This window comes from Watersipora subatra, chromosome 9, assembly GCF_963576615.1.
Source record: "Watersipora subatra chromosome 9, tzWatSuba1.1, whole genome shotgun sequence".
Classification (NCBI taxonomy): domain Eukaryota; kingdom Metazoa; phylum Bryozoa; class Gymnolaemata; order Cheilostomatida; family Watersiporidae; genus Watersipora; species Watersipora subatra.
The window spans coordinates 40,362,835-40,434,923 of NC_088716.1; the positions used below are offsets into that span (position 1 = coordinate 40,362,835).

Genomic DNA, 72,089 nt, shown 5'->3' on the forward strand with positions numbered 1-72,089 from the left:
TATGAGCGATCCATTCCAGACCATTGTATGGACCTCTGCATAGACCTCTATATAGCAATATTTATCATAATTATATTTTATTTTTATTAAAATATTTATTTTTATGGTCATTAAAAATAACTCAAAGCTAAAATACCTGCTGCATTTAATCATCATAAATTATGACAGGTGGTTCTGAGAAACATTTGATATTGCCCATATCTTGCTGATATTCCGCCTCCCATTTTCCTGACCACATAGCTTTATGAATATAACAGTTTTGTGTCACTGCGTAGCAAAACAGGCTGCAGAATTCAATCCGAGAGCACATGTAAGCGCATGTCTCCATTGACACTCTTCGGTATGATGCGATCAATGTTGAAAGCTGTGCTGGCCTCCAGTCGGCACTGTTGTATCTTGAGGAAGTGTCACCTGGAAACAAGTAAAGTCTGACTTCATAGTCAATATGTTGTACATTGCAATTGCCTTTTCCTGTTTTAGCAAACAAGTTATTAAAGATAAATTTCTAAAAAGAGTTATAGTGTCTTGAAAATGGACAAATTATGTATTTAATATGTTGTGTTGCATAGCTACATTGCGATTGTTTCTAGCTACATAATTCTGAAAGATGTTTCAGTTTTTCAGTATTGCTTAGATGTTTATTTTAGATAATATTCTAGCTCACCACATTTTCACAAATCTCATCACAAAGTCTTTAAATGTATTGCCTTATCCTAAATTTACTCACTTTTGCATTTGTGTCAAATTCCATAGTTTCCTAATTAATTTTTTCAAAAATATTGGTATTTATCCTTCCACACATGTGGCAAATATAATTTTCTGTTCTGTGGCACCAACATACTACATCCACCATTGCATGCTTCAGTTTATAAAATTTCTCCTACTTCAACCTACAAATGACTATCCCAACTCCTACACAATACTATTAGATTATCAACTTGTAAAACACATTTGTTCCACTCGCTTAATAGTTCCTGATTTCTGCCTTCTTAGTATTTTTTCTGTTGGTACGTACCGAAAAACGTAAATTTGTTGAAGATTACTAATATCAATAAAAAGATGTACATGTATACAATAGATTAAAACAAAATGGAGTAAGTTTCTTTATTTTTAACGGTTTCTCAAGAAACACAGTCTTTATACAGGCTTTTACAGTAGCAAGCAAATTTAGCGAATTTTGAAAAAAGTTCAAATTTAACAAAAATTTTCAAATTTAGCTAAATTTGAAAACAGTGCTTTCAATCATAAGAAGAACAGCTACGGATTTTTGTCAATTATAAAAATTTTAAAAGCACTTACCTGTATCAACGGCAGATGTTAGTACGCTGATCATGACAACTATAGGTACACAGTTTGCTGCCATGACTTTGGGTAACATTTTGCATCACTCACTAGGTATGTTACAAGTCACTTGACACATTAGCCAGTCGTTCTCTCCATAGCTCTCCTTTCTCAAGTGCATTTTTATTTGTCGTTATTTCTTAACGTGTGACTGGTCAATCAAGCAATAATGTATCGGAGTGCGTCAGCGTCAGTCCATTTTACTCTAAATGTTAATTAGGCGGAAGGAGATTGAGCAAACACTGAAAAATTAACTCTTGTCATGTTTTGTTTATGCTATTGATTCTGCGTAGGGATTACTTGGGCGATGCATAACAAGTTACCATAAACGTGGCAGTGTTTGTGTGGGATGACTTATGTGTGATACAAGTCAACAATCTATTGTATTGTTACATTTTGATCTGGTAATCCTGAAAACGTTGCACTGAAAACCCTGCATAGGAAAACAGTTCACCCTCCTGAAAACAGTATGCAGCCCTTATATCACCACAAACAGCATGAACATAAAATATACTGACAGTGTCAAGCTTCTGGGCATACAAATTAAACTTTATTTGTGGTTTTAAACCATGTAAATTTTATTGTTATAGAAACTAGACCCTCAAGTCATGATCTTATTTAACTCAGGTGTAGAACAAAAAGGCCTATCACCCTTTTACCAAATTGATACATTGGCTTTTTTTACACTGCACTAAGCTGGTGTCCCTTTGTACCAAAACAGATAAAGGAAAATTAGACTGCTTTCAAAAAGTATGGTTTAGGGTAGTGCTACCTAATACTGACAGTTGTAGCCAGCTTAATGTGTTTTTAGATATTTACTGTTTAAAATATTCAAATCTTATCTCTGACCTGCCTGACCATCCATCCTACTTTGTAAACAAAACCACTACACCTTATACCAGACACTGACACTATTCATTTACACTATAAAACAACATTATGCAAAGGTTTTCTTTCAATACACATAATTTGCTTTCCTTTATTCTTTTTGTTTCGTGGTCTAATTTGTTTAACTGCATGCACCTGTGTAAACACAGTTAATATCCATCTAGGTAGTCAGTAATTATAGTGTTTCAAAAAATCTTGCTATGTAGGTGTCTTGAACTCGCGTCGTTTACAATAGTAAAGCAACACATACTATCAACTAAGTTGTTCGGTCACTTTGATAAACCATTCAGATAATGAGGTAGGCCTAAGTGTTTTAAGCACACACTGCCAGCGCCTCATACCTTACTAAAGGTTTATTGAATGTGAAAAAGGGGTCCAATTTAAACAATTAGCTATCTTAGCACTAGTTTCATTGTCTGTATAAATGCACCACAACCTATTTGATTAGAAACTCAAAAACCTATTTTGGTATTCATTAAGACAATTGCCATCAATGAACATGTTTATGGATTTTTGTCCTGAAACAATTCGCGTTAAAGATAGGAGCAATCTTGAGTATTGTGAGGCCTAGTGCTAGTATTTACTACATCCTTACAAACTGGTCATAATATCTTACGATAGGTTCAAGCAGTCAGAAGAGCAAGCCAACAGAGCTTATGGCTAGCAATATAAAAATTGCAGCGACAGACTTGTATCAAAAGTTACTCGCAGACACCTGTAAACAGCTGCTGTCACATGTTGTCACCTGTTGTCACTTGTTGTCACCTGTTGTCACTTGTTGTGCAGTAGTCTATTATTTACTTGTCGTATACTAAACCATTTTTAAAGACTAGAAATTGCCCTGTCATACAGCCCACGACCAAAGTGATAATGGACAAAAGAAAGGGTACTGCTGGATGTTGAAAGAGTAGTTACAACAGGTCAGAATTCTACAAAAGTAGAATTCTTAAGTAGATGTTGTAGGCTTCGCCTACAACATCTACTAAAGAATTCTCTGAATCAAATGAGTTTTTGTTATTATTTTGAGTAGCGTGTTGTTGAACATTAGCATTTGATGTTGTTGGTTGCTGTGAGGACCTTCTATTTCTCCGCCTCCTTAATAATTGGGAGACACATGGATGGCCACTGCGACGACATGGTGTTCTGAGAGGTTGTATGTCCGTGGTAGCTGTCAAGCTGTTTTGAAATGAAATTCAAAAGGTCAACTATGCAAAACAAAAAGTTGTATAAAAATCAGACCTACTCTACTACTATCTTAAACCTATGTTTTACAACAATAAAATAAATATCAATTCAAGCTGCATGCCTAACCTACTGTACGTAATTTAACTATCAACAGAAATTGTGAAATATGTTTATTAAATCTCTTAAATGCAATATTTAAAGTAAAATGGCAAGCCGCCCTGTAATATACGCAGTTTGAAAGTTGGTTGTGTTGAATGTAGAATAGTTTTGACAGCGATATGTAACAGAAAGCAAGCATTAGCATTAACTCGTCTGGAGGTTTTCTGCAAACAGGAATAAAATAAAGAAATATTCTTGTCACAAAGGGGCATTGCAGTTCGGCCTTAGCTTGTAGATAAGATGTAAAGAAATCTGGCTAATGTTTTAGATAATTTAATGAAACCTTCCGTAATTGGACAAAAAGCATAGGCTGATAAACTGTGTACCACATTTTTGTACCTGTAAATCGGTCTACGCCTCAAACAGTCTACGTTAATTAAAGAAACCTTCAGCAATTAGACAATGCCATCATTATATACTTCGATGTTGTAAATTCTAATGATTATTCTTATAATTAAATATTATAATAATTTTTTATAAAATCAAATAATTAATTCGAATAATAAAATCAGCAAAAAAGAAACGATCAATTATCAGTACTTCTAAGTTAAGTACAAAAACCTTTAGCAATTGGACAATGCCATAGACTGGTGAAACGTGCACGTTTTTCTCGTGAAATTTGGACGACTTAATGGTTATACTATCTGTCGCACGACCATATTGGCGTTTCTTTGGCCGGTCTAATTTTTATTTTTATTTTAGGTCAAATTAATTTGTCTATTTATGTATAATCCGGTCAAATGGATTAGTTTTAGGATATTTCGGAAACTTTTCAAAGACTTGGTAACATATTTAAATAGGTTTATATGGGTTTTGTATCACTATTACACTTAAACAACTCTAGACAAAAATGGTTAAATTTGTTGATAAGATTTCGGTACAAGGGTTTAGTCACGGCCATTAACGAATAACTTTTATCATAAATCTCCCAAACAATCGCTTCGCTCGTGTTAGGTCGTGGGATAATCATGGTTTGGCTTAATTGTATAATTTTTATTTAAATAAAGCAATGTCAATACATAACTTTGATTATTTTTATAATAATAGCCATATAAATTATTTGTGAAACTGTTGCTGTAATTTTACCGTATTGTTTTTATTTTAAAAGTACGGGTGCTGTAAGATTTCACAAACTATTAATCATCGACTAAATTCATAGTGAGATTTTCATAGATTTTTGCTAACAGAACTTCTGAGTTTAAGCATTTATCATAGAATGCATCCTGCATCTAAAAGGTCAGGCATTATCCTACTAACAGTTTATATTGGCTATTTATATAGTTTCTATCTTATCTTTGTTTTATTTTTTAATTTGTTTCTTCAAATTAACATAGCGCTATGATTTTGGCACCTATTTTAGCAGTTAGTAATTTTCATTATTGAGTTTTTAGTCCAGAAGTTATAGTGGATGACCTCAGGCTAGAATGATGAAGTTCAACCTTTGGAAAAAAAATATTTGCCACTACCAAGAGTGGACAACTCTGAATACTTTGTGGGTACTTTCACAAACTGTAACTTTACATTACCAGCTCTAAACCTCAAAGTTTAAATTAACCGGCTGAACTATCAAGAATATGTTAAGCTGTATAGCCTCTATCTTGTTTATATGCTGCTCAATTTTTGTTTACATTTGGCTTTTATCAAAGTATAATTTGTAGCGATCTGTCTGTATGTTTGATATTTTTGCACCTACATATAGGTCTGCTTCTTTAGAAAATCTAGAGAGACGCTTTCATGCTAGAATTTGAAAGCTAAGCATTACAATCTGGAATATAAACAATGCATGACAGACAGAAAAATATATCATTCAATGCAGGAGGCGTACTTCTCTGCAGATTTGTCTGGCCTTATTATACCACGTCTGGTGATGCTCATCCTATATTTAGCTGACGATATTTTTTAAACATGTTAAAGACTTGTATGCATTTGATGTATTAATGACAACTTACTAGATAGCTTGAAAACCTGCACAAAAATCAGTACACCATCGACCATCAACAGTCATCGACCTACAACGTACATATGCGACTTACGTCTGACCGACTTTACAGATTGTTTTAATTTTGATTGTTTTAGGTGAAGTTTGTCGATTTTTGTACTTTTTTAATCACAAATTAAATGCAATAAATCTAAAATTATTTTACATGGCTCAATTTTAAAGTACAGCAGCAACAACCATTTTTAGCCTACTCAGTAGTTTATTGACTATAAAAATGTCTCCTGCAGTAAACAAAAAGACGACTGAATTGAAAATAAATTGTTTTCTGATTGTGTATTGCATTTTGTATGATTTTATATTTCATAATTTTTACTTTATACTAAAAAGGGTATAAATAATATTATATGTGACAGTCTAACTTAGGCCAGGTAGGCTTATGACTTGTCAATCGGAACGTAACGTAATTGTAAGTCGATCACGAGGTGTAATTAATAGCTGTTTGGTATATTTGTGTCGTGATTTGTTTTCTGTTACTATGGTTGCACTGCAGCTAGCCAATCAAATCAAACCTATGTAAAATTTTTGAGAATAATACCAAACAGATTACTAAGTTTATTGCCAGAATACAACTTTATGGGCTGTTTTAGAAAACTCAAAAATGATATCTAGTTTTTGAAACTAAAAGCTGAATCATGCTGGAATGTCGCAATGGAAGACCATGAAGGGTAATCTAAGCGTCAAAAACAATTTACACTTAATTACTGATACTGCCTGGGCACATGTACAGAGACAAAGAGTACACTGTTTGAATGCAAATATCTCTTAAACTTTTTGAGTTTTATTTGTCATTCCATAAAGGAAGACTCCATTTTTTTCATAATGTTAATACTGCTCTGGCAGTATCACAGAAATACAGCATCTGATTGTAGGCCTATATTGTCACAAATAATTGTCCTTTGTAGAACAGGAGTTCTAGGCTGGTCACTGCATGTCTCAATGCCTAACCTTGTTGAAAATGCTCATTGCCACATTTTCAGGCGATCACAAAGAGAAGATAACTTAGGATAGAAGGGCAGCTTCGGTAATAAAAATGTTATATTGTGACTGTTGAGAAGTTCTCACTGAAAAGCTGAGTGCTACTTGGCAAAGCAGCTATTCTTCCATTTTTGTAAACAAGCTCATGCTTCATCTCACTGTGGTCAGCATTAACCTTCACACTCATTACATAAAAATCAATATAGACAACCCTCATTGGTTTGGAGTAATACAAACCATGCCATGCCTAAACATTTAAACAGTACCAATATTGAAAATAAAGTGCTTTACTAGACATTAAACAGCCTACTATATACATGTATTGCCTCACACACATACTCATAGGGTACAATATTGTACAATATGCATATATAAACATTTATATACGTATGCATATATATACAACATGCAACAGTATACATGACAGCCTACTATATATTGTCTCACACACATACTCATAGGGTACAATATTGTACAATATGCATATATAAACATTTATATACGTATGCATATATATACAACATGCAACAGTATACATGACAGCCTACTATATATTGTCTCACACACATACTCATAGGGTACAATATTGTACAATATGCATATATAAACATTTATTATATACGTATGCATATATATACAACATGCAACAGTATACATGACAACCTACTATATATTGTCTCACACACATACTCATAGGGTACAATATTGTACAATATGCATATATAAACATTTATATACGTATGCATATATATACAACATGCAACAGTATACATGACAGCCTACTATATATTGTCTCACGCACATACTCATAGGGTACGCATATATAAACATTTATATACGTATGCATATATATACAACATGCAACAGTATACAAGACAGCCTACTATATATTTCCTCACGCACATACTCATAGGGTAAAATATTGTACAATATGCATATATAAACATTTATATACGTATGCATATATATACAACATGCAATAGTATACATGACAGCCTACTATATATTGCCTCACGCACATACTCATAGGGTACGCATATATAAACATTTATATACGTTATGCATATATATACAACATGCAACAGTATACATGACAGCCTACTATATGTTGTCTCACACACATACTCATAGGGTACAATATTGTACAATATGCATATATAAACATTTATATACGTATGCATATATATACAACATGCAACAGTATACATGACAGCCTACTATATATTGCCTCACGCACATACTCATAGGGTACAATATTGTACAATATGCATATATAAACATTTATATACATATGCATATATATACAATATGCAATAGTATACATGACAGCCTACTATATATTGCCTCACACACATACTCATAGGGTACAATATTGTACAATATGCATATATAAACATTTATATACGTATGCATATATATACAACATGCAATAGTATACATTAAACAGCCTACTATTTTGTTTGATAGTGATACATATCTGTTTTTACTGGCAAGAAATTAAATGATAATATCCAAAAAGTCAATTCAGCTTTAGATAGAGTTCAAAATTGGTGTCCTGCAAGCAAACTAACTCTAAACATTGATAAAACAAATTTTATAATAATCAAAAATCATCAAAATAAATTCGAACTTAGCCAAAATATAATTATCAACGATAAGCCAATAAATAATGTTACAAATTTGAAATTCTTAATACAAGTTATTGACAACTCATTAAACTAGTTTTCTTATATTGACTATTTAAGAAGTCAACTGCATAAAAATTTGGGTATAATTTTCAAAGCCTCAGAGATTTTTCCAACTGACATTTATTTTCATACTGCTTTATAACAGTCTAATAAAAAGTAAACTAATTCATCATTCAGAAGCATGGGGAAATGCTGCAGAGTGTCATTTGAATAAAATATTCCTGATTCAAAAGCTTCTAATGTGAGTAATCTTCCATAGAAAATTCAAAGACCAAACAGTTGATCTGTTCAAAAAGGCTAATGTTCTTCCAGTTAAAGAGTTATACAAACTTTGTTTAGGTATTCTCGCTCATTCATCATTCTACTCTGACACTCATGTTCAACAACACTCTTATGCTACTCGTTATTCTTCTTATGCCTTACCTTACCCTAAGTCTACATCTACAGCTGGACATCGGCAGGCCACTTACCAGTTGTCCAGTATTTGGAATGACTTACCAATATCGATCAGGTACATTGAAAATTCAAATAGTTTTAGGATTGGTTTAAAGAGGCATCTACTTGACTCATTGGGATGGCTTTAGGTCTTAACAAGTGAACATTATTATATTAAGAAAATAGTCAACTCGGGCCCTGCATCTTGGTTAGCCCTGCTACTGTGCACGTGGGACTTCATCACTCCCTATTGTATTACCCTATGATTGCTTATTCATATATGTATATTTATTTAGTTTATGTATCTGTGTGCATCTGTTTTTATGATGAAATTAAACTCAACTCAACAGAGTAAAATATGCTTATACTTGTAATGTAGTTGAGTTTGCCCAGGGGTTATTTACCTAGGGTTCAAGTAATGTACTTGGGCCTGGCCCAGGTATTGTTTATACAACAAATGAATCACTATAGCTCAGTCAACCGAAGTGAACAGATGTTCCTATAGTATACAAAGCAAAATACAGACATAACAATACCTGAAATAGTGTGCAGTATAGTAATAACAGTAATAATAAGAAACGAAAAATACAGTACACCACTTTGGTTGTAAGCTCATAAAAAATGGTGTCTGTTGCAATAGCTACCTATCCGTCAAAATTGTCATCCTTCGAACAAACACGGCCACGTTAGACATACAGGCGTACAGACCCCAGCCATTGTTTGAACCAATGAAAGTTTGGACAAGTGAAGTCGGAAGAAGCTGGGATCTAATGTACTTTTTAGGAGATATCTCATTGTTTCACATAAAAGTTGATACTGTTATTATTGTGAGTACATTGTATTTATTGGTCTAAAAATGCAGCACATTTTATGAGTGAACAATGTACTAGCTGATATCACCTAAAACAACTGTAGTACTGATGACACTGCTACTAAAATTGATTACTTTCACAAGCGAACGAACATAAATGGAGGCAGACTAAAATGAATAAATTTAAAGTTATCTGTATCTTTGAACATATATTTTAGTAACAAATTTGCTTAGCAATATAATGGAAAGATTCATAGCCTTATCATTTCCACTTACTTTCTGCTATCACCATTTAGGCATGTCTAAAAAAATACATTTTACCATACAAAAACATTATTAAAACAAATTAATATAATACTGTATTTCTGCTCTTTTTGAAGACCTTCAAACACAAATTTTTAAAAAATTAGTGAACTCAATTCTTCTGTTGAACCCACTCTAGATACTAATCTGATTGTAAAAAAACCTCTCAAATATCAACAAAGTTTTAAATAGCTTCCGGATCAAGCCATTCTTTAAGTTGGTGTATCCCTTACACCCCTTACACCCCCTACACAGAGCTTTTACCATTGTTGCTAATGGATAACAAGTTTATGCCCGAGTAACTCTAGAAGTAAACAGGCTTTATTATACAACTTGCTTAGACATTATGAAAAGCATCAAAAAGACAAGGAGGATGGAAGTTTAGATAGTATCTTTAGACAAAAAGTAGTACAACCAAATTATGACATTAAATATAGTGAAGGTGAGAGGGAAAATCCATCTTGAATGGTAGTCCACTTTGTCAGATAGCTGCATCTCTTTCAAGGAAGCTGAAACAATTTATAGATTTACAGATAATTGCCATATCAGCATGCTTCTGTCGTGAGGGATGTTTTAATTAGTTATATCTATGGCTCCTTCAGCGCTTTTATTATAAGCTTTTCAAGTGGGCTTTAATACTACCCTAGGACACGTATGTATTAGCGGCACCTAACTTTCGCGTTTTCGCGGTGTCATCCTCTCGCGAAAATTTCATGTGCGAAACTAAACTATCATAACAAACGAGCGATAAAGCGAAACTAAATAGCTTTGTTCATTGATACTGTAGAATGGAATTTTATAACGACATTTATTTTAACGTTTTTAACGACCACTATAGCATCGTTAAAATATAAACCAACAAAATAATTTGACTGTCAAAATTTATTACGTTATTATTTTGCAATTAATTATGATTATTTTCCCATTAAGAATGATTTATAAGGATAGGAATTTGATGTCGATGCACACGAATTAGTAGATTATCGTTTGCTGGGGACATCAATCAATGCAGTGAGCACCGCGTGTTGAAAGAAAATAAGACACATGCATTGACACTCGCAGTACTACACAAGCAGCATGGCTCTGGAAAGGTTTGGATTCACCACTGACACCTCTTCAATAACTTGTAATTTTTTTAGATTTGTTTTGTTTCAAGTGATGTGACTGACGAGACGTTTTTAAAGTAAAATAGACAAAACATGACCGCAGTTAAAACGCTGAGAAAACGACATCTTTTTCTTTTGAGCGTTTTAACAAAGATCAATTTTGCGGATTTTATTTTAAGTTCATTCGGAGGCTTTTACGTTTTCAATGGGACACGGCCAAGCGGGTGTTTGATAAAACTTAATCTTCTGCAAACCTTTATCAAAGTAGTAAACAAAAATATTTTGCCTCTGATGATGATAATAATGATGCCTAAGAACTACTAGAAGTTGATGTTTGTCTCTATGGCTTGGAATGAAGTGATATTCCACAGCTATAAAAACCGCGTCCATGGCCATTGGGCAAATAACTTTTCGAATAAATGATGTTGAGGTCGAGTTATCTGAAGGAATTTATCATTGCTTTGGAACTGACCAAACAAATCCGTTTGAGTTGACCTTGTGTTTGAGATGAAATGTTACATTTTATCTGAGGGCGAGTTATCCGAGTTGGACTGCACTTACCGTAAAAAATCCCCAAAAAGTTGGGGCGGCTTAGTCGGCCAGCTAGCTGCCCCAGTGAAAACGGGCCTGTTGATAGTCCAAGAAAAAAATGGCAGCAAGCGATCAAATTGCATTATCAACCTTACCCACACCATTCTACCTGCGGTTCACAATTACAAACTAGTCGCAAATTGAAATTTTTTTATCGGTGAACTGAACCTGAGGAATCTAATTATGTTTGTTCCACTGCATTTATTTTCACATCACTATATTTTCGCACTCATCAAAGCTGCGAAATTAAGTTGCTCCGAAATTTTACTCTGCGAGCTACTCACGAAACTAAATACTAGCGAAATATAAGTGTCCTAGGGTACAAAAGCGACATGCATGGAGTTTAGACCTTAGGTTGCCAGGGTCTCTGGAGAAAATTGTTCAGGCCAGGGATAATTGCACAAAGTCACATTTTGAATGGCTGTCGGTTTTTCTCTCACTACTAAGATTAATATTCTGCCCACCGCACTATCAGCTAGTCTCAGGACCAGTTCAGATGATTAAGTTGTTTAGGCTTTCTAAATTGTAGTTGTAGTTCAATTTTATTTATTTAAATTAAATTTTATTTTGTACTCTACATATTTGCTGCCAATGAGCAGCTGAAACAACTCTTCTTTTAGTGGTCTAAATCAATTTGTCAAAATTTATAATTTTTTTATTATTTTCAGTATTACAGATCTTCATTTGTTTAGAATGTTTCTTAAATAGTTTTTGTTTTAGTACGAAGCAAATCTCACTTGCACATAAATAAAATATACAATTTAAAAAACTGCCCATTTCATGATGCAGAGAACAAATTTGGTTTAACATTGTGGTGCGCACTTTACTACTCCCTTTGTAAGAGGTCCAATTTTCTAGCACCACTTACATCGCATGCAAGGTTGGGTTGCGTAATTAGAAGTTGACTTATCAAAGGTGTGTGTAGTGTATTGCAATTTAGAGGCAGCAATCTTGCTCTGTTGTATCCCAAATTATTATAAATTATATGAATATATCACTGAATTATACTCACAGGCTTGAGAAGGCTTCATAAAGGTTTCACTGCTGCAACTTTCACTTGATTCCTCTGGTTTCTTCTGAGGATTGAGATGATTTGCAGGCAGTGTAGTTTTTAGGCCCTACATAAAAGCATGTGAACTTTTGTAAACATTGAGAACCTTCTACCGTATGTTTTCCGCTATGTCTTGTTAGTTTTAAGTAAAATTTGCAATTTTTAGTGGCACTTTTTTGTTTTTCATGCAATAATATAAAGAATGTTAAAAAATAAACTTACACAATATTTTAATAGGTTTATCAGAAAGTTTTAGTATTTTTTATCATAAGAAAATTTTATACGTTTGACGCGATATGAATGCCAGGCTGTTTTAAGATTAAAATCAACAAAGCTTTATTGCAATTAAAATGTTCAGAAAAAAATGTGCCAAAATGATGTCACTAGTCGTGTTGCTGAATGTCTCTATTATTACCGGCCATTGCATTCAAGTTGCAATAGCCGATATCGATAGAGTTTCGATCGTTACGTTTCTCTATTTTGTCAAACTCTTTGCAATCTTCCAAAAATCGATCTCATTTAAACTATTATATCTCTGAACTGGGTAGTTCCACAAAAACAAAAGTTTCATCAAACCGAAGCCTAATGTCTTAGATTAATATTGACATTATTGGCATTCACATCCCTTCAATGGTATAGGTTCACCTTTAACTTTAGGATCACAGTCTACTGCTAAATGAGCTTTAATGTGCATTTTATTTTTAGATTACCTGTACAGCAAGATTACCTGTACAGCAAGATTACCTGTACAGCAAGATTACCTGTACAGCAAGATTACTTGTACAGCAAGATTACCTGTGCAGCAAGATTACCTGTACAGCAAGATTACTTGTACAGCAAGATTACCTGTACAGCAAGATTACCTGTACAGCAAGATTACCTGGACAGCAAGATTACCTGTACAGCAAGATTACCTGTGCAGCAAGATTACCTGTGAAACCGAGAATTTATTCTGTTTTTCCTTTTCTTGTGTAGCCAGCTTGTTGACGAGAGCATACTCTAAGAACCCCGTGAACACAAATCCTAGACATACGGTCAGCCAGACATCTACTAGCTTGATATAGCTGACCTTTGGCAGCTGAGATAATGTTGAGCTCATCTGCAACAAAAAGCATACATTTTTGTTTAAAAGTAATATTGCATTCTAAAATTTCTATTTATTTTACCACGACAGTCATTTTTACAATGAGCACAGAAAACCTATTGTATATGATGTAATATAATTCGAAGCAAATTTGTTTTTTCAGTTTGTTTCCAACTTATCACTCGCTTTCAGATCCAGTTTACATTTTCGTAATTATAACATGTTTTCTCTGAACTTAGACAGTATTAACAACTTTAAATCAACTGTGACAGTACTTAAAATTGCACAATCCTCTTAAACTAAATATCATCTTAAAGCTGCAAGCTTGTAGAACTCAATGAAGAAAACAGGTATTAAATAGATTAAATAGTTTTAATTCCCCATTTTTTTGAAAAAGCGATATTTTAAAAAGAATTGAAAAAACATAATGATTGCGGTACACCCAGTCTGATAGAGTTTGTATATTTAATACGAGCAAAACAAAGTTTTAGTGTAAATATCTTGGTGCTGTGGATAAGAAACCTTTTAGCTTTGCTTATTTTTATCTTTCATTACCAAATAATTTAATCAGCTTGTCATTAGAAACAAATATTCTGTCAGCTGCCATTTTTTTATTTTTTGGTCAGTTAGAAGTGCCCTCATTATTTAGATGTTATATCAAAAATTAACAGTTTAATCAGCTTGAAACTCAGGAATTATACTGAAAATGTATTAGTCACATAGCAAATAAAATTGTATTAATTCTATGTTAACCAGAAGCACAAAAAAACAACGTAAAACTACAAAACCGAGCTTACATGTACTTGGGTGTAGAATCATGTGAGAAAACAACTCCCCAAAATATCTCAGGCCTAATTTTCAAAGTGTCTAAGAGTACAGGTGTTCAGTAGGCTCAGTGGAATCACATGACCTGATTATAGTTTTTATTTTTCTCATATGAGCATGGGTTTAAAGTTTGTTTTTTTAAACAATAAACTTACAATTGAGTTAGGAGAGACACCAGTATGCTTCCAAAAACCCAGTTTTAAAAAGAATACTGTTATTAGTGAGTTTTTGTAAGGTGATTGGATTATTAGGATTGTGAAAAAAGTTATGCTAAAATGACTTGCTCAAATTTTTAATAGATTTTATTAAAAGGTATCAAAATTATGCTATCACTTGTGATTGTCTTTGATGTTTCAGGTGATCTGACTGCCAGGATGTTTCTGAGATTAAAATCAACAAAAAATTGATCGTGGAATTAAGATGCTAAGATCAAGCAAAAGTGGAATTATGACGTCAATAGTTGCTAAAAAATCGATGGAAAAAAATATGTAGCATTGCATCTTGAATGAAACAGTCAATATCAGCTATGGTAACGATAGCAACTATATAGTGACATTTCGCATATATTTTTTCTGAGCTTTTTTACTGTGATCAAGTTTTTTCAAATTTGATTTATAGAAACATTCTGGCAGTCAGATCATCTAAACATAAAAAAAAATCGCTAATGATAAAAAATATTGAAACTCACAGATAAATTCTACTAAAATTTTGTGCAATTTCATTTTGATTGGTTATTTATTTTAGTCAATATGAGCCCATTAGGCAAATATAAATGAAGGTTAATATGCTGTATCCTGAATGATAATTAGGAACTGAGTCTATCTAATTTAAACCAGAAACTATGTTTGTATAACTGGGATAGCAAATCAGAGGTCGATGAGCTGAAACTGTGATTGCTATAATTTCCTGTTAGAAATAAACTACAAGGCACTAAAAGGCTTGACTCGCCCTTGATGGAGGTCATGAACTGCTGATTATTGGTCTTCTAAAGATTATTTTAAAACCTAGCCATTATGAACCAGATTTCTTTACAAACTCCATCACTACAGCTTATCAAGAAATTGCTAATGGGCTTAGGAGCAAAATGCTATATACAATTCATTTCTAAATAAAGAAAGCTCGAAAGAAAACCTATAGTTTAATAAATGGCAGCCAAATATTAAATGCGGATAGCAAGTGTCATGTTTCCTAGCAATACCTAAAAGTTTGTTTTCATTAGTATGTCTTTGTGATGGTCAAAAACAGAAACTCTTTAACAAACAGAAAAGGGCAATAGCTAAAACCAACTTAGTCAGTTTTCACATTTTCGTTTACCTGGTTTTGCATGGTGAGTATTGTGAGTAGGGCTAGAGACACACGACCCGGAGTGCTAGCTTTGTCAATCCAGAAAGAAACCCAGCTAAGGATGACAATGAGGATAGAGGGAAGAAACAGGCCCATCATGTAGTAGTTGATGTTTCTTTTAAACTCAAACTGTGCAGATATGCAACTGAATGAGCCTGAAATAGACAATCACATTTGTACAAAGTTTCAGTTAGTTTAAAGTTAGAACCAAAACAAATTATTGCTTATAAATTGTATGCAAATGATTTTTTGTTTATGTATAAAAGCAGTGCTAAACCAAACTATTCTTATGACAACTGCACCAGGATTCTGTTTGGTGCAAGAGACATACATGTAAATAAATTTAAAGATTAATCACTGTTTTTAAAAAAGAAAAGTTCAAGTTAATTATTTATGGTATATAATTTATTATTTACAATAAAATTATATTTGTCCGTAAGTTTTCAGTTTTTTATTTCTCAACTTTGCATCAAAATTTGATAAAAAAAGTTCATTTTTAAGCACTTGAAGCACCTGATTTTGCAGACACTTTTTAAAGGAAATTGTTATACTAGTCAGCATGTGGCTTAACTGCTGACACCACTGATTTTAACCAAACCCTTTTACGGAACCACTTAAACTGTACTATAATAAGAGCCCTATCTAGAGTTTGGAGCTACACTAAGTGTTAGAAAAAAGGCTAGCCGCACAGGGGAATCAAACCCACATATTCCAATTCCTAGCCGAGCTCGCTATGATTTGTGCCACTCTATCACCTTTCTACATCTACGAATAACTGTACACATACTTATTACACATGTTGATTTATCAGGGCGAATGGGACTGCTCGGGTACTAGTATCAATAAGAACTGTGTCAGTCTGTTTGTCCAGAGCTATGGTTAGAGGATGGAGTAAAATATTGCTTCATACCAGATTGACACTGGCAGCGCTCACCTAACAGCCCTACACTCTAACACCTGCACCAATCAATTGTTTGACAGCACTTCTGAATAGTTGCGCACATACTTATTCCTTGTGCTTTATCAGCACATAGTAGGATAATTGTAGATAACTGTAGTTATTACACCTGGTGATCTCTAGCGGCACATTAGACTGCCAGAGTACCAGTGCATCATAATAGGAATTACTATTTCAAATGTGAGGTATTTGAACCTCTTCGTTTCAGAAAAATCAAAATTAAGGTTGAACTATTTCATAGGCATCCTTAAATGGACGATTTAACAAAGTTCTTCTAACCAGTAGTGTTGTAGCTCTCTGTGCAATCTCTCAGCATGGTTTTTCCAATGATATGTTCAGGAAGTTGTATCTTTTCATTGATCTCCACAGCTTGTGCACTTCGATTATTCCAGTAAAACTTTAGTTCTTCTGTCAAATGACCGTCTGGATAAAGAGATTGGGTTGGATTTTTATTGTTAGTAATAATAGATATGTCTATCTGATTCATCTAATGAACTAAAACATAAGTATTGCAAATTTAGAACAGATTTAACTACTCATGACACTTTCAATTTGGTATTAAATTTCTACTCTGATATTAAGTCTAACCATATTTAAGTCAACTTTGTAAAAATTGGTCTTATTAGTACTTTAGCGTAAGGAACTATAGTGAATTTAACAAATGAACTTTTTTAAATTTTAAATTGAAATAAATTATAAATTAAATTACACAATTAAAATTAAGGTAAAACTTTATTAAATAATAATTCAACAGTGCATTTGATAAAACTAAAGCTAATGTGTTAGAGGTTTGATGGTCAATAGTGAATTTGCACTTTAAATAAGCGCTGCCAATTTGGGGGCTTCCCATTACAAGTGAGTAGCTTTTTTGAAAGAAAGCAGAGAAAAAATTATTGTTATATAAATACCGCAATGTAAGTTCATTTGCTTGTAATTTTGTATTTATACATATATGTGACTCTCAAACAGATATATATCTATGAAAGAATAAAATTAAATCTGTATATAAATTTAGTTTACAACTCCTACTAGTAGGCACCTGCTATTGGTTATGTAAGATCAGTTTCCACTCACTGGTGGAATGAATCACCTGCTAAGCCAAAATGTGGCTATTTTTATCCAGTTTTTGTTTATTACCTTTTAAAGGATTCACTGTTTTTGGTCGCTTGTTCCACATTTAGCGAAACGTATAACAGATTAATTGTACAAATGTTAATCTTTTGACGATTTATTAGTCTTAGTGTTAAAAATTAACTCAAAACTTTTTGAGTTGTGACAATCTGCAAATTTGGATTTATATGCGCATGCCGGTAAATATAGGTGGATTTGGAGTTGTGCACACATTGAGTTACTGTGCGATAAGTGCTTCAATGGGTATTTGCATAGTGTCGATTAATGCAGGCTTTTACATATATGGAAAATATATGTAAAAGCTTGCTTGCGCAGCATTTTCTTGGGCATCATTCACAACTGCCACTTCCATATTTCGCATGCATGAAGCATTCAAAGATGTGTGCAGGTAATAAAAATCAACAGACTTGTAGGTTTATGCCATTTCTACATTGGGTATGATGCAAACCTGCAGATTAAACGCCTTATGGAAACACCGTGGATAGAAATTCATATATCAATCAAAATGGTTCTTTTAGTAACATCATGCCTTGTCATAACATAAGGTTACGTAACATTTTGGCAATGCATTAAACCAGCATGTGCTGCCTTGGTCTAAGAGGTGCTTGAGTGCCATTGACTTACAGCTTTCCAAGAACATATCGCAATACTGCACATCAAAAGGGTATTTTGAGAGGTGCATAGAGCAGGCTACAGTCGCCGTTACTCTGAGGCTATAGATTAGTTGCCCATCTCCATCCAATCTCAGGAAGGCATTCAGAGTTGTGACCTCCGACTTCTCAGATGTTTTATCATTTTTGATGAAGAGGTCAGGTACCCAGATATCATTTAGTCTGTTTGTAATTAGGACTCCATTGCTGCTGGTCAGATTAGGGTTAGCTAGCCTCACATCCTTCCATCTCTGTCTGAGGTACATGTTTGCTGTGTAATCCTGCATTAGTAGCGCAATTTGTTTATACCAAAGGCTAAAATGCTTTACAAAAATAGTGTGTGAGCAGTTTCCAAAGTAAAAGCTAAAATATGTGATTATGTTTACAATAAAAGTCCAATCATCAAAATTATAAAAAAAACTAAATTGTGGAAAAAACTAGTTATTACAAAACTTTTAGAAAATTACAGGATTTCTCAATTTTCATAATAAAGATGGATAACTTTGAATGGTTAGCAAAACTAAAATTTTGTTAATTTAGTTAACAAAGTTAAAATTTAACAAAAAAATATTTTTATCCGGAGAGCAGCTTGCTCAAGGTTCTATCTTTTCACAATACCTCCAGGGCGCTCTGATCTGATACTTTGAAATTTTAGAAAAACTCTTTACATTCTGCTTTACTTTTTTACAATCACCAAGTGTATAAAACTGGTAAAACCTATAACCTTTTGTGGGTGATGTATAAGTCGCATTAGTTGCATAAGAGGAATGCTGCAATAAAATTCATTTTGAGTATTGCCTCCAAATACTCAGAGCTCATAGCTTAAAACATAGCTTAGACTTTTAGCTTAAAATTCATTTAAGCTAAAAGTTAATTAAACTTCAAAGGCTGGCTAGTGGAATATGTTATTCTAAGTTTATTATAAAATAAGTATTTCTATAGTATTTCTATTTCTATATATAGTATTTCTAGTTTATCTGGAGATAAATAGCAGGTATTCAGTCTCATATGTAAATTACTTGCGACGGATAATACAATATTTAGATCTTCATTTATTCACTATTTTCCAATGAGACATCTAAATTTTTATTAAAGTAACACAAATGTAGCCGTAGTTGATTCCAATTCGTGGTTTAGTATACTACAGGGTTAGGTAGCATCCTTAAAGATTATGTTACTTTTTGAGATAAATCTTATTCTTTAAAAATTACTTGGGTATATATTATTAAAAAAGAAACACTTAAATAAGAGAAACAGTAAAATTAAAACAGCTCAAATTTATTTCAATTTGATTGGTCATTTCTGTTTGAACTTTCTTTGATACAATAGATCTGTACAACGTTTGTATCAAGTGGGACTTATTCTAGCATATATGCAATATATATATGCTAGCGATGCATCAATTCACTGAATACATAATAGCTAATCAAAGCAGAGCTTCTGTTGCATAAGAGATGGCCAACAATTCTCTAGAACATTCATCGGACATCCAGCTACAATATCAATGGAACAATGTAATATCAAGTCAACTCACATGCCATTAACTTGCAAGATTAATGGCATGTTAGTTGATGGCAACCTGCAAGGGGCTTGAACTAAAACCTTTTATTGACTTTTATCTTAGCTAACAGCTTATCAGTTTCATAAGATTGGTGGTTTAACAACTTCGTATAGTGTCACTGAAATCTATGCTATGTTTAATATTCACAACCTACAAAGAGCTTTCTCTGTTAGATTACAAAAACAAATACAGTTTATGTCAGACTGACCTATCTATTTGACTTACCATGTTTTTCTCACTGATTGCGCTAAGGCTTATCACATAAACATCTACTCCCACTGCTGTTGAATCGTCTGCAAAATTGACAAAATTGATAATCAACGTTTTTTGGCACCCCCTGACTTTTGCTATAGATCTAAAAAAACTGTTAGTTGAGGATACAGGCACAAAGTATTTAAAATCCTTTTCAAAAACACCAAAAGAGTTTCAATTTACTCAAGCTGACAAAATTTTGAAAAAGCAGTTTGTATAAACACGACACCTTTGTGAAAAAAAATCTTGATGTGCGTTTAATTTTGAGTGCTATTTTTTGAGCTGATCTTTTGCCATAAATTTCACTTTACAAATATCTGGTTAAAAACTAAAAAAACTTCTTGTGTATAATCTTTAACCAAAAAAGGCAAAGCTAAAAGCTTTATATACGGATATGTATACATGTCTTAAACTGCTGCAATGTGTTTTTACCAAATTCTAGGTAAGATGGAATGATTCATCATAAGCAGCAGGATTGGGTAGACTGATCGTCACTGTACTTCAAGACATCTTTACAACCTTATCTTCCTACAAGTAACTCACATAGCAAGTTAAATCAAGGTAAACTAAGGTAAACCAAGAATTTTGTGCTAGACTTGCTTTATTGGGCTAGAACACCTGGGCTAGACTTACTTTATTGGGCTAGAACACCTGGGCTAGACTCGCTTTATTGGGCTAGAACACCTGGGCTAGACTTGCTTTATTGGGCTAGAACACCTGGGCTAGACTTGCTTTATTGGGCTAGTACACCTGGGCTAGACTTGCTTTATTGGGCTAGAACACCTGGGCTAGACTTGCTTTATTGGGCTAGAACACCTGGGCTAGACTTGCTTTATTGGGCTAGAACACCTGGGCTAGACTTGCTTTATTGGGCTAGAACACCTGGGCTAGACTTGCTTTACTGGGCTAGAACACCTGGGCTAGACTTGCTTTATTGGGCTAGAACACCTGGGCTAGACTTGCTTTATTGGGTTAGAACACCTGGGCTAGACTTGCTTTATTGGGCTAGAACACCTGGGCTAGACTTGCTTTATTGGGCTAGAACACCTGGGCTAGACTTGCTTTATTGGGCTAGAACACCTGGCCTGCAAACAGCAAGTTGAGTCTCAATTCTCAAAAAGGCCAATAGTGGTGGCAGGATTAGCCTCCAACTTAGAAAACAGACACATAATTTTAGTAGATTTTATCAAAAACTATCAGTGTTTTTCCATCATTTGGGATTTTTTTTTGTGTGGTGACCTGACTGGAAGATTATTTTTAAATTAGAATCACCGAAATTTGATCACAGTTAAAATACTCAAAAAAATATGTGCAAAATGACCTCACTAGTTGTTATTGTTGATATAGTTTATATTGGCTATTGCATTCAAGTTGAAGCATTACACGTCTCTATTTTGTTTGTCTCTTTGCGATTATAAATATTATAATGGCTTTCACTTGATCTAAGCATTTTAATCATGATTAAGTTTTATCTATTTTAATCTTAAAGAATCTTGGCAGTCAGGTCACCTCAAACATAACAAACAATTGCAAATGATAAAAAAGTACCAATGTTTTTTGATAAAATAAACTAGTTTTTTGAAGTTGATCTTTAAAGTACTCTCTGCAACTGGGCACGTCTGTATTGGTCAATGTTCTTATGCCACTGGACTCAAACTTGTTCAACCAATATTACAGAGCCATGTTTTGTGCACCAATGCTCATAAATAAACCTGCACGCCTCTGCTTGCAGTAAGCAAGCAGCACACTCGATCTTGTCGGGAGGGGGAGGGGATTGCTCACAAACAATCACAGAGATTTAAAGTCAACAAACAAAACTGTTCATTTATGATTTACGCCATGTCACTGACCAGTTCAGTCAAATTACACTTCATTATCTCCAGCTTCACAACTCGCTGAAGAGCTATTCTAGATACATACCATAGTTCACCTGTATACGGTCACTGGTTAAGTGCTGAGAAAAGCTTTTGACTGTTTCATCATTAAAAGGTTGCCAATATTGCCAATACTTTTATAAATAAAAATCTCAGTGTTTGTATTTTTCTTTTCGATTATTTGTGTTCCCAGTGTCCGTGTATAGGGAATAAAATCTGGCAATGAAAGTCTGTGTCGCAGAAAAATTGATCTCATTATATCCGCATACAAAGTCACAAGCTAACTCATTAAGCTACACCGGACACTTTGGATTCATTGAGCAGATAGTCATTAACCGTGTTAAAATACACATAGATACTTTGTGTTACATGCAACGTCTCTAAAGATTGCTCTCAGGGCTCTTATTAGAAAGTTTCGCAATACACATAGCCTACTAGCTTAATCAAATTAGCCTACGACGACTACATTACTTGCCACTGTTAATAAACTGTTTTAATAACCGTGCAACGCCGAGCATTTGGCTAGCAAATATATATGCATCATAATTATTCATAGTTTTGGTGAGTGCTAATGCATTCAGTACTTGGCACTGTAAAGCACACACTAAGATTAGCATACCTACATGCATATTAGATATCATACACAGATATGCAAATAATTTATATTTAATATTTGGGTGCCAAAGAGCTGCTCAGGTCTAGTGGTATGAGTGGCTGGGCTGTGAATAACATGCTGAGGTTGAACTCCTGAAACTGGTTTTTTTTAGTGAGAGAAAAAATGGTTTTCTACAAATGATCTCCAACATTTCTAACCAATATAATATAACCATGGTTTGTGCAACATAACCCTTATGAATGCTCACCGCTGAATAACAGAGGCTGATATAAATGTGCTTATCCCAGCATAGACAGTTGTTGGGCGGCGTTACATAAGATAGCACACTAAGTTATGTAATACCATATATAAAACATTAGTTTTAAATTAATGTAGACTGCCAAATAGAAGCATATACAGTAGCTACCCCTACAACATAACTTCGTTCTAAAAATGTTTACGTTTTAGGATTTTTACAGTATACCAATCATAGAGTACATGTAAACTGAATAATCTGTTCCAAGATTGTTCTCAAACTTTTTTTTTGGCTTTCACAAACAGAAGAAATGTTAATTTAAGAAATGTACACTAACTGTGGTATTATTTGTTTGCGTCCAGAACTTTTCTCTTTTTTTATCTCTTCCACTTGAGTCTATAATTACGATAAATTTACGATAAGTTAAGGGGAGTGCACACTTTTGATGTCAATTTAAATTAATCTTTTTCTCCTTTTTCTAGGTAGCAAGGTTTATGCTGCAAAGAAAATAAAAAGTGTTGGATATGTATAAAATATCGTAAAACAAAAATATATCTTTACTATAATAAGATTGGCGTCTGTATGTCTGTCTAAAGCCAGGGTTAGATGCAAGAATATAAAATTATGTTTACTGAGACTCCAACTCATGACATTCAGCTTGTTATACCGACACTCTAACACCTTCACCGATTGACTACTTTGTAGTATTCTAGAATAATTGTGCAGCTACTTATTCTCTGAGCTTTATCAGAACACCTGATGATCTCTCCTGACACACTAGACTGTCGGGAAATAGTAAATATAATTAAACACACTAGACTATCAGGTTACTAGAAAATATAATAAAGATATCTCTACATTCTTTTTTTGCCCAAATGCTACAAGAGAGCAACTAATACATGTATTTTTAAGGCTATGAAACTCTCATTATTCAAATCAAATTAGAGAACTTGAACTGATTTAATGCTTTACATTGCATGGGTTTTCTTATTTATCATAAAGACTTGACATTAACTATTTAGGTTCAGCAGCATTTTTGTAAAAGAAGGTTTATTTTATGGAAAGTTTTATTGTAGCTATAATATAGTAAGATGTGTTGCAGTTGGTTTTCGAAGAGTTGCCTACACCATGTGAAATATAAAATACCTAATATGTAATTAAGAACTACTCTCAGCTCTCTAAAGCACTAACTACTTCATTTGCTAAGGTCAGCCAGCATCAATGTGGATATAGTGCTTACTGTTTTTACTTCAGATTATATAACAGCTTCTCTAATATATTACTTATAATTAGCATTTTGGCGTCTTTCCAACTCTGCTAATGGCATCAAGAGAGTGTAATGGTCTTTGGTTTCCATGGCCGGTACCTGCAAGCCATGTCTCTTTAACCAATGAGACATGATTAGAAATGTGCATTCTCAAAGATGCATGTCAGACTGGTGTGATTATATAGATGTGCTTTAGAATGTTATGTATTTATAGCAAATGATTTGAAATCAATTATGCTCACAGCTGGAATGATGAACAAATGTTTTCATAGCATTTAAGCCTTATATCTAACGCCGGTTTTTCACCACAACTACCCGTGAACATTGTCTTGCTCTTCATGCACTAACTGCAAAGATATGAGTAGTTCAAAAGACTTTAGTTATCAAAGCAAATGTATATCAAACTTTTAGAACTTTCAAATAGGTAAAATGGCAAAGAACTGCAGGTTTTTTAAAGCAATATTATGAATTGTCAGTTAACAAAAGTAACTAATTTCTGTACTCAAATTGCGGGTTAATACAAAGCCTAAATGTAACTAGCAACTCATGACATAACATCTGCATTTCAAAGATAATGGCTAAGATTACACTTTTTTTATTGAGAAAAGAGATAATATGGACATAAACCTTTCTAACATTTCTCATAAGACATTTTTGTTTCCTGGATTAAAAAAAGTTTGTCAAACAGCTAGAGTTATGTGTCTCTCTACACAGCGTTATAAAATTAATTTATTGACTTGTTTTAAAGCGTATCATTTCAAGAATTATAACATCTTGATGAGCAATGCAGCTTCCCATTTTCGTGACAAGTAAATGATCTTTGATATTACATACTTTCCAGAAAAATAGTAAATATATATTACCACAAAAGATTCCATGAATTCAAAGCAGCGATTGCTAACAAAGTAATATATATATTTATCTATAACTTAAATATATATAAATATAAGATTCTTGCCTTATAAATATATTTTACTAAATAAATAGTAATAACACTAAGAAATTAACTTAAAATTTATATATGTAAATATACAAATTTTATAATTGTTATTTCATTAGTATTTAATTAAAAGGCCTATTTTATATTTATGAAAGAGGTGATAAACTTTCAAACAATCTTTCTATAATTGGAACAACTGTCAACACTATCTGAGGTTTGACACTAGATTTTAGAAAACACGAATCAATATTTGAATGACCAACTCTGAGACAGAAATTGTAAAAATAGCCATTGCTGCACCTAACGACTCAGGTGTAGACAATAGACTATTGCGTGTAAACACCAAGGCGCTGCTGTTACTATATAAGACAGACTTTCATTCATTGTAACAGCAATAAATGTATCCGTAATCAATAATGCAGATGCCTTGCATTGTTGATTACGGTAAACAAAGAACATATTGTCTACTTTGTCAAGTATCAAGACGCTTGGTGGTCAATACCTATTCTACATGTATACCTAGTGCAATATGGTGTTTAGTATTTTGTAATAGCTCATATAGTTAGGTTTCACAAGCGTTGCGACAAGGAGGAACCCTGTACAGCACAGGTGCAAAACAAAAATAAAAGATACAATTATTTACTGTTTTTGCAGTTTAGCTATAAATATAACTATTGGACGATAGCTTATGCAAATTAGAAACTAGCCAATAAAAGTGTTTTAACAAAGATGCTTTAGATAGGTATACATTTTTGTTTTAAACAACGATAATAAATCTATGAGTGGTATTTTTGTAAACTTTTAAAAAACACTAAATATGTGTTTTTGCTAACAGAATGAATCGGTGGAGTGCAGTCAGACAAAAGCTCAATAAGCATGTTGTACAATATTAAAAACAAATAGAATTATTGCCATTGTAATACAGAAATAATTTCCAACTTCCATTTTATCACTCTGCTGTTGCTATTACTTTTCTAAAACAAAATATTAGAATAATTTGATTTTGATCAAAAACTTCGTTTTTGATGCATTCTGAATGCGTGTTTATTAACGATGTTTTTTCTATTAGAGCACATGTTGCGAGAAGAAAAGAAATCTGAACAGTATTGATCATATGTTATTTTATCAGGATAAAAAATTATACCATATATAGTATAGATTCTCATTAAATATAAATGTAGTGATTCTAAAAAATATTCTAAATGCTATAATAATTTGTAATTTATTATTGTAAATTATTACATCTATTCTTAGGCTTCTTTTTACGATTATCATTGTTTTTATTACATGATTTAGTTTTAATCTAAATTTAACCAAAAAATCATAAAAAGAAAATATTTAAATCAGCAAAAAGTAAGAACATAACAAGACTAAATTCAGAGTTATCTTTTATCGTCGCTGTGTTTTTATTTTTTACAGCAAAAAGTATGCCGCTCGGAAATAACATTGACAGAGTGCATTATCTAGCATTAGGTTGGAACCTTTTAATAACAGCATCATATTATCCAAACTACTCACACAATGCTTGTAATCTTTTCATGTTCTCTAGTAGAGAAACACACTGCCAGGGCTAGTTTTTTATAAGATATTGTGGCTGATTCTAACACTTATTAAGGGCTTCTTCTGGAACTGTCAGATTAACTCGAAGAGATGCATTTTGCAACACGTCTAGTCTGCTAGAGCCAGATAGCCTTTTCATTTGCCCAATGTGTGAAGGAAAAAAGGTGGATCTTTAATGTGCTCATGTTGTCAGTGTGGTACACGGGGCCTTTAAGTTACAAAAGCTTGCTGAGAGGTCAGCGTCAAGCAGGGCTTGAACCACAAGCCCTGTGGCTGATAGTCAAAGACACCACTAGGCTATCCTGACACATTATCTAAAGAGCTAAACTGCTTGGCATAACATATACTTCCATCGTATAACCAATCAATTATCCTCCAAAAGAGTGCGTAGGAAAATGTTGATCATTAATTTGATTTGTTTATCAAATCACTTCATTTTTTTCCAAGTCAAATCCCAAATCAGTTTTCCATTAGTCCGGACTTAGACATGTCCAGCCAAAATCATAAAGCCATTGTTTGTGTAACAATGCCATTAAAAGCACCTACAGCTTCTGCTTGCAGTCAGATAAGCTGACATCACAATAAATCAAAACCAAATCAAATAAAAACTAGCTCAACTTACTTCCATGAAAATTTGTTTCAAATATTTGGGTAGTCAAATTAACTGTGATTTGTCTGCAGCTCTTGTAAGCAGACGCAAACTTCCATTGCTTGCATTATTATAGATGAATACTGTTAAAGTTTATGATTGTTGTTATAACCTTTACTATAATAAGAGCCGTGCTCATTGGTCCTACGTCTGTCTCAAGTCTCCCTAAGAGCATTAAGAAAAAGACTGCTTCGCACACTCAAGTCTCCCTAAGAGCGTTAAGAAAAATACTGCCTCACACAGGAATCAAACTCATTTATTCTACTGTACATTCAGGCAGACTATCAACTGCACCACTTGATCACCTCTCTTTATGCAGGAATAACTGTGCATATAGTTATTACACATGGATATATCTCATGGTGTAGCAGACAGTCAGAGTACTGGTTGCAGATAGAACAGCAGATGGTAACTTGGCAAATATTGCATATCTTTTAATGCTTATTGGATCAGCACAATTTTTAAACAAATTTAAAAATTGTGCTTCTATTAATTATCCTCTTTTCTTGTGAGAACTAAAGTAAGGGAGTGCAGAAGATCAGTCTATTTGTAAGGAGGGCGCACGAGATCCGTCTATTTGTAAGGGGGGTGCACGAGATCAGTCTATTTGTAAGGGGGGTGCAGGAGATCAGTCTATTGTAAGGGGTGCGTAAAAGTTCAGTTTATTTTTTCACATGTTTTGTTCCTTATTAAGCAATCCAATAGACTTCTTTAGTAGAGCCATATAAACAGAACTCGTATTATTATTAAATCTGTTTCGTGTAATTCAATGGGCTTTTTGTTATCCATTAACACATCTCCATTCATTTATGTGCTCAAAGAAGGTAGGATTTACTCCTGCGCCTGCTCTGGTTGCCTGAATGATGCATTCGATCTTTGGTGCATATAATCGACAAATAATCACGGATAGAGCAATACCCAAATATGGTTTCGTAGTGTGAACCAACCTTTAAAGTTACATATAATTTTTCCAGGGCGTTGTGCTGACTCCTGAAGGCTTGAATCAGTTAAATATGCAGGCTGATGTTGTCTTTACAATAATTTATGCAAAATCAGTGTTCAAATATAGATTCAAGAATGGCTAAACTCCGGCTCATTTCCTTATGCATTGATATATACTTCATTAATAGCAAAACATTTGTAGTTAAAGCGGATTTAACGCTGACAAAAAACATTGTCACGTATAATCTTTTTGGTCAGCAACCGAATTAGCTAACGTAAAGGGAACATTTCAATAAGGTCTTGAGCTAGCCTTATTTCCGTTGTTGTTGAAAGCCTCTGCCCAACAGAATATGACTTTTTTAAGGTTCTTCATACCAAAAGTCTGCTGGTTTTACCACCTTTTACATGTATAAAATAAAGTTCAGCATTCTGGCAGAATCAGTGATTGAGTATTTTTTTTAAATCTCTCTGTGAGTGTGATGTCTGAATTTTTAGTGACAACAGCTGCTCTGTTTGCAAATTTTTCAACAAGTCCGCAAATCTGACTTGGAGTGCATAACATTACAGTTGCAGCAGTTTGGTGAGGTCTCTGCCATTCCTTTGGGTATTACGAATTTATGAATGGCTTTTCTTCACAAACTATGAACAAATCAAATCAATTCATTAGTGTGTTTATATAATCAAGATAAAAGCTTTTAACTAGACGAATCAAAGGGTATCATAATGCCTGCAAGGCATATGGTGTGCAGGTTCTAGTATGCATTCAAAATGGCTTATAGAAAATTAATTTATATAGTCATTATTCTCATTCATAGTTCACCTTTTCTTGTTGAAGATAGACTGACTATAAGGCCATTGGTAGCTTACCATCTGGTGGTCGACTCGCTTTATCATAGCCTTCAAATAGTTCATTGAGGCTGTCCAAGAGAGCATTCTTGTCATCATTACCATGAACTATTCTTTTAGAGGCGTAGATTATCAAAAGGAGCAGTCTAAACAGACAGTACATAATTGTATCTTACACTACATAAGACACTAGAAAATGAAAACTAGAAGTTGTGATGTAAGATACGTACATTAAAAAATAAGCGAGAAAACACACTACCAACTAATTATACTAAACCAGTTATACACAAGTAACAAAAAACACTACCAATGTAATTGGAAGATACAGCAGTACTGCAGAAAACAAGATGAATGAAAAAACATAGAACCGCAGCAGTGATTGTCAGCCATTTTAATTTTGCTGTCATGATGCAAGTCGTAAGTTACTTCAGCAAGGCTGTGCTAGCCAACACATATGTAAGTAAACACACTCCCTACTTAAAGGCCTAATGCCTCTTTAGCCGGTATTTGTCAATAAACAGTCAGCGTGTGTGAATGATGATATATGGATTTATGGCTCAGAATACCATTACCACTATATAGTGTATATACAATGGCGATTGCTACTTACACATATATTTCTGTGGCATCCCAAAAAGTTTTCATCTTGTAAATAGAACTTACTTTCTCAGTGGCAAGTAGTTACGGCATTAGTGCATACTTACATACTTACAGAATAACCAAACGCAGCTCAGGCTTAAATACATACAAGCTTTTGAATTCTATTGGTTGCTGAAAATACAATCAGCCAATTACACGCTTTCTTGGAAGTAATAACATTGAGCATAATCATTAAAGATCTGAACTTTAGATTAGCCTAAAGAACTTGCTGATGAATGACTTTTAAATCAATTTCTATGCTTCTATGAGTTAGCAAATCAATTAGATTAAATAGAAATGTTCGGCTGAGATTTCAAGTCAAGTAACAAAACACAAAGCCCGATGAGTGTTGTTGAATTTATTGATTACACTTTCTATGAGCGCCTAGAGATGTATTTGTTTCAAGTCATTGACACCAACAAATATTAGTTTCATGCAGAAGTTTACCGCTGTCTAGCTGCTGCCTTGTACATTCATTGGCTAATGGACAGTGAGCAGAAGTTTTCCGCTGTCTGACTGCTGTGTTCTGTTTTCACTTGCTAATAGAAGATTATTTGATGTACATTCATATTGATTAGGGTAAAGTTATAAACATCATTCATTATCTACTCTACTGAAAGCATTTTTCAAGACATAATACGGCATTTGTCCACAAAGAGCAATATGCTAAACTTCCAAGTAGCTACGTAGCGCTATTACAACAATGGTTTTTATGACTGCTAGCATGTGTATAGTTAAATGAGCCATAAGAATTAGATATGATTACTGTCGCACAGTTTAATAGCTATATATTATATACTAGCAGTAACCTCAGCACTATTTGGGGTTTTACTCGTTGCAACCAAATAGCCTGCAGGCGAGTGCTTAAAATGCTCATTTTCAGGTATGAGACAGTGTTTATAATCAAATACTTTAGTGACCTCGCGAGAACCATGGAGCATATGTATGTGAAGTTTGGATAGAATTGGCCAAAAAATGTGGAAAATCATAGCGTTATGGTGATCTAACAGACACACAGACACAAGCAATGATAAAGTGAGATTTAATAATACATATACCGTATATATATATATATATATAAAATTGTTTCCTCACCCCGGATACCCCGTATGGGTGGTAAATACTGCTCTTACTCGGGTCTCCTACCAGAGACCTGGGAGTTTGAGCACTCGTCTCAAGATCCTAACTGTTCCCAATAGCGCACGTTTCTGCAAATCACCTGAGCTGATTGCTGTCAGTATCTGGGCAAGCCACATTTTATGCTCCGGTTTTATTGCGCCCAGTGCCCCAATGACTACTGGAATTACAGTTGTTTTTTAATCCCAGCATTTTTCAATCTCTCCGCCAAGAGGAAGATATTTCTCTACCTTTTATTTTCCTTTGCTGGCTATATTGTAGTCATTGGGTACTGCTATATCTATTATAGTATGTAGCTCTCTTGTTCTCTTTGCCCACCACCACTATATCTGGTTGGTTTGCTAGGACATGCTTGTCAGTCCGGATGTAGACTGACAAGCATGTCAGTCTACATCAGTCTATATGATATATATATATATATATATATATTATATATATATTATAATTATTATAATATATACATGTACAGTGTATATTATAGTTAATATATAATTATTTTATAATCATAATTATATATATAACAGTATATAGATATATTAATAATACAGTTAACATATGTATAATATGATAAAATTTATGATAAAGGTCATCTTTTATGGTATTGCACTCTTTGCCTTTTTTTCAAATGAAAAAATGAACTATAAAATTCTGTTGATATCAATCATTTTTATACACTCGCAAGACAACATTTAAGTAGTGAAACGCTCGACTTGATTGGTTACTTTGGGATCCAGAAGCTACTGAGCTATAAACTCTATTGGTGGTCGTCTATGATGCAACAGATAGGTATGCTGAAAATGGCGCCACCGCTTTCAAATTACAAGAAATTGCTTTAATGGGATATAAATTTTAATTGCTGCAAATCTCATACTTCCCAGTTTTAATGGCATGTAACATCATATTAGACAAAAATAGTTGTTTGATCACCAAAGAATTTGAGTAAAAAATAAAAAATGTTTTGTATAACTGCTTATCCAAAAACTTGTCCCTGGTAGTTGGGTAACTGCTCAGGAAATGAATTATGGCTGCTATTTAACAAATGGTAGTTAATTGTCTAAAAATAGATTTCATTAAATATTTAAAAAAAAATTAATTCTTAGTTACTCAAGTTAAGTTTAAGTTTATAAAATTTATTTTCAGCTAAACTTTGCTCAGCCCTAAAAGTCAGATTTGCATTGCCTTGTAGCTGTTTTGTCACGATGTTCTTCATTTGACAAGTTGTCTGCGCTAGTTTTTTCCTAGAAAAACTCAACAATTCTTTGTAATGTACGCAAAGAGAAGTTTTCACTGTTATTTCATAAGTTGCCTTTTAAATCAGGGCAATGTTTTAAATATTTAATTTTACTTAGAAATATTACTATTAGAGGTCGTCTTCTTTCCCAAAATATGAACATTAGCTGCGTTTATGCGTATAGTCTCAAAAGATTATACAAGGTTTTGTACAAATTAGTTTTCTAAAAGTGACTTCTGGTGTGAGATATCATCAAGGGTGTCAATAAAGACCAGAGTATAACTATATGTGGAATAACTGCAACATCATGGAAGGCAGATAATTGATACAGAAGGTAGTGTACTATAGGTAGTGTAAGACGAATCTTGGGGGTTCAAATTCTGTACGGTGGAATCTTTCTTTGAACCTCCGACCATGGTTTCGGACAGATGTCTGTACAGATGCAGCTTTTATTATAATCAAGATTATGCATACCAAATTTTCACTTTATTATTGTTTAACATACATGTAGCTGCTTGCAATTGTTTTTACTAAAGTTAGTTATTTGGATAGCGTTGTTTTAGAATTGAAATATTTTATATATAGTTTATATATGTCAGTTCAAAGCTCATGACAACACAGTTTATATATGTCATATGTTGATTTTTAAGCTAAACAGGGTCAGTGAACGAAAAGGGCAGACGGAAAGCTTTTGTATGAAAGTCATGTTTATTTTCTGCAATACACCAGCCCAAACAGCATTTTACTCTATTCAACTTTTCAAAAAAAATTTTTAATTTTTTTTAAATATATTTTTTTTATGTCCATGTTAATTCTAAAACCAAATATTAAGTTAACTTAATCATTGCAGTCACCATGCATCTGCGATGAGGTCATATACACAAATAATACCTGAAAGTTTCAGCATCATTCATTTACTATTAATATTATTATTAGTCTCATGTGCTTTATGGGATCACCAGGTGTTATAACTATACACACAATTATCCTTCAATTCAGCAAGTTAGCCGAGTGGTGCTGTTGGTAGTATACCTGGTTGCAAAACAGAATACCCGAGATTGATTCCCGTCTAAGGTAATCTTTTTCTTAATGCTCTCAGCATAGCATTAAACAGGCAGATAGATAAAAACGGCGCTCATTATAGTATAAATTATGCAAATAATCTAGAAGTTGTCACATTATCATAGATATAATATTTTAATAATTATCAGAATAATGTTAAAATAGAAATGAATTTTATTTCATTCTTTATCATTTTGCTAACATTCTTCTAGGCCTCTAAAACAAAATCACCCTAGTGCTTTAACATTATGAGACTAATATTGTAGAAAATCTTTGCAAATTTAGTCATCCCAAACTATTAAGTCTGTTTTTTAAAATATTTGATTACTGTGTTTCGATTATGATTTGATCAGTTTTGAATCTTGCCAACAAATTTACATATGCAATTGTAATATTCTCGTATAATTTCAACTTGTCAATTTTAACACAGCAAATAACATCATGTTGCTAATTCAAACATTTATATTTACTAGCATCTGCGAGTATTGATAAAAACTGCAACACAATTCAACAATATCATGAATACCGTATTACTTCTAATTGAATGCCATGGCACTGTATTTTTCAACCACTCTTCTATCATTGCTAGCGGTCAGTTGGAGGTGGCACTCAAATACAGGCTGCCGGTCTATTTTTCAAATGGCTCGTCAGAATTTTCGGAAGATAAATTTAGCCCTATTACGGGCAAAGCGAATGTCGCCTATATTTTGCCCTCTTTTTCTGGTGGACCGATATTAAACATTTTAATGCAATAAATCTGCTCACTTATCTCCAACTTTTTAGAGATCTCTTATTAAATGTGCATAATGTGCATCTTAATAAATATTTCTACCAAATATTTCAACAAATATTTTATGATATATAAATATTTGTTGATATCTATTGCTTGCAATTGACCTGCGATAATATTATAACCTGTGTCCTTCTTTGCAATATGTTGGAATTTTCAAATTTTATTTTATTCTAAATTTGAAGACATATTTTTATTTTATATTTATATTTAACGTTGTTGAATAAAAGCTCATTGCACTTACTGATATGTTTGCTACAGTTTGCTGCCAAAACTAGCTTTTTATGTGCAGTAGAAGTGAAGTTAACGGCATCGATCCATTGCAAGCTGTGTTAAGATAGCAGCAAAGATGCTATCAAATAACATGTTATAAATTTACATATTTATAAGTTATACAACATTAATCTATCAAATGATACAAACATATATTTATTAACAAGTGACATAAACTAACCATAATTATATTACATGCAGAAACAAAAATCTACATTTTTAAAACAAAAATATTTCCATCGTTTGCTTGGATAGCTGCATTCTGATTGTTACTTTTGATGGAACAAACATCTTCTAGTTTTCCAATACCTTCCACAATATCTTCTGGCCTCAATTCTTTTTCAGCACTGCTGAACTAATCGATATTAGCATCCAAACCATTTTTTGGCAGAGCCAAACTTTCATGCGCTGCATTTAGCACAAAAGCCACGCATTAAAGTTGGCTTGCTAAAACCGCTTTATATACGCATGTTCGTCGAAGTATTACGACCGCGTTAAACAAGTAACTACTATTAACCTGAGACAGCAATTATTTTTATGGCCTTGCTTTAAAAGTTCAACTTCCAATGTAAATTTAAACTGTGTTTTATATAGGTACATGTACTTCGAGGTGTCAAGATCGCGTTAAACAAGGAACCACTATAATTAGCCTGAGGCAGTAATTTTTTCAATAGCGTTGCTTTGAAAGTTCATCTACCATCGTACATTTAAGCCGCTTTTTTTTATAAATGTAGGCTACTTCAAACTAGAAAGACCGCGTTAAACAGAGAGCTACTACTAGTCTGAGACCGTTATTGATTATTGCTACAGGGTTGCTTTCAAAGTTTTAACAAAAAACAACAAAAGCTTTGGAATTGGTCAAGGAGAGAATTAACTGATATTTAAATACACGATTCATTATTAATACAATTTTGTGGACACTTTGCTATTGATCAGTTGATATTATGGGCTTGAAAAGATCAAATAATGGAGGTGCGTTCAATTGGAGATTTGCGGTCTATTTTTCAACCCTTCTCTCAGGGTGGTGGTCAATTGGGGTGGCATTCAAATCAAGCTGGCGTTCAATGAGAGTTTTATGGTATGGGGCAAAGCTGACACTCTCTCTTTATAGGACAGTAGCAAGGCACTGTATGGCTAATAGTAGAATAATTTAAATTAAAATAAAGTTGACAGCAGAATGCACACATTAAACACTGCGATTTGTGAAAACTCAATTCAAATTGGCCTTGAGAAGTACTTATTATAAACTCAGAGACTTATTCCAACTGCATGTTAACATGATTAAGGGTTGTAGATTCTTGGATGGCCTTGAAAATGTCGCCAATCTGTCAGCAGAGCATGTATTAAACTATACCTGGAAAATGTAATACTTGCTCTGCAATCGACATGTCTGAAATTGTATCTTATAAAAGCTAATTGGCTATGTTAAGGCTGGTTCACACTATATCACTGTATATAGGAGTTGCCCTCTCAGTAATTATATAGTAACTATGTTCTCCTATCCGATGGCACCATCAAAGCAACGCAAATATATCGAAAAAGGTTGCAACTGTCAAACTATTTCGATAGTATGCCACACATATACGACAGCCTGCGCAATGTGCACCTCTACGGTGATGGTGATTGGCTGACACAGTTAGTTTGATCTATGTTTTTTTCTTTGACAGTTGCTGTGGGACTATTATTTTGTTATTTCAATGAAATTGCTATGCCATGAAATATTTGTCTATGTAAACGCGGATGGGTTTGTGATAGAGTGAACATCGTTATCATCGACAATTACCAAAGTATTGTGGGATTAACATCGACATACAGGGACACAGTGTGAACCAACCTTTAAAAAGATTATCAGAACTTGAATGCTTTTCTGTAGAGTTTCCTGTAACATAAAATGTGTTCAGTCGGAATGAGTGTACTGTCTTAATAGTTGACTTTACAAACTTCCAATGCTTGTCTTACCATATTCACAAACCGGGTATGTAGAGATTGAACATACCTTTGTTCAAACTGAGACATCTGTCGAGCGAATATACTAAAGAGATTTAGAGGTAAGAAAGGTTCAACTTTCCAGAAAAGCTATAGTCTAAACAGCTACCCCACCTATTACTATTAATGTAGAGTTCTTTTGTGGTTTTGCATTTTACTTCATCTTTTTTATATTTAGTTGTAGAATTAGTGTTGAACATGAATGTAGGATAATCGACTTTGTATACATAATTGTTTGATAGATGTGCCAGTTTTCTAGATTTATCTTGGAATAGAGTTGAATTAAATTTTTAGACAATATTTCATGTTGAAACATTATCTCATCATGTTCATGTTTGACTGTTCGTGTTAGATCGAGTTGTACTGTTCTGCAGGTTTTAAAACAGCCAACGAATTTAAGTAAAAATATGCCAAGCTCATAAAAGAATAGACGAACACGGTTCAAAGAGACTCTAAACACCATGTCCTGTGAGAATGTATTGTCATCCATCATGGTTCTCCTACCTTCCTATAGCCATGACTTTTCTTCGCAGGTTCCAACAGTTATTTGCCATTGCCTTCTGGTGGGTTCTTTTTTAAGACATCACCTCTAGCTAGCTAACAGTAAACTATTATAAAGTGTTTAAGGCAGCAACAATCGCATGACCGAGCTTTCACTGGTCAAGCTAGCGGCACAAGCGTGTTTTATATGCTACAGTGATCACTCATTGAGCTTGATTTGTTCCAATGACCCACACAAGCTCTCAATGTTTGTTGCAATTAAACAAGTGGTATCCACCCACATAACAATGAGGTCAGAAATGCTCGGATGACGTAAGAGAGCTTTGATGGCCCATTGCTCAAGCACGGCATGATTGTTTTACAATCACACATTCCAAATATAGCATTGTTATTGTACAACCACTCAGCTCAAACATAGCATTGTTATTGTACAACAACACAGCTCAAACATAGCATTGTTATTGTACAACAACACAGCTCAAACAGTATCATTCTTGTACAACTTAAACATAGCATAGTCATTGTTCGACCACACAACTCAAGCATAGTATGGTTGCTGTACAAACACACATTTGCTTGAACCTCAATCTATCAAATAGTTACTTGTGGAAACTACTAGCTGGTTTCGTGACTTGCCATGCCTGTTGATAGTACTGATATAAATTTACTCTCTGTGATTTGAGTACTTAGTTTTTACAGAAGCATAAAACTGAGTCTGCTCGAGTCCTAATCATGCCCTTTTGAGAACAAAAAGCAAACCAAGCATTGATCTTTAATATATGATTATTTGTTATCGAAAATATCTACAGTGGTAACTTTTCAGCTAACAATGTTATAAGAGTAATACAGTTATTTATGTTGTAGATTGCTGCATATAAGTGTGCATGTTCTAAGTAAATAGAATAACTTTTACAAGTTTAAAGAATTTAAAAAATATCTTTGTGCAGGTTAATGACGTAAAAATTCAAATAGCTACAAATTTGTCAACAAATTACATATTTGCTTTCAAAATACAATGAGCATAATTAAATCTTTTAAAAGCTCTTTTTTAAAGTATAGCTCTAAATCTATCCATATGCATGCGCTGTTTGTGTTAATTAAACTTCAGCTAACAGTATGATTGTATGTCAGATAAGAGCTTACACTAAGCTGTTATTAGCACTGTTTTGTTTTTTGTTTGCGGCGCTCTATACAATTATGTGTATGTGTCTATATATTCAATGTTTGCAAGAAGGGCAGATTTATTGTCTATATTTATTTTTACATGTGCTTATCACAATATCATAGTTACTGTGACTGCATTTATTAACTTATTTACAATAGTGTAATGGGCCTACCACTCAACTTTATGAATATAGTAAATAATTGCTATTATGATTCTAACAACAGTAAAAGTAGCTAAAAAAGTAAGGACTCTCACTCATATCTAAGATATATATATATATATATCTTAGATATGAGTATATATACTCATATCTAAGATATATATATATCTTAGATATGAGTATATATACTCATATCTAATATATATATATATATATATATATATATATATATATATATATATATATATATATATATATATATATATATATATATATATATATATATATATATATTGTTTCCTCACCCGGATACCCCGTATGGGTGGTTAATTCTGCTCTAACTCGAGTCTCCTACCAGAGACCTGGGAGTTTGAGCACTCGCCTCAAGATCTTAGCTGTTCCCAGTAGCGCACTTTTCTGTAACTCACCTGAGTTGATTGCTGTTGGTATTTGGGCAAGCCACATTTTATGCACCGGTGTTATTGCGCCCAGTGCCCCAATGACTACTGGGATTACAGTTGTTCTTACATTCCAGCATTTTTCAATTTCTTTTTTCTTTGCTGGCTATGTTGCAGTCATTGGGTACTGCTATATCTATTATAGTAGCCCTCTTGTTCTCCTTGTCTATGTCCTCTCTTGTTCTCCACCACTATATCTGGTTGGTTCGCTAGGACATGCTTGTCAGTTCGGATGTAGAAGTCCCAGAGGATCTTAGCCCGGTCATTTTCATTGACCTTACCAGGAGCTTCCCACCAGTGTTGTGGTTTATTAAGGCCATACTCATCACATAGACTTCTATACACAACACCTGCAACATGATTATGCCGCTCAGTGTATGCGTTCCCTGCTAGCTGCTTGCATCCACTGATGATGTGTTGGATGGTCTCAGGTGCATCTTTGCACAGTCTGCATCTAGGATCGTCTCTAGTGTGATAGATTTTCGTTTGGAGTTGCCTTGTTGGGAGCACTTGCTCCTGGGCTGCCATGATTAGCGACTCTGTATTGGCCGTTAGGTTTCCTTTGTTCAGCCACATATATGTCTGGTGAAGATCGCCAACCTTAGATATTTGTTGGTGGTAAGCACCATGAAGAGGTTTCGTGTGCCAGTCAATTTCCTCATCATCAGGGCGTAGGTCCGTTGTAAGAGCGGCCGATTGAAATTCAGCTAGCAACTTATCTGAGATGGCCATGGAGGCTGCATATGCTTTGATGCTTTGCTCCTCCTCTTCCACTGTCTGCTGTACACTTTTGAGTCCCCTACCGCCATCTTTCCTATCAAGATACAATCTAGTAGTATCAGATTTTGGGTGGAGTGCTCCATGCATGGTCAGCAGTTTACGAGTTGCTATATCTGTTTCTTTGATGGCTTCCTCAGTCCACTTTATTATGCCTGCTGGATATTTTATTACTGGCAGTGCGTAGGTATTTATTGCCATGACTTGGTTCTTGGCATTGAGCTGGCTCCGTAAGACCTGCCGAAGGCATTTCTTGTATTCGGTAATGGCTTTGTGACGTACCTCGGCTTCGTGGTTGATGTTGCTTTGCATAATCCCCAAGTACTTGTACCCTTCTTCTATTTCTTTGATGGTACCATTTGGCATTCTTAGGCCATCTGTGAGCATATATATATATATATATATATATATATGTTCAAAAATCGAATAAGAAATGATTGCGCATCAATCGACGATTTTTAATAGATTATTTTACCTCGGCAACACAATTTCAAGTCGTTTCCTCTCGGCATAGCACTAAAACATCTATAAAAGGAGAGAGCAACTTTTAATTTCAAAATCGAAGTTTCACAAAATCATCCTTATATCATTTGGCTCAGTCTATTTCTGCTTATGGAATGCTTTATACTATTCTTTATAAAACACATAGAACTATTAAAAAACAGCTGTGACAAAGCTTGGAACTTATTTACCAGGCCTAGTTGATCTTACCAGAAATACCTTTTTTGCTTTTATATAATACTCTAATCAACAGTAAAATAGTTTATTGCTAGGAAGCATAGAGAAATACTCCGATGAGCTTCTTGAACAAAATCTTGGTCATCCAGAAACAATTGCTTAGAATAGTATATTATCAAAAGTCCTATCTTTCATCAGTTCCATTGTTTAAAAGATCTCGTGTTTGGCCTATATAATTACTGTAACAACTAAGAATATGTCTTTTAGCCTTCACACAATTTTATATCAAACTAACTTGTAAACGCATTATAACACTCGTTATTCCTTATTTTCCTTACTTCTTCTACCCTCCTCCTCTACTATTAGCCATAAACGGGTTGCCTATTCGTGTGTCATCAGCATGGAGCTCCTTGCCAATTTGGCCAAAGAAAAATTAATAGTCGTGATGGTTTTAGGGCTGCGGCAGAGCGGTACTCACTGAACTCTCTGGAATAAATTTGTTTTGATTTCTTTTGCTCAGACAACCATGTTTTTTTCATTAACAATCTCATCCGTTAACTCGGACTCTGCGCTTTGAACAGCCATGCCACTGCGCGTATGATCCTTCATTGCACTTTACTTTTTCTGCCATCGTGTTATGTTATGATTTAATGTAAAATAAAACAAACAACAACTCTAAATAACTTGGCGCTCTAAAATGAAAAGATGTCCCATTGGAGCCTGATCTACGGTGCAATCAGGCTCCCATGGGACATCTTTTTATCCTGCTAGGTTTTTATATAAACAAAAATCCTATCAAACATTTTTAGCCTACTGAATGCATCTGTTACAAGGCAAGCAATTGGCTGTTGCGTTTAGCCATATTTTTATCCTACACACCTAATATTCGTTCTCAGCTAAAAGAATAGATATTAAGTGAAAGATTGTTAAATCAGCCAGCAATGATATTTTCAAAATAATTGGTAGTGGTTGTAGGCAATTTCTTCATAACAAATAAGTTGAAATGAGTTGAGAACCTGTTATTTTTACGTAAAAAGGGCATCAATAATTTCGTACTATGCTGAAAATGGTTTTCATTACATATTATCAAAACATGGCATCATACAATTTAAATTAACTTTTTGATGGGATCACAAAAATGAAACGTTGCATTTTTATAACAACCTTTGACTATAATTATTTTGGTAATCTAAACCTTTGCTTTCCCAAAACCAGTATGCCCAACCAAATCCTTTATAGTTCTGCAAATAGAAAATTCTGCATTAATATTTGATAGAGTGCTTAAGATTTGTTTGCTAGCAGCAAATAATGCTGATCTAATCTTTGAGGTAGCTAATCGTTACTCATGATGCAACATCATGAATTAATGTTATGGCGTTAGTTGCCAAATAGTCTTAGCAGCGTATTATGACAGCCCTCATTTGTTATGGTATTGTTTTATTTTAGCTTTTTGTTATAAATAGCTGCTCCGCACTGAACCAGCCACTTGATTGAGTAGAAAGTTATAAATATATTTATATGAATAAATATGTGAAAATACAATCAATTCTTGTGCATACTAAGAGCTGCATATGGTGAGGCTTCTCGGTCCTCTGCTGGCTGTCAATCATCTTGCCTCTTTTATAATATTCAGGAAGAGCTAGGCTCCTCTTTTATCCTCAGGAGACCAAATCGCTGTTTTCTGTTGGCCCTCAGCTAGTTGGTCTTTTAGGTGTCAGCTCGGTAACTGGCCAGTTCGTTCTTTATCGGCTGGGAGCCGACTAATCCAGTCTCTCCTTATCTTGGTACAGTAGAGTCGGCGCGGGTACCTCTCAGCCTTGCTAGGCAGGGCTATCTTTTAAGCAGCTGGTTGGCCATATGGGACATACTCGGCTTTGGGCCTGGTCATCGGCATAAATTACAATATTATTATTGCATAATAAGTTGTTTGCTCATTTTTGTGATAAAATTGAGAAAACAACTCTTAAATTTGCTTTTTAAGCTAATAAAACTCAAGAAAATCTTGTCAAGTGTTATACTATTAAAAGTTAATACTGTCATATTTGTCACATACTTACCAAACTGCTAAAAAAATTGTTGGCTCGGGGAACAGTTGAGAAACAAATTACAGGCTATTTTCACTGAAATAATTTCTAACAAATACCAAGTGAATTTATATAATTTCAAGATAAGATAAATTTTAGTTGGGCTAATTACTATTTCGACTTTCTGGTTTTTTGCAGCTTTCTAGCGCCAGTCATTCTTGCTGTAAACTTCAAGTTGTGCTTGATGATTTTGTTAATTTACAAAAGCCAGCTCTTCCACTTTTCTTATTTATTTGTATTTAACATAATATGTTATATATTATGTTATGTTATATATGTTATATTATAACAACAGTTACCATTCTAACTTTCAAACTTCTTATCATGAGAAAAGTGTTTTGTGCAGTTTAAATAAATTAAAAGAAAAAATAAAACAACTGTAAAGGTTTTCAAACTTTTTTAAACAGCTGCAGTTTTCAAACTCCATATCATAAGGAAAATGTTTTTTGCAGGTCAAATAAATTAGGAAATAAAATAAAACAGCTATAAATGTGTTTAAATGTGAGATAATTAGCAAGTAATAGCTAAATCAAGTCTGTTTTTCTACGATTACTATAAAAGATGATTTGGTAATGATAAAATTAATACGAACTAAAAAAAATAGAATAAAAATCCTGAATGCGTTGAATTAATAATAACATTTCGTGCGCAGAAGTGTGTGCGTGTGTATCAAAAAGGTTACTGTTCCACCCAGAGCTATCCATCAAAACTTTGAATACAACGATACTGGTGCCTCTTGATACTGGTAAAAATGTAAAAATGAGATATTGTACAGGCTTTGTCTGAGTGAACGGAGAGAGAATGTAGAGGATATTTGTACTCGAGATAATACAATTGTACGCGTGAAAGGAATTGTTCTTGATCGCGATTTAGCAATTGAACTTTACAAAAAACCGGAAATAAAAGTTCACGAAAACACGCAAAGCATCGCGTTTCATTGAGCTTAAGGAGTTCATAGAGTTTCAATTATTACGTCATTTTTGGTGTGAAAACGGCAAAGTGTTTATAGTACTTTATGTAGTAAAAGCAATAAAATGTAAGAGCTTTTGTAGTTTCTTGAATAAACATATGGATTGCAAACCTGTGGTCGCAATCTTCGTCAGTTCAAGTTCATGCAAAATTTTAATCCCAAAATTTTAATGGCTATAGCTGGACATACCGAATGACAGACAGACAACAAACTTTGAGAAACATATATATGGATATATGTGTAGATATGCATAGATATAGACGTATAGACGTATAGACGTATATACCTATATACGTATAGACGTATATACGTATAGACGTATAGACGTATATACGTATAGACATATATACGTATAGATGTATAGACGGATAGGCGTATAGACAGATAAACGTAAATTCCAAATATACATATAGACGTATAGACATATATACGTATAGACGTATAGATGTATAGATATATAGATGTATAGATGTATAGACGTATAGGCGTATATACGTATAGACATATAGGCGTATAGATATATAGACGTATAGATATATAGACGTATAGACGTATAGACGTATAGGCGTATATACATATAAGTGTATAGACATGTATACGTATAGGCGTATAGACGTATAGATATATAGACAAATAGACGTATAGATGTATAGACGTATATATGTATAGACGTATAGACGTATAGACATATAGACGTATAGACGTATAGACGTATAGACGTATAGGCGTATACACGTATAGATGTATAGACGTATAGACGTATATACATAACATTTTATATATAAAGTGTTTAAACATATCATTTTTTATTTAGCCTTAACTTAAATGGTGGCCACTATATACATATGAGCTCAGTCCCAGAATGCATTAAGCTCGCATGTCAAAGTATGACTGTACCACATTACCTGTATATGGTAAGAGTATTGAGTGTGATAAAAATGTCTTAGTCTTGGAGTTTCACACACTTGTTGTAAGATTTTAAATTTGAATGTCAAGTGTTCAAATCTAGTATGAAAGTGATTTTTCTTCGCTAACACTTTATCGCTATAACTCAACAGAGGAATGATAGACAGACGACAAACTTTGAGATTTATATATGTACTAGCTGAATGCCCAGCATTGCACAGGTATTAAAAAAGTTTTTTGCAGAGAAAACGTATTTTGGTTTAGTATATACAACATTTACCATTCTAACATTGAAACTTCATATCATGAAAAAATTTTGTACGGTTCAAAGAAATTAATAGAAAAAATAAACCATGAGTAAATAGAAGTGTGTGTGTGTGTGTGTGCATAAAAAGGTTACTCTTGCAGCAAAAGTTTATTGTATTTTAAGTTTTAGTGGATGATACTGGTACAAACGCAAAAATGAGATATCAGACTTTCTTGGTTTGATACTTTGTTTGACCGAACAGAGGGAAATGTAGAGGTAATGCTTACTCCAAAGAATACAATTGCCTACTTGAAAAGCATTTAGCTTTTACAGATTTACCGAAACCAGAAACATGAGTATAACGATACATTTGAAAGTAAAACGGCACATTTGAAAATTAATAACTAAAATAGGATGTATTGGTAAAAACACTAACTTTTAAAAAAATTTCAAAAAAATAACAAACACAAAAAAGTAATATTATTTAATACACATGTGGACCTTCGCCATATGGTTTTAATTCATTCCAGTGTTGGCATCGTAAAGTGAAAATGTAGTAGTGAGGGGTATAGAAACCCTCAGTAATTATATAATGTATAAACACTCGCTGGTAAAATCATTAAAATTTTATATGCGTACTGTACATATTAAAAATTAGTAAAAACTTAATATGTTAACCTTAGTAACTATTCAGTAGGCGCTTCTCTAACAAAAATAATCCATTTTAGGAACATTTATATATTATAGAGATTTTACGTTATAAGAATAGTAAATTACATGTAAATTGCCTAATCCTTGCTAAGGTTTTTTGAAACTCACCTCTTTAGCCATACAAAAATGATAGAATTAACTTAAATTTTTTGGCTGCAGTATTATTTGTTTGCATCGACAACTTTTCTCATTTTCATTGCTCAATCTTACTGGTTTTTATAGACCATTGATATTAATTGAGGTAATTTCACAACAAGTTCATGGGAAGCGCACATATTCGACACTCGTTTTCAACAATTTGCTTATTCTTTCTGAACGAAAACGTCTATTCTGCAAAGTAAAACTAAAAACAAATATTTTATACGCCAACAATAAAGCAAAACAAAAATATATTTCACTATAAAAGGAGCGATGTCTACCTGTTCGTCGTTTATCTGCATTCAGGGATGAAAGTAAGGATAAAAGAGAACTTTTGATGATACTCCAACTCGTGACACTCAGATTGGTGGAAGAACACTGAAACACTTGCACCAATCGACCGCCTTTAAATATTTATGAGCAACTATATATTTATCTGTTTTGTCAACACATGTGACAATCTATCACAACAAACTAGAATTTCATTAAAGCTGTATATACATGTATAATAAATTTCGTTACATGTCATTTTTTTCTCTTGCAAATGCGGCAAGATAAATTAACATTCAAATTGAATTTGAAAACTCACTTGACTCGACTTGACATTTTGCGTTATGTAGAATGCAATATATAGTACAGTAATATTATATATTATTGCATTATATTATTTATAATATCACTATATATACCATATATATTTTAATTATTTTTATATATATAATATATATTATGACCCATAATTATATATGACTATATATGTAATATATGGTGATAGTTTAAACACAGTTTTGATAGATTGTACACAGCTTTGATGAACTGTTGACAGTTATGATAGGTTGCACACACTTGCAAAACTTAATTCTCTGTTGTTTTTTCAGGATGGAAACAACTGCTCTTTTGTTAACCTTGACTATGATGCCCAACTTGATTGAAAAACCAGCGAAGAACCAGTACTGTCGTTTATGTAGTACGAAGCAAAAACTCTTATAAATCTTTTACGTTATCTGGAATTTAAGTTATAGGAGGTTTACGTTATAGGATGTCTACTGTAGTTTCCTATAGCAACATTAGTTTATTTAGTGGTTATGATATGCAATAGAATCTGAAATTACGATGTACCATGTGCAGAACATACCTTAGGAGTTCTTTCCGTTGAGACAGACGTGTAACATAATTATTGAATTTAACTTAAATTAGTTTAGCTTACTAAATATACACTTAAAGCTAAGTTTTAGTATTTATTTTACTGAACTTCAACCTTGTCATCCGCTAAAACTTTATCTCTATCTGTTTCCGGTTTCGTTTTCACTTTAACTAATAATACTGAAATGAGAGAGAGCGAGTATCGTACCTCCTTCATGCATTGTGGGAAAGATTTTGGTGAATAGCATATTCGCATTTTCATTATTCAGATGTATTCAGCACACCGACAGTCAAACTTTAATTTCAAGATAAAGTTTTGTTGATATCGAAATGCAAAGAAAATTTGTATAGCGAGAGCAAAAAAAACATAGTATTCCATATTGCATTGTGAAAAATTGTAATAACATAGTCTTTGTAACCCTAGGGTGCACTGTGTGATATATAGGGCAAACATTCAGCGAGTGCAATCCAAAAATAATATATAGCTTATAGTACAAGTGATGAGAATGATAGGAACAGCTCTGCCTTGTGGTTACATGTGCTTGTTAGTAGACTTGTGATTTTAAAGTCATAAGTTCAAAACCAGTACCAAGGCTGATTTTTTGCTGCTGTAACTTTATCACTATGACTGTACAGATGAAAAATGACAGACAAACACTGAGATTTATATATTTAAAGGTATTTATCTATCAATATATATAAAATAAATGTATATATAATTATATATATCGATATAGATCTATATATATAGATATATATTGATATAGATATCTATAGTTAACTATTTGAAAAACTGATATAGTTCTTTAAAATTGTAACAAAATTAAAAGCTATCTAAATTAAACTAAACAAGCAAACATTATATAAACCACATGCCATAACGGCATAGCTTACATTCTCATCATTGCTGTGTTTGTTTATGCAGAAAGATGATATGGTGATTTCTATAGACAAAAGCATGTGGCTGTTAGTTGGTGAGTCTGATGATAAGAGAAGTGAGACAATGGATAAGTCTATGTATTTGCAAAAGTAATCACAGGGGAGACAACTTTGTTTATTATCAACAAATTGTGCCTGAAAATATCTCTAATTATTTTCTGTGCAGACTATCAGTCACCATATGACTATATTCAATTTTATCAAACTCTCTCACTTTACTAAATATGATGAGCTATTAACACTGTTCAAAGTTTTTAGTCAAAAGCTTTCAGTGAGTTTACAGCAGTTCTCTGTTGTGATTATTGCGAATCATACTTAATCGAAACCACAGCACTTAACATACAAATGCTTATTTTTTTATTAACTCTGACAAAAGTAGCTTAATCTTACGCTGACTGATACTTTTAATTTCTAGTTTATAAAAAATTTAAAAGCCGATCAAGCTGTTAATATTTCGCGAAAAACATGTATGAACTACTTTGCTGGCATCAACAATAGGGAAGAGTTATCCACTCTTGACTGAATCAACTTGTGAGGGTGGTGCTAAAGGTAATTATAAGTTTACCTTTGGCATGGATAAAAAGATGCAAGAGGTTTTTTAACATGCAATTAACTTTCCGTCACACTTTAAACAGGAAGTTATCACGTTATAACTTGTCAATCAAACTTTTTCTTTCAACGTTTTACATTAGGAGTTTGTACCCTACATGAAAGGTTTAACAGTAGATTCTAATTATTTTAGAGCTGTTAAGTCAGCACATTTTCTGACTTGAATTTATATAATTTTTGAATATACAATTGGTTGAAAAAATTAAATATGTCAACATACAGCACAAATTTAAAAAAGAAACAGTTATAACCTTACTAGCATGAACTTGCTAAAAAACTTTCTAAAGTATAACTGTTATGTTATTGTCTAACAAAGAGTTTAGAGGTTGTGTCTCATGTATACACGCGATTGCTGGCTCTGAACTTTTCAAACGCTAGGTAGGCTTCTGATTGTTTTTTTTTGCCAGGACAAAGTAACTCTAAATATGATGTCATCAAATTATTTGTAATCATAGTTTCATTTTTTTAAATTTGAAAAAATTGCAAAAAATTGTAGCTAACTGCAGTATGATGCTGTTATAGGAGTTGTTAGGTTTCAGTAAATTAGTCGCAAATTAGGCAGACAACTCCAATAGCCGTTTGAATAATCCGTAAACAACCTGTTTAGCTGCGGTTTTGAAAGCTATGGAACAAAAACAGATTGTGTTGGTGTCTTTTGACTGACTCTGGAAATAAACTAGAAAAGTTGTATTTTGACTACATTACTTTGTTCAGACAACCAATCCAAGAATAATTGGAAAAAGTGGTCGCTCAATAAACAATAATACGCTTTGATACTAAATAATAAAAAAACTAAAGCCTTCAGGTCACAACATAAATAAAATCAAAGAAAAGCAAAAACATGTTCAGTTTTTCTTTATGTTCTAAAACATATCAAAGGTCATATCAAAGGTCCTATTAAAGATCACATTAAGTGTACAAATTGAATATACTCTAGTGATGATCTCTCTTCAACAATATGTACTACTAGACCTCCAATGTAATTTGTATTTCAATTTTGGTTGTAGCCTGTTGGTTGACGTTTCCTGCTGTACTGTTTGGTAAATATAATCATATTTTTATGTTTTTTTGTAAAGATCCTGATGTACTTGATTGAGACCTAGTTTATTAGATGCTATACTCTGTGAGTTGTCTACACCTGGTATGTTTACACTAAGCAGCAACTTTACATGTACATATGTATGATGCAGCTAAAGATGTTGCCTGCTTAATCTTAAGGAACTGTTTCCGACTTTGCTGGCTGACTTCCTATAATCACACTATTTACCTCAAACATAAAGTAGCCATTTGCTAATATTTCTATTTTATCAGCAAACTAATTTTCTGCTTAGTTTTGTGTTAAAGAATTGAAACAACAATCAACTACCACTATTATTTCTATTCCAAGGGTAGATCAAGTTTGCAGGAGGCAAACTGGTCCAATTTTATCTATTATACAGTATATAATTATATATGTAATTATATACTGTATAATAATATATGTGATATATATTATTAATATATATAATATACAGATATAATAGAAAAAATATTAAGAAGAAAGTAAATTTTCACTAAAAGGGCTACAAATCTGTGAAAAGGAGTGCATCGCACGAAACACATTTGTAGTACTTTTACTGATAACTTACTTTCTTCTTAATATTTTTTTCTATTATTTCATACTCTACTAATTATATTTTAGGTTTCTTAGAGTTGAGTTCTCTTTTTATATGCTTTTGCACCTGCTTTTATTTACTATATATGTATTTTACTTTATAACCAGATGAGTTATCTGGTACAATTTAGAATAATTTTACTATCACAAATAAACAATAGTTTATTTTCAACAGTTTTACTGACCTTTAATTCAGTTTTCAAGTATTCCAACTTCTGCTTATTCTATAGGCATAGTTGTAATAGCTTTAACACTTGTTTATTTACTACTTGTCCGCAATTTTGACTCAAGTACTGACAACTCCTTTCTAGCTCTGTTAAGGATTCTGCTGATTTTGCTGACCAATTGCATTTTACTATGGATCTGACCAGTTTGTATGTCAAGGCCATATTTACTATGCTAGCTAACATATTGTTGCACATAATTGAATACATGTAATTGAATGTATATACGTTCATCTCACAATTGCTGCTGCTGTGTTAAGGAGCAGTAGAGTATTTTCACTGTGACTTTAATGCTGGAGATATCTGCTTGATGACCCAAGAAAAAGATGACTATTTCGATTGGACTGTTCAAAATAAATCGACTAAAACTTTGAACACTGGACCTGACCGTGACTACGGAGCCGGAGAGGGGAAATATTACATATATATAGAAGTTACAAATGAACATGTAAATATTAGTGTAAATGTTACGTGTAATAGGTATGAAAAATAGTTGCACTATTTAGTACAATTATTTTTCATAAATATATCTATATATGAATATTTCTCAAAGTTTGTCATCAGTTTGCTGCCGTTTATATTTCGATATGTTCAGCTATCACTATTAAAATCTTGAGATTAAAATTCTGCATCATAATGAATTTGAACTCACAGAGTTTGCGTACGCCGGTTTATTTACCACGGGCTCTACCACTGAGCTACGCAATGCATATTGATCAGAGATGTTATCTTATACCATATAGCGTATGCACACGCTAAATGACGTATTATTTGAAACTATGAATTTTATTAACTCTATGATGATTTTTTGTGTTTTTATTAACTTCTATTTCCGGCTTTTTGTAAAGTTTAATTGCTAAATAGCGGTAAAAGTCAATACTTTTCACATGGGCAATTGTACTATCTCAATTAGAAATGGCCTCTACATTCTCTCATCGTTCGGTCAGACAAAGACAGTCCGATATCCCAGTTTTACATTTTTATCAGTGTCGAGAGGTACAACACTGGTGCAACAGTAACCTTTTTTTACACGCACATACACTTTTATGCAAGAATTGTTATTTTTCATTCAACATATTCAGGATTTTTATTTTGTTTTCTGAGTTCATATTAATTGTATTATTACAGGATCATCTTTTACTGTAATCGTAACAAAACAGACTTAATTTAGCTATTACTTGCTAATTATTTCACATTTATATTTAAACCCTATTATAATTGTATAATTTTTTATTTATTTGACCTGCACAAAATATTTTTTGCATGATATGGAGTTTAAAAGTTACAGTTGTTTGACAAAGTTGGAAAACTTTTACAGTTGCTTTTATTTTCTTTTTTAATTTATTTCGACTACACGAAACACTTTTTTCGTTACATGTAGTTTGATTGGCAATGTTGTTTTATGTTAAATACAAATCAATTTCTGTTCAAAGACTTGTATTCCCTGGCAACACCAGGCAGTACAGCTAGTATATATACAGTCAAACATGGATAACTCGTCCACGGATAGCTCGAACACATGGTTAATTCGAACGGTTTCTTTGGTTCGTTCCCACGTAATGATAAATTGCTATAGATAACTCGAACTCAACACTGTTAATTCGAACTGTTTTTTTGCCCAACGGCTACCGAAACGGTTGTTATCGCTCTAAAAAATCACTTTATTCAAAGCCATAGAGGTAAACCTCATTTTTTCGTAATTCATAAGCGTTATTATTACCACCATCGGCAAAATACTTTTGTCAACGACTTTTCTAAAGGTTTGGTGAAATTTGATTTATACTGCTATACGATGAATAGCACGGGCTTGCTGGGTCACGCGCGCAAGGATTTTCGCCACGCACATACAAAACAAAAACAGCATGTTGTTTTGTATGTGCGTGGCGTAAATCCTTGAGTGCGTGACCCGGCTAGCCCGTGACGAATAGTTTTACGACGTTGATTCCGTGTTGAATCAACGTCGGAATGTTGAATGTTTAAAACGTTTTAAAAATTGTTGTAATTAAACGTATACATTGTCTTAGCTAAAAAAACTATTCATCGTTTGACCTAAACACAGAATACGTGTGTACATTCAATAAGTATCCATTCAAAAAGCGTGAGTGATATACAATGTACCGTAAAACCTCGTAAAACTTTTAATTGAACTGCCTCGAAGTGTAGCAGTTGCTCTTAACGAATCCCAGGTAAAGTAAGGTAATCTTGGCATAAACTTCAAGAAAAATCGGCAAAATTGATCGTGGGTAAAACACTCAAAAGAAAAAGAGGTCTTTTCTTTTGAGCATTTCAACAACGATCAAGTTTTGCCAATGTCAATCTAAAAAACGTCCTGGCAATAACATCACCTCAAACAACAAACCAATCTCAAGTGATAAAAAAATCTCTATACTTTTTGATAAAAACGTTTTAAACTTTACATTAGAAGCATTTAATTTGAAACAAGCCATTTGTGCTTTTGATTTATACTATAGTTTGCATATGTACATGTATCTACTAATAAATAAGTAAATACATGGACTTGTGACAGTGCTCTGATAACTTGAACGCTCTGATAATTCAAACACTTATGCTCGGTCCCGTGAAGTTCGAGTTATCCATGTTTGACTGTATATATATATATATATATATATATATATATACATATATTATATATACATGTATATATATCTTTTTCTTATATATATATATATATATATATATATATATATATATATATATATATATATATATATATATATATATATATTCATGCTACAGACAGTACTGTTTCGGCTATGGCAGCCTCATCAGTGCAGCTCAGAGCTTAGGCAAGGGACACAAATCCCATTACCCATGAGAGTTGACTTCCTGCCACGAAACAACTAAGTTGCCTCGCAGACTTTAGGAAAGTCAACGTGCTATATATATATATATATATATTTATATATATTTATAAATATATATATATATACATATATAAAATTGTTTCCTCACCCCGGATACCCCGTATGGGTGGTAAATTCTGCTCTAACTCGGGTCTCCTACCAGAGACCTGGGAGTTTGAGCACTCGCCTCAAGATCTTAGCTGTTCCCAATAGCGCACTTTTCTGCAACTCACCTGAGTTGATTGTTGTTGGTATTTGGGCAAGCCACATTTTATGCGCCAGTGTTATTGCGCCCAGTGCCCCAATGACTACTGGGATTACAGTTGTTCTTACATTCCAGCATTTTTCAATCTCTTCTCCAAGAGGGAGATATTTCTCTACCTTTTCTTTTCTTTTGCTGGCTATATTGTAGTCATTGGATACTGCTCTATCTATTATAGTAGCCCTCTTGTTTTTCTTGTCTACCACCACTATATCTGGTTGGTTTGCTAGGACATGCTTGTCAGTTCGGATGTAGAAGTCCCAGAGGATCTTAGCGCGGTCATTTTCATTGACCTTACCAGGAGCTTCCCACCAGTGTTGTGGTTTATTAAGGCCATACTCATTACATAGACTTCTATACACAACACCTGCGACATGAATATGCCTCTCAGTGTATGCGTTTCCTGCTAGCTGCTTGCATCCACTGATGATGTGTTGGATGGTCTCAGGTGCATCTTTGCACAGTCTGCATCTAGGATCGTCTCTAGTGTGATAGATTTTCGTTTGGAGTTGCCTTGTTGGGAGCACTTGCTCCTGGGCTGCTATGATTAGCGACTCTGTATTGGCTGTTAGGTTTCCTTTGTTCAGCCACATATATGTCTGGTGAAGATTGCCAACCTTAGATATTTGTTGGTGGTAAGCACCATGAAGAGGTTTCGTGTGCCAGTCAATTTCCTCATCATCAGGGCAAAGGTCCATTGTAAGAGCAGCCGATTGACATTCAGCTAGCAACTTATCTGAAGTGGCCATGGAGGCTGCATAGGCTTTGATGCTTTGCTCTTCCTCCTTCACTGTCTGCTGTACACTTTTGAGTCTCCTACCGCCATCTTTCCTATCGAGATACAATCTAGTAGTATCAGATTTTTGATAGAGTGCTCCATGCATGGTCAGCAGTTTACGAGTTGCTATATCTGTTTTCTTGATGGCTTCCTCAGTCCACTTTATTATGCCTGCTGGATATCTTATTACTGGTAGTGCGTAGGTATTTATTGCCATGACTTGGTTCTTGGCATTGAGCTGGCTCCGTAGGACCTGCCGAAGGCGTTTCTTGTATTCAGTAATGGCTTTGTGACGTACCTCGGTTTCATGGTTGATGTTGCTTTGCATAATCCCCAAGTACTTGTACCCTTCTTCTATATCTTTGATGGTACCATTTGGCATTCTTAGGCCATCTGTGAGCATAGAATGGTTTTTCTTAAGAATTAGCCTTCCACATTTCTCAATACCGAAGTACCGAATACCGAATACCGTATACATTAGTGAATCAATGTCCCTTTCTTTGTTAGCGTACAGCTTGATGTCATACATGTAGAAGAGGTGGTTTATCTTGGTGCCACTCTTAAACTGGTACCCATAGTGAGTCTTCTCCAGCATATTGCATTGGGTTTAGACATATGCAGAAGAGCAGCGGTGATAAGGAGTCACCTTGATTGATGCCTTGCTTAATTTTTACACTCGCCAGCTTTTTGCCATTAGCCTCCAGTGCCGTCTTCCGTTTGGTCTTTGACATCTTGATGAATGCCACAAAAGCAGGGTAAACATCGTACATACTGAGACACTCAAGTATCCAACTATGGGGAATTGAGTCATATATATATATATATATATATATATATATATATAACACTGTCACTTCAACATTTACACACAGCTCCATGGAAATAGAGAGAAATTTGAACATAATTTTATAGTGACAGAATTAGGTTTCAGCAGTTTGTCATGTAAATTAGACTTCAAGGGAGTTGCATATATCTAATTAAAATACAGAGTCACAATCTACCTCTCTCATTTAATTAACAAACCAATAAAGCCTGGTTCCCATATACGTCGCAAAGCACTGGCCACAGCACACAGGCTATTAGCGATGAAATGGGAACGTATGCGCCAGATGCCGCCGAGGACCGCCGGTAGTTGCCGGCGGCATCGCAATAGTTTAACGCCGTTCAAATTTCGCAACCGGCCGCAGGCAAAACCTTCCCGAGATGCAATGTACGGGTAAAGGTCCCCATTTTAGGAACGGCATGGCGAGCAAACTTTTATTTTATTACGCAATTATGTTTACGATTTTATTAATGATGTGGCTTTTATGTGAACAGATCCTGCCGAGCCTAGCCTCGCAAGCGGTTTGCTGCGCATGTTACCACCGGAGTCTCGCAATCGATATGGGAACTAGGCTTTTTAGGAAATTAATAAATGTTCGATTTAACCATATAATGTTGCCATCATACTATCATTTATAGCCTTTGTTCTATTGCTTCTTAATGGGCAATTGATTAGTTATTAGCTAATTGTGGTCTAATTTTTTCTTTCATAGTCTCAGAGTTTAATTTGAATTTTTCAAGCCTCCTAATGCCAATGCCAAGATATCTACTGAAGTTCTTCGGTCAGGAGATTGGAATCTCACCTTTTATTATCATGCAGCTGGATCAAGTATTGGGTTACTCAGTGTGTACACAAGGGCTGTGGGATCAGGCTACCACAGAATGGAATGGTTTCATTCTGGTCATGTCAACGGAACCATAGATGAATGGACACCAGTAAACCTTTCATTTACAGTAGCTGGAGACTTTCAGGTAAAAGATGACAATTTATATCATTTTAACGCACATGAATGGTGTAAAAGGGTTTTTGTAAAATGGTTGAAGGCTTTGCTATACACACACTGATAAAGCACATAGCTAGTTTGTAACATAGACATTGACCATAGCTATAAACACAAGTGGATTTTACGTGTAAACCACTAATATTGCTACAAGCCACTAATAAGGGAAGCAATAGGTCGAGTAAAAATATTAATAAATGAGAATTAGTTTCTATCAAGTGATGAACATGTCCTGTTTTATAAAATGTTCATTGTTATTATTGAGGGACATCATTGTATTAATTTTTTATTATGATTAATTACCAATCTAATATTTTTAAATAAAAAAACTACATAATATTGATGGAAAACTGCAAAGAATATTTTTGGCTTCACTTAGATTAGGGTGTGGTGGCTGTAGTGACAAAGACATTTCCGATTACATTTCAGGAAACAAACATGCTTTATTTTAGTAATATTTGGTAGCAGTACTATGTATATCTATAGTTAGTAGTTTATTATCGTCTTCCTTCTGTATTAAGTCATGTTTTGCCACAATTTATGTAATCATATCATTTTCCTTGTATATTAAATAATGGCATACCACAACTTATGTAATCGCCATCACGGTTTTGACCACAGTAACTTATGTAATACTTGTTGTTGTCATAGGCCAACCATATAAAAGACTAGCACATTATCTCTGATGGCAGAGTAACCTTTATATGCAAATTTATACTAAAGCACTCTAATCTCATGTGTGAATATTTCTGAGTTTGAAGAAGGGGAATTAGCTAGTGTGCCGTGAAAGACCGGGCAGTGAATTTCACAAGGGCTTCTTAAAAAGTGGGAGCTAAATCTCACAGGGTTCAAGAATCAATCATGGAGTCTGGTTATACAACTTTCTCGAAAAAAGCATTAAAGGTTTTTTGGTCTACAAATGTATTTGAAACGATGCAGCTATGTACAAATGTAAATTCAGATTTTTATCTTTACTTTACATCAAAAGTACATATTATAACACCATCAATTCTAGAAATGATATGTGCATTCAACTAATTCACCAGATAAAAAACCACATTTTTAAAGCTTTTAGCAGAGTAAAGGCACTGAAAAGTCAACGATAAAACAGCAATTACCATATATGTTGCTGCTGTGTGAGAGCATTAAACTTTTTATGGAATAACCATCCAATAATATATTGTTTCATATATTGCAAATACGTATGTTTTTGTTGTTTTTTCAAGCGAGGGGTGCAAGATTGCTTTTGTAGGGGGTTCAGCAATAAAACAAATAAAGAAGTGCTGATTTAGTCAGCTAAAGAATTAACGGGAAGATTTCATCGACCAATCTAGTTTACACCGATAGTCCTTGCTAAATAGGATTAGAAAGTAGTCTTGAAATTTTGTTAAACAGAAAGTGAAGCTTTATATTTTTTACCAATGCCACAATTACTATTTTGTTGACCAAAATTAAAACATTACTAAAATTTTTGAGCATAAATTAGTCAAAATTGAACATTGTTGAAACATGATATTTGAATCAGCTACAAAAACGTTGAATTGTGTCTTTTTTTACTTCGGACTCTATCAAACGCCACATACAAAAATATCTCTGTCGGTAAATCTAATAGTTAGGTTTGTCAAAAACTACTGTTCATACTGCTATCTACATATTCATATATCTGTACTAACTATATTGGCAGTATACATGTAAGTATCAGTGTCTAGTTCAAATGAAAATCATAGATTCCAAAAAACTGAAAATGATTTTACTGATTTCTGATGATGTTCCTTTTTGCAATTTGTACTTTAAATGTGTAGTTATATGTAGCCTGGCTAGCACCAAAAAAAGAGACTTACAAGTAAATGTTATAGGCACAAGAGCATAACTATTTAAAGAAAACATTTTTTGAATAGGGTTCTCACAGCATCATGAGTGTACTAATTTTTAGAAGAGCTAAATTCTTCAATGGTGTCGGGAATCTAAAACATTGTATCATTGTCAGGATGTGGTCAACTAGTCATAGTATACTCCCTTCTCTATACTTTATGTTGATCCTTAACCAAAATAGCAGGACTTCAAGCTATCAACGACCAGCAAAACTAGGTACACTAATAAAATATATGACCTGTAATACCCTTTGTAATGCCTTATACATGTAGCTTAACCTTTATTTGTAAGTTCATTGTCACACGTGTGACAGTTTTGGGCATACTTCATAAGTATGTGACCATAAAATAGTAATTTTCAATGCTATTAGATAGTTAGAGTTGGTTGATGTTTTGGCAAAGTTGTTTCACTCCACAGTGCTTGTATAAACAAGAATCTTACTTATAATTTACAAATAGTTCACGAATTTTTCGAGGCATTCAGTTTTTCCCGAAAGGCTCTTCAAAGGGATTCTTTAAAGAAGATTCCCAGAAAGGTTTTCTCGAGGTTTTTCCAGAAGTGGTGAGGGCAATAAAATATACACAAATTATGTGCGTCATTCAATTCACTTCTCGGAATATTAGCCGCACCCCTATGTAGACCCCATCTGCTTTATTTAAAAAAAAACAATAGTGAAACGATACATAGGCCGCATTTTTTGTATAGGCCGCAAAACTCATGACGGTGCTTTTTAACACAGTAATAACTGCTAGTCAAAACGGAACAGTGCCTAACGGCACTGTTCCGTATTAACCGATGTTGTTTAACCTAGTGTCTAACGGAACAGTACCGTTAGGCATTGTTTCGTTTTTTCTTTTACCGCTAGAGGCGCACTAACCGGAGATTCCGGTTAAGGTGCCCTAACAATAAAAGAAAAAAAACACAAAATAGTCGCAGCCTCTAAATATGCCGCTTGGCTCAAAACATCAGAAAAAGTAGCAGCAAATAGTTCGAAAAGTACGGTAATCATTTGTTCAGCTGTAGTTGTACACTTTAGCTTTTGTCAATGTGTGACTGACAGAATGAAAACTCTATTAAAAACCTGGCACCAAATCCAATGAAATGCTTGTATCATACACCAAGCATGTTTGTGAAACAATAAGCATTTTATTATCATGGCATTAAAACAATAGAATATTTATAAAACTGTTATGTTTCTGCACAGAAGCAATTAAATAGAGTATTAAATTAGAGAAATGGTTTATTGCACACTCCAGAGACAACTGATTTGATAACAGAAAACCCAAGTATTTATATGTTTGGTCATAGAAAAGCTTTGTAAAAAGCTACAAGCATTATTAATAACTATAATGAGACAGTACTATATAATATTAGCTTGTATAAAGCTTTAGCTAAAAAGCATAATGTTTGTTGGCAAAGTACCGGTAATACTAGGCACTTGCATGACACCTCCTCACTAAGCTAAAGGTTCTTTCTGGTTCTCTTAGACCTTCGGGGTTTGTCTCTGCTATACTCATCTCCATCAGGTAGACGAGGGTTGCGTGGTCTTCTTCTAGACGGAGGTTGCTCTGTTACAGTTGTAGGGGCTGGTAGTTGCAGTTTTGTCTCCTCTGTTATATCAGGTTTATCTCCAGGGTCTTGATCTTCTTCTGTTGAGTATCTTGGTCTGAGTTGTTCAACATGTCTTCTCCAAGTAGGTCCCTTTGGTACCACTTTGACATTGAGACTACGAGTTCCATATCTCTTAGTAACAATGGCTGGAACCCATCTAGGTTGTCTGTTGCGTCTAGGTCCATGATACAAGGCATAGCATGGTGCTCCAAGATTGTAGCTGTGTATCTTGCTAACTGTCTTTTCTGCCGATCGGTTGACTTCTCTGGATTGATGAAACTGTGCTATGTGTGCGGGTGATGGCAATAGGGTGTCAATCTTGCATCTCATCTGTCTTCCATTGGCTATTGGTCTCTCACTTCCATCAGGATAACGATGAAATAGTACAGCTCCCAGTCCAGTTTCTGAAGCATCACATGAGATTCCAATGTCAAGATCTGGGTTGAAGTGTGCTAAGACACTATCAGTTGATAGCATATCTTTCAGTTTGTTGAAGCTCTTTTCTTGTTCAGTGCCCCACTTCCAGGTCTCTCCTTTGCGTGTCAGTTTGTGCAATGGTCCTGTGAGTTGTGACAGATTGGGTATGAACTTGCTGTAGAATTGTGTAGCTCCTAAGAAAGATCTTAGCTGAGTTAAGTCTGTTGGGACTGGCATCTGTTGTACTGCATCTGCCTTCTTTCCTTTAGTGATTCCCTTTGAAGTGAGTTTGTGTCCCAGATACTCTACTGTAGGTTGAGCAAAACAGCACTTGTCTTTTCTACATCTGAGCCCTCTTTCTTCTAATCTTTGAAGAAGTCGACGTAAGTTTTGTAGATGGCTCTCTGCATTGGCTCCACTCACTAGTATATCATCTAGGTATACTGCTACTCCTGGGAGGTCTTGTGTCAGTTGCTCCATGATTTCTTGAAAATACCCTGGTGCTGAGCTTATGCCAAAGGGCAACCTCTTCTGTAGTAGTACTCCTCGGTGTGTTGGTAGTGCTAGTCGTCGTTGACTTTCTGGTGCCAACAATATTTGATTGTAGGCATCTGCTAAATCAATCTTTGTGTAGCAGTAGACTCCACCTAGTTTTCTGATTAGATCTTCTGGTAGTGGGATAGGTTTCCTATGTGTTTCTAGCTGATTATTGATAGTCTTGGAGTAGTCTCCACATACTCTGATCTTCCCTGCAGCTTGACCTGTTGTAGATTTGCGTACAGGTACAACTGGTGTTCCATACTGGTTGAATTGAGTTGGTTCCCATATGCCTTTAGCTACACCTGCTTCGTATGCTTGGTTGAGCTCTTCTGTCAAGGCAATAGGAACTGGTCTGGGTCGGCAGAAGACTGGCTTTGTTGAAGGTTTGAAGTTTATCTCTAGTTCAAAGTTCTTGAGACATCCTAGCTCGTCTTTGAATATTTCTGGAAATTCTTTGCACATCTCCTTACACTTGATTTGTAACCTCCCATCTGGCTGGTTCTCTGTGATTGTTGATACAAGGTTCTGTTGTAGCTTGTCATCAATAGAGATGCCTAGTTGCTGTATAGCAGTTCTTCCTAGTAGGTTTAGATCTTGTACAGCACTAATCACAAATGGTAGTCTGACTTCTTTCTGTGCATCCAATTGGGCAGTTAGCTCACATCTGCCAAGCGTCTCTATGAGATGTCCTGAGGCTGATTTGTAGTTAACTGTAGTAGGTTTTAGGTTTGGCTTTCCTAGCTTCTCCCATATTGATTTACAGATGAAGTTGTCACATGCTCCAGTGTCCAGTTCAAGTGTGAAGTTGTCTCCCTCCAGTTTGATGTTTTCAGCAAGTTTCACCATCTTGGTTGATGTGCATTCTATCATCTTTACTGGTTTTTCTGCTGCAGATGATTTCTTTTTCTTGCATGCTCTTTCTATGTGACCTTGTTTAGAACAAAAGTTGCAGGTGGCTGCTTTGAATCTGCAGTCATCCGCTGTATGGTTAGTTCGGTCACATCTGTAGCATAGCTTTCCTTCCTTCTGCCTGTCAGGTGTAGAGTTGTTTTTCTGGATTGGTTTGTATCTTGATTTCTGTTGAGCAACCTTGTTGACTTTAGACGAGTTTCCATAAACTGTCTCTTTGGCAACTTTAGCTGCTTCTTCTGTCTTCTGTGCTACCTGTATAGCTCTGTTGAAGTTGAGTTCATTGTCCTTGACCTTGAAAAGAGATTTGAGAACTGCTTCATTGTTTACAGAGCAGATAAATCTTGTTCTGAGAGCCTCATCTAATGGATCTGTAATGTCTATGAAGGCACATGTAGTTGCATCCTGACGAATTCTGGCAGCTAACTCTTGAATAGTTTCTCCAGGTTTCCTCTGCATGTCACTCCAATACTTGTAACGCTCTCTAACAATGAAGCGCTTAGGGTCATACTGGTCTTTGAGAAATTCCAGTATTTCATCCATGTTGAGGTCGTTGATCTGCTTGGGTGTTGAAAGCTGAGCTGCCATATTACTAAGCTGCTTGTAGAGTGTAGGCTGTTGGTTGGTGAGAAAAGTGCCAGCAATCTTGTCTTGATGAATAGAATTTGCTGCAATGAATGTGTCGAATCTGTCTATGTAATCTGTTAGTAGCTCTGCTGTTGGGTCAAAACCTGGGAAGGCTGGAACAGCGGTTGCAGCTGTTTCTTGTTTCCGTTGTAGGTTTTGTAGTAGTAGCTCCATCAGTTTCTTATTCTCCTCCATTCTTTCATCTTGCTGACGTCTGTATTCCTCTTGTTGCTGCTTGAACTCCTCATGCTGCTGTTGTCTATGCTCTTCTTGCTGCTTTCTCTGCTCCTCTTGCTGCTGTCTCTGGTCCTCCTGCTGCTTCTGCATTAGCTTGATCAGGTCTGCTACTTCTGCCATTGTAGTGGTGCAATTTTGAACCGTTACTCTTGTAATAAACTAGAACTCTTTGTATCGATTTTATCAATGATAAAATCTGAACAAAACTCTTTGTAACTGTTCAAAAGAGAAATCCTTGTCGCCAATTAGCTTCTGTTATGTTTCTGCACAGAAGCAATTAAATAGAGTATTAAATTAGAGGAATGGTTTATTGCACACTCCAGAGACAACTGATTTGATAACAGAAAACCCAAGTATTTATATGTTTGGTCATAGAAAAGCTTTGTAAAAAGCTACAAGCATTATTAATAACTATAATGAGACAGTACTATATAATATTAGCTTGTATAAAGCTTTAGCTAAAAAGCATAATGTTTGTTGGCAAAGTACCAGTAATACTAGGCACTTGCATGACAAAAACACTCAGGCTATAACTTAGGTTATAGCTGATGTGTCTGTCACCACGAATGCGCACATCTACATGTCAACAGACATTACTCAATTTGGTTATCATATACCCTCTTGTATCCTAATCAAGACACAAGCAACTCTAGTTCTTAAATTGTAAAGGGTATGCAATTGAAATCCAAACACATCACATGCACCCTGATGTCATACCCCAACCTGTAGAAGACTGCCAGCACCATAAACCACATTTTTGCAGTTCTGAACATTGTTGTTTCTAGTTTCCATCATATTGTTATACAACTAGTGGACATTCCACTTGGCTGGTCTTTCTACTGCAGGTGATTTTTGAAGGAAAACAGTCAACAAGCGTTTTCGGAGATATAGCTTTAGATGAAATATCAGCTGTCCGGGTCGGACCTCCAACTAACCAGTTAAAGCCAGCAGCATTTGGTCTACCAATCATGTGCACGTTTGATGTAAGTACCTTTTAACAGTGATTAAATTATTTATTCACATAAAAAATAAAACAATATTTAGATAACCAGTGATAACATAGAGAGCAGCAACATGGACTGTAACTAACAACATAGAAAAAAATCAAAGACCCGCAAGAGAGGAGGAGAAAGTGCCATGTTAGTCATAATATACAAAAAAAAAATAAAAATAAATGGGTGCATTCTCAAACTAAAGTGAAGTACATACTTTAAACTGTTATAGAAAATGAATAGACATGGGTTAAACACGCTAGCAGAATGATGGATAACAGATGGATCATCAAGATCACAGAAGAACCATCAGGATTACAGGTGGACCATCAATACCACAGATAGACAATCAGAATAACAGATAAACAATCAAAACCACTGACGAACTAACAGGATCACAGATAAACTATCAGGATAGCAGATGGACTATCAAAACAACAGATGGACCATCAGGGTTACAGATAGACTACCAGAATAAAAGATGGACCATCAAGATGAAAGATAGACTATCAGGATTACAGATAGGCTAGCAGGATAAAAGATGAACCACCATGGTTGGCAGATGAACCATCAGGATAACAGATGAACCATTAATATCATAGACGGACTATCATGGTCACCAAAGACTATCAGGATAACAGATGGACTATCAACATAACAGATGAATCATCAGGATTACAGATAGACTATCAGGATAACAGTTAGACCATCGAGATCACAGATAGACTAGCAAGATAACAGATGAACTATCAAAATCACAGATGAACCATTAAAACCACAGATGGCTCATCAATATTACAGACACGCTATCAGGTTTACAGATAGACTATCAGGATCACAAATAGACTATCAGGATAACAGATGGATCATCAGGATCACAAATAGACCATCAGAATCACAGATGAACCATAAGGGTCACAGATGAACCAGCTGAACCACAGATTGAACACTAATATATCGCAGTAGCACTGCAGCTAGTTGACGTGCTGGGCCTGCAAAGGTTCGCTTATTTCAGCAATGAAGACAACTTTCACCATTTTACAAAAAATAGAAAATTAGGCTAGTCTTGATTCATTTAGGTTTAAAAACTAAAAAGTTTAAAAACTTACTCTCGACATCTCTTTTAAAGCTATCGAGTGTTAAACTTTTACGTTAGTCTATTAGGAGACTGTTTTATGATGAACTAGGTAACCATTACAAAAACTTTTTTATACATATATATAAATATATATATATTTATATAACATATTAATATTATATATAATTGTTATATTATAATATTACTCTAAATATTATCATATATAGTATAATAATTATATATAATAGAGATAAGATTTATAAAACTTATATAAATAAAATGTATATCATATTATTGTAATATAATATATAATATATTACTAATACATAGCTATTGCAATATTACTATATACATAATTATATACAGTAATGTGGTGTATTATTGTATTATATGTAGTAATATTATATCATATATAATATTACTATATACCATTTATATTTTAAACATTTGTATATGTATAATACTACATATTATAACCCATAGCTATATATAGCCTATATATATAGCCATATGCACAATATACGATGATAGTTCATACATGTACACAGTTTTGGTAGATTGTACACAGCTCTGATGGACTGTATACAATTCGGATAGGTTGCGCACGCATGCAAAACTTAATTCTCTGTTGTTTTTTCAGGATGGAAACAACTGCTCTTTTGTTAACTTTGGCCATGATGCCCAACTTGATTGGAAAACCAGCGAAGCCTCCAAAGTATCTGGAGTATGGGATTATGTTGACCACACTTTGGGAACTGGTCAAGGTCACTTTATCTATGCATCAACTATCGGTGGCAGAAATGTGAGTGTGTTTTGCACAAATCTCACGTCCTGAATTTTAGGTTTTTGGTCTAGCCCAGCTTGAGAAGTATGACATGCTGACTATTTGGCAGCAGACAACATCAGAAGTATAACATGCTGACTAATTGGCAGCAGACAACAAACTACGTAATGTATACAGAACTAAGAAGCACATTTGCTGGCTGGTAGCAACTAGACAAATTATGATGAGCTATTAGTTGATTGTTTTTGACACTGTTTGCTGAAGGCCATTGATATATAGTCTGAGGATGCTTTTAGATTGCCTGCACATAACACAGAGAGGGTGCACACAATAAAATAATAAATAACAATAAAATAACAATAAAATAAAAAACATTTATTGTAAAATGGAATATGCGATAAGTATTTAAGTTTTATGCATTTCCTTAGGCTTGGAGTTATCTTCTCTATGCCACTTTTAAAGCATTGGCCTACACAATTATACAATAATCAATCTGCTGAATTCACTTAAAGCATTAATTATAAAACAAGAATTTGGTTGTCGAAGCCTGAGAACATTGGAATATTTGTAAAGATATTAAGAGAGAACTTTTATGAATGCATTGTCATTCATGCGCTCATTTACTGCCGATTGACTTTCCAAGACTTGGTTATCATGTGGCACCATGTACTCCAACCATGACAAAAAAATTCACATAGTTTTGCTAAAATTTTTGAGCACAATGAGCACTATTTACGTACCTTCTATGGGTGGGGGTCCATAGTTATTGATGCAGCTATTAAAGTGGCCAGAGCTTCAATTCCTAACAAATATTTCATTACTTTTAGCTGCTTTGTTAGACTGTGCTTCTTGATACTGCAACTCATCATTTATTCATAATTTTTGATGTCGACATTGTTGGTTCTGCAAATTGTATAAAGCAAAATAATAGAGAGATGAATCTTGCCAATGTGGAGCAGCATCGGGGTTTCATGTCATCTGATTTTTTTACCTGGAAATATAGAAAAAAACTTTGTTTTATTTCGGGCAATTGGTCAATAATAAACATATTTTTGGTGTAATAAAAGTGCTGTTTTGACTGAAAAGACAACTCCAACTCAGATACAATAAATCACCTGATTAAAAATTATTTAAATTGTGTCTTAAAATTGTATCATCATATTTTCTACAAATCTGAAAGTTCCGGAATGGATACAATGAGCGAGTTATTAATGGCGTAGGATTTACAGAGAAGACAATTTCTAAACTCTCAACTGAATGTATCTAAAACTGTTGGTAAACTTTAGTTTATGCAATTGGTTCACTTTCTAAGCTGTAACTAAGCTTTAACTAAACTAAAGTTTTCGAGTTTATCTACAGAAACAACCTGCAGCAATGTGCTTTAGCAGCGGGTAAATACATGTAATTTTTATGGAGTAATAAAGAGAGCACAACTCTTGATCATTCAAATGCTAGTCTCACAATCTGACATGCAATGGGTAAGTGTGGTTTATACAAAACTATTTGTCTCTGGAGCTTATGGTTTATAAAGTTTTAAATGTGTTCTTGTTTGAGCTTGTTTCATTCACCCCAATTCTAATTTTTTATGGTTCTTTTGCTCACTTTAGATTCAGCTTTCTGTAGGCAGTATTGTGCTCAATATGAAACTGCAGTATTGCTTTTTTTGTGAGTTAGCTCATTAACTTTGCGTACTAAGTTAAATTGGTTGAAGCCAGCAGTTTTTATAGTAAAAAACTTTAAATCATAAAATTCCTTCCAAAGTCATTTGGAATACATAGTGTTTCAGAGATAACCAACTATCTTACAGCTCTTGTGAGCTACATCCATTGTAGTTTACAACTACTATTCTCTACCATTTAATCCCAACGTACCATAAAACTTCTAATTGAATCCCATGATGCTCTATCTTTTAACCCTTCCTCTATAGTGGCGGTCAATTGGAGGTGGCGTTCAAATAGAGACTGGCGCTGTATTTTTCAAATGGCTAGTCAGAATTTTGGGAAGACAAATTTAGCCCTTTTACAGGCAAAGCGAATGTTGCTTATATTTTGTCCTCTTTTTCCGGTGAAGCAATATTAAACTTGTTGGATGCAATAAATCTGCTAACTTACCTCCAACTGGTCAAAGAACTTTTAATAAATATGCAGCAGACCGAGAATTATCTCTACCTGATATCTATTGCTTGAAATTAGCCTGTTATGATATTACAGCCTGTGTCCTGCTTCGCAGTTTGTAGGAGATTTCAATTTTTATTTCATTCTAAATTTGAAAACATATTTTTATTTTATTTCTGTATCTATATCTACATATACATGTACATTTTTTTCAGTGCTGGTGTGTAGGTGCGTCCAGCTATAAATATAGCTATAACGCATGCTGATTATTTTACCAATGCGGCCACGCGTTACGATGCCCTGTTAAGAAGTGTTTTTCGTAAGGTTTAATTACTATATCTGTGGTCAAGACCATTTCTTCTTGTGCGGACAATTATGTTGAAATATTTTGTGACCCAAGAATATGTAACACTATGCTTCTTCGTCTTTTTTCGTTAAGCCAAATTTGTTCGGACCAACGTAATCAATAATTTATCTCGAACTTGAAATTTGGCTATTATTGTTCCGATTATTATATACCTTATTAAAAGATACATCCATATACGCATACGTATAACGTATTCGTATACGTTATCCAGTATATCTGATATCCGTTATAATAAACACGATTCGCTAACGAAAATGCTAAAATTTCGGTTAAAAGTTTGAAGTTTACTAAAATACATGTCAAAACTTCCTGTTTAGTAAATTAAATTCATCTAGGTTAAATTCAGCGTTTAGGTTGCACCTTTGTCTCGAAGGTAAGAACTTTCCGCGTAATACATTGTGATGTTCTATCTTGCAGATCATAACCGCAAAATGCACTAAAGTCATTGTATGTATCTTTAGTTACCAATGTTACCATAGTATGTTTGTACTGATGATGATTTTTATCAGGAGGTGATTGCATCAGATAATGATTACAGGTTTCTATATTGCCCTATGTACATCTATAGCCTTTGATATTTTTGCATGCCAATTTTTGCATACCAACACTGATACAAACTGAAATCATATAATTGTATGCCGAATAATCTTTTATTGTAATCGTAGCGAAATAGACTACATTTAGCCATTACTTTCTAATGATTTCACATTTACACTTAAACACCTGTACATTTTTATTTTCTTTCTAATTTATTTCGATGAAACACTTCTTTCAAGTTGAAATTTTAAACTTAAAGTTTTTTGAAAACTTTTACAGCTGTTTTAATTATTTTTTATTTAGTTGTTCTGCACAAAACCTTTTTCTCAAGATACGAAATTTGAAGTTTACAGTTGTTTGACAAAGTTTGGAAACCTTTACAGTTGCTTTTATTTTCTCTCTTAATTTATTTCAACTACACAAAAGATTTTTCACATGATATGCAGTTGGAAAGTTAGAATGGCAAACGCTATTAAATGTTAAATACAAATCAATTTTCTGTCTAAAGACTTTGTTATTGCCCGGGCAACGCCGGGTAGCACAGCTAATTTATCAAGATCGCAAAAAAGACAGTACAGTACAGCACTGTGCAGTAGACGAGGAGTTCCAAGCGTCGATCAATTCTAAGATCAAATTACCTCAATGATACTATCAAATAATATTCTATAAATCTGCAAATTTATGAGTTATATAAAAATAATCTATCAAATGCTACAAATACATATTCATGAATAAGGGAAATAAACAATCCATACTTATAATACATGCAAAAACAAAAATTTACTTTTTTTAAACAAAAATACTAGCACGTTTGCTCGGATAACTGCGTTCTGCTTGTTGCTTTAGATGGAACAAACATCTCCTAGTTGTCTAATATTTACCACAACGTCTTCTGACCTCAACTTTTCTTATGCACTGCTGAACTAGTCGATATTAGTGTCCAAACAATTTTTGGCAGAGCAAAACTTTCACAGGTTGCATTTAGCACATATGCAACGCGTAAAAGATTTGCTCGCTAAACGTAACCTTTGCCCTAGGACTAGCATTTATCTATCATCTTAAATGTAAAGCGCTTTTTATATACATGTACTTCGAAGTAACAGGATTGCATTAAACAAGGAACTACTATTAGCCTGAGACAATTAGTTAATTGTTTCTATGGTGTTGCTTACAAAGTTTTAAAGGAAAAAAGTTAAAGGCTTTGGAGTTGGACAACAAGAGAATTGATTATTATTGATGTAAATTATTCGTTATTAATAGTTATTAATACGGTTTTGTGGAAACTTTCACTGATCACTTGATTTTATGGGTTCATAAAGGTCAAAGATTGTCAAAGTGGCGGTCAAATGGAAGTGGCGTTTAAATAGAGGTGGCATTCAATTAGAGGTTTTACGGCATTAGTGTGAGTAAAGTCTGTATTTAAGCCTTGGGTACTCATCTTTGTTGCAGACTCAATGGAGGAGTGTTCTAGCCACCTCTGAGTTCTGGCCAAAATGTGGATGTTACAACATAGATTTTTGGTATTATTTTTCCTTGACTAAACGCTTGTACCGCTTCTTCCTAGTTCAAGAAGGTTTTAATAAACCACTTTGGGAAGACAGAAGGGCAAAGAGCAAAGTCTGGACTCGTGTTGACTACAGCAACAGAACATTCTATACTCCTCATCCTGCTAGAGTTCGTTATTTCTATTGTATACATAATTGCTTTACCCCCTTAAATATTCAAACTGTTGCTAACCTTTTGCAAAATGCTGAGGGCATGTCTAGAATAAACAGAAGTGTATTTGTTATGTAGTAGTAACGCAGTATGGGAGTTCACACTGTGTCTGCATATAGTGCACTGATATGGGCTAGGCTAAGAGTACCATTTTTACACGGTTTTGTTCACATACTTTGTAAGGTTCTGTAGTGTATTTTCAAGCCAATCATAATTACTGTTTTTTTACGCCAGGCTTACCTTTGGCTATGCGCAGTCTAAGTTTTTTCAGCTCCCATTAAAAACGCACTACAAAATTTTAAGTGTTTCGGCAAACTTACAACATAAAAAAAATTGAGAATAATAAAACTGAACATAGTTTTTTAGTGCAAAATACTAAAACTGACCATCACAACAAAAGTAATAAAATATTAACAAGAATTTAGTTTTAAACTGTGCCAATACATAAAACTTGACAAATACTTGAATGCTCTAAACAGCCCAATTTATTGTTTGATTCTGTTTCTAAAAACTCATAAAACACTACAAATGGTGGTTAACAAAGACTAGTATGTTTAATGAATTTGTATACTTAAATTTAATTGATCGTAGATTTTTTTTAAACCTAAGACAATATTTTTTTTAATTTGATATCAAGTTCATCAAAATATATTACATCATCAAAGATAATTTTTGTAAGCAATCATCTATAATAGACTTGATTTGAAAACCTTCACTGAGAGCTCAGTAGTTTAACCCCTAACCAAAAAATTTGTTGTGCAAATAAACTAAAAGAAAAAAATAAAGTAACTGTAAAAGTGTCTAAATGTAAAATAATTAGCAAGCAATGGCTAGATAAAGTCTGTTTTGCAACAATGAATACAATAAAAATGGTTTGATACCGATACAATTAATACGAGCTGGGAAAACAAAAGAAAAATTATATGTCGGGGTATATTAAAGGTATATCACATATCAAAGGTCACCGGCTCTGCAGAAGCTCGTTGTACTCAAAATTTTGACAAACGATACCGTTACCTCTCGATATTGGTACACAAGTATAGCAGTGAAACACACGAGGGTACTTCGTTTGACCGAACAGAAAAAGAATGTAGAGACAACTCCTACTCAAGATAATACAACTCTCCACGTAAAAAGTATTTAGTTTTTACAGATGTAATGATTGACCTTAGAAAGAACTGAAAAAAGGAATGATATGGCACATTTGAAGTTTAAACAGCACAATCCAAAAAATGTAATTTTTTTTAAAATAGATAATGGATTTTGAAAAACTTTCAAAAGAAAAGCAAACGTAATGCTAATTAGTAATAAAGGGCGCATCTTTAGCTTTTGCAATTGTGATAAGAATAAATAAGGTGGTTGAGGATGATAAGAACGGTTTAGAATAGTGATTACGTACCATTTTCTCGACTTGCGATTTGCATTTCGCGAATTCAAGCTAAGTACCATGTGGATTTTTCATTTTCCTGTGTCCAGCTATATTTTAATTGCTATAGCTGGACACAGGAACAAAAGACCAACAAAAGACAAGCAAACTTAAAAATGATATGTATATATACATGGTATTTATTGATAAAATACATGTACTCATACTACAGACAACGCTGTTTCGGCTATTGAAGACTCATCAGTGCCGCTCAGAGTTCGCAATGGAGACAACTCCCATTGCTAATGAGAGTTCACTTCCTGCAAGGAAATAACTAGGTTGTCTTACAGTTTTTAAGAAAGGCAAAGTGCAACTCAGTATTAAGTGATTTTAATTAAATTAAAATTAAATTACGAGGCACTGGTTTTTTTGTATATATATATTATATATATAATGTACTCGAAACAGATCTGTTGTGATTAACCAACCGCTAAGAATTTTCTTTATTATACATCTATATTTATATATATATAATTCTCAAAGTATGAGAATATGTGTGTATGTGTGTCCCTCCAGCTATAGCTAGTAAAATCGTGATAACAAAACTTCGCATTCTGATAGATTTTAACTCGCGATAATTACCACAAACGCATCGGCAAGTTTCTTATTCGGACACTCCATCCCTGAGCTAGAACGGCATAGTGACCAAGGACGTTTTTATATACCGCATACACCATGCGCGTGCTAATTATTCTAGCCTTGCATCAACTAGTTACAATGCCTTTGTTCAGAAATATTTTGGGACCTAAGTATTTGCAACGCGATGCTTTTTCATTTTGCTTTAGAGCTAATTTATTCGGCCCCACGATATCCCCAACAATTTATCTCGAACTTAAAATTTGGCGATTTGTGTACTGATTATATACAGTGGAACCTCGGCTTTTAGACGCTTCGGTTTTCGGGCAACTCGGTTTTCAACCAAAGATTGTGAGATTTGTTTGTCTTGGATCTCGAACATATATTCGGAGCAAACTGGAGCATGCGCATTGAAATTGTAACAGCTCCGGAAACAGCATGAAAAAATTCGTTAACAAATGGAAAAGCAATTTACACTTTATAAATTCTTTACAAAAAAGGTGGAACCATTAGGGATGAAGTCTCCTTTAACGAAGAGATTTGCTAGGGAGATAAGCCCTCGGTCGAGTTACCCTAAATTGTTTTGGAGGAGGATTCTCCTTCAAAAATGTGAAGTAAACGTGCTGTTGCTGTTTATATTTTCTTTTTTCTACAATTTGTGATGTAACTGATCTGTTGCATTTTTTTGCTGTTTCATTATCAATTTTTGTCATTTTATTTTAACCTGTAATATTTAAGATTTTTTAAAAGCAGAACATACGAAATGTTTATTTTTGTTTTTTTTCCATCACCATAAATAGAAAAGATTTTA

The 72,089-nt window shown here is 33.9% G+C and overlaps 1 protein-coding gene across 1 annotated transcript; it reads right to left on the reverse strand.

Moving 5' to 3' along the window:
- Positions 1 to 10,165: 10,165 nt before the first annotated feature.
- On the reverse strand, positions 10,166 to 54,247 carry LOC137405070 (glycine receptor subunit alphaZ1-like). Its single transcript, XM_068091297.1, has 9 exons — positions 54,108 to 54,247; positions 29,288 to 29,412; positions 20,311 to 20,378; positions 18,499 to 18,805; positions 17,023 to 17,166; positions 15,756 to 15,940; positions 13,464 to 13,631; positions 12,494 to 12,599; positions 10,166 to 10,293 (listed from the first exon to the last, which is right to left on the reverse strand). Exons 1-9 carry the CDS (start codon positions 54,245 to 54,247, stop codon positions 10,166 to 10,168), a joined length of 1,371 nt encoding a protein of 456 aa, XP_067947398.1.
- Positions 54,248 to 72,089: the final 17,842 nt, after the last annotated feature.

Bases quoted from the DNA above. Each gene is read 5' to 3' on its own strand.
- LOC137405070 (XM_068091297.1), bottom strand. From the start codon at position 54,247: ATGCTGGAGAAGACTCACTATGGGTACCAGTTTAAGAGTGGCACCAAG. The intron at 29,413-54,107 runs GTACTTCGGTAT...CTGTCTGTTTAG, and splicing joins TATACGGTATTCGGTATTCG to ACTGCTCCTTTTGATAATCT. The intron at 13,632-15,755 runs GTAAACGAAAAT...TTTTTGTTGCAG, and splicing joins TACTCACCATGCAAAACCAG to ATGAGCTCAACATTATCTCA.